The sequence below is a fragment of the Pelodiscus sinensis genome, chromosome 8, assembly GCF_052426305.1.
Source record: "Pelodiscus sinensis isolate ZL-2025 chromosome 8, ASM5242630v1, whole genome shotgun sequence".
In the NCBI taxonomy this organism is placed as follows: domain Eukaryota; kingdom Metazoa; phylum Chordata; order Testudines; family Trionychidae; genus Pelodiscus; species Pelodiscus sinensis.
The window spans coordinates 23,545,473-23,617,561 of NC_143059.1; the positions used below are offsets into that span (position 1 = coordinate 23,545,473).

Below are 72,089 nucleotides of genomic sequence, written 5' to 3' on the forward strand. Positions count from 1 at the left end.
TCTTAATACCAATAAAATAACCAGCAGATTTGAGAGAGAGAAACACTAGAACTGGTTTTAAAACTTATGAGGCCAAATCCTCATCTGGTATAAATTGGTATCACTCCACTAAAGTCAGTGGAGCTATGCTAATTCACAGCAGCTCAAGTTTTAGCTCCTCATCTAATTCAGTGCTAGGTGTAATGAGAGTTGGTTAGATGGGTCTAATTTTACAAACAAACAAACTCACACCAAATCAGCCCTGTGTTTTGTTTAGGAATCCTGCCCTACAAGAACATGGAAATGTTTCATATGTTTCAGATTTCTTCTGCTGTTCAGCTATCCTCTCCTTTTGCTCCTTTAATAAACCTCATCCTTTAAGGACTACCAAGGAAATAAAATAACAGCATGCATAGAACCACACATTAGATCAACCCCTAATATTACAAACATTTAAATAGCGTACTGAGGAAAAACTGCCAAAATTTAAATGATTGCATGCTACAAGATGGATTTAATGTGCATTTTTGCTGTGATGGGGCCAATTGACTGCATGCCTTTATGGCAAAAACACATACTAAACCAGATGTTGCAAAAATACAGACAAGAGAACACCATGCTGCAAGTTCTGCCTTCTGTAAACAAGAAGGAAGCAATGAGGGTGGAACATCCCTCCCATAGGGCACATGATTATTCCTGCCTGTATTTGGTAGGACTTGCCCTAAATCACTGAAAAACCTTACCCCTTGCATTCAGCCATATCCTTTCTCTGTAGAAAGGTTTCTTTTTAAAATTCTGCATTTAGGTTGCTTTCATGCTTTCATTCTCTTGTCAATTTAGCCTGCTTCCTTAATTTCTGTTTTTGCTTTGGTTTTTTTTTCTGCCTACTGAATGTCTTTTTCCCTCTCATCTCCCCATTCTCTCTCTTCTTTTCTTCGCTAATTCTCTTCCCTTTTCCCCTCGTTTTTGCTGCTACTGACAGCTAGCTGCATTAGGAATAGTGTGGGAACAAGCTGTCCCTGTCACTTTTTTAAAACTAGTGCACAATCTCTCAGACTGGTTTCACCTAGTAAGTGCAAACCCAGGAGAAGGTAGGCCTGCAAGACAAAATGGCAATATTTACAGAACAGGCCATCTAACAAACATCATAGATTCTTCTCTGTTCCAAGAACGAGTAAATTATTGAGATGGCTCAATTAACTATTAGTTTTTTATTTGTTTTAATCCTATTTGTTTATGGTCATTCCTGCCTACCACTTGACAGCCTAGCTTTCTGTGGTTCCATTTTGACAGACTAGATCGTTGTCTCAGTGTGGATTTGGTGCACACATACCATAGGAATGAGTGCTACATATACACTATGACTGTAAAATCTTCCAAGACAGCTGTATGTTTGTTTAACATCATAAACTAAATGTGGTTGCACGTTCTGACTCAGTAGCAGGGTGCTGCAGACACATGTTTTTTGTTGTTTGATATAGCTATAGAGTCCACTAGTCTGGGCAAGTATAGAAAAAGGTTGGGAAGAATAATTTCACCTAATAACTTGATTTATCCAAACCTTCGTATATCAATCCAGACTTGTCACCACATGTTGCTATTCTGTGAAGTTTCTGTAGAGGATTTTTAGTTAGCTATACTTAATAGCATTTTTTTAATCAGGAAGTTATAGCTCTGACAAAGAGCAATTAGGCTGGGGCATTAAAAATGATAGTTGACAAAATTCTAGTAAACATACTGTAGGCACCAGTGATTATACTAGCTGGGAAATGGACTGTAAGTGGTCCTAGAAGGTCTTTTTCCTCTCTTATTTCTATGTTTATATCATTAATTTTCAGCTTGATAAACTAACTGAGGAATGAAGCCAAACAGGAAAGACATCATGGATCTAAACTTTTTCGACATGCTATTAGAAGAACCAAACCTACTTTCTGGTCTTTTATAAGAAGATTTTTTTGTTGAACTCTTATCACTGATGAAAGATCAAATATTATATCACATTTTATAAGAAATTATACATGGAAGGACGTATGTAAAAGAGTCTACAGTTTTCTGTGCAAAAACAACAAAAAGTGAGATTGTTACAGAAAAACAGGACTTTTTAAACTGCCAAACTGGCTATAAAGAATAGTATCACTGTTGTATTATCATTGAATTGGTTACATACACTAATGACTACACGCAGTTTTATAAAGTAACCTATACAAAGGGCCACTTAGAATGGTCTTACTGGGTGAGACCAAAGGTCCACCTAGCCCAGTATCCTGTCTTCTGACAGTGGCCAATGCCAGATGCCAGATGGAGGGAGGAGATGGGCAGAAACAGGTAACCATCAAGCAATCCCTCTCCTGTCATCCATTTCCAGCCCCTAACAAGCAGAGGCTAGGGATACCGTTCCTATCCATCCTGGATAATAAGTATTGGTGGACCTAACCTCAGTGCATTTATCTAGTTCTTTTTTGAACCCTGTTCAAGTCTTGGTCTTCACAACATCCTGTGGCAAAGAGTTCACAGTGTTTCTCTTATTGTGTCCATATAGGTTTGCAGAAGCAAAACCTCAAAATTGTCATACAAACATCAGGCACTTGTATGACTGCCTATCCACAGGCATGCACAAATATGAGATTAATCTGAAAATAAATGATAGAGAAGCAAATAAGTAAAAACCACAAAGTCATCAAAAACCTTACAGAGACTGCAAAATGTTTGTTTGCTGCCTTTCAAGTCTCAGCATATGGCTGCTGGGGGCAGCTGTGTCCATTCTGAGAGTGCAGAATATATTAATTGCATTAAATATATTATGAAATATAAAGAATGAGCATATTCCATCATTAAAAGATTAGCTGTCCCTACAATCCAGATTCTGCTTGACTATGATAAGGGCCCATGTTTTGAAGTCTATTTTGCAGCACCTAATAGCTATGGGTAAATCAAGGATTTTCACATGTACCTACAGTACCTATGTATATGCAGAACCCATTAGTTTTTGTGTATATATAAAAACAGTAAATAAACAGAGTGTGAAGATGTGTGTACATTTGAGCCTGAATGTCAAGGATTCTTTCACACCGGAGCGAATTTAAAAACAAATGATGAAATTCTATAAAATTTTTACATGACTGTTTTACAAACTTTACATGACTGTTACAGCCTCTCTTCCTGACAAACTCCCGAATGTCTCCATTTTTTATTAATGGTTACTCTCACTCACAGTTTGTCTTTTACATTTGGTTAAATATATAACAAAGTCATAATCCTATTCTTCCAACAGCAATGTTTTGTATGTTGTCATGGGGATTATTGTGAGGTCACAAATGTAACTATAATTGCAAGTGCAGGATCAAGTGCAGGTGGGCTGTGCATTTAAAGAAGAGTCGCATCAAACAGCTCTGTTACTATTGATAGTAATTAGTGTTTTCTATGTATTAGGTTAGGGTAGAATCCAGGATGTACTGGGAAAGTTACAGACAGGCTAAGGCTATGTCTAAACTACGTCCAGGGAATGCATCTGCTTTTCCAATATTTGTATTGGAAGAGCAGACTCACTCTTTCAGAAGCCCACGAGGAAGAAGGGCTCTTCCAAAAGAGGAGGTTTTTCCAAAACGGAACAAATTTTGGAAAAGCCTCTTCCAAAAAACAATTGGAAAAAGGTACGCAAATTGCAGAGAGCAATTTGTGTACCTTTTTCTGATAAAAGTCCATAGTCTAGACATAGCTGAAAACCTTGCACTGGCAAACCTTGCAAGGCAGAGGAATAGCAAACTCAGCCTTTCTATACAAATCTATTAGAAACATAATAACTATTGAATATTTTTATCTTCTGCCATTTGAGGGGCTCTCTTCAAAGGTAGTCTTCATGTCATAAAATCTGTCAGAAGATTCAGGTTAATCAAAATACTAAGGCCTATACTCTTGTAACTTTTGCTACTGAATATCAATAAGCGAAAGTTGACTAGTGTTTAGAAGGGTCAGCAGATAAAGGGTTTTTGATCAACACTTTTTATAATGCAATTTAAAGTTGACAACTTACTATAAATAAATTTAATGTTGCAGAAGGATTAAAACGGTGCTTTTTCACCACTCCCCCCATTCTTCTTACAGAGTGGGGGGAAATAATGCATGGAGAATAATACTTTAGAATCTAAAGAGGTTTTCTGATTTCTAAATCTAGTAAGGAGTCATTGTGTACTTTGACAGAAGAATGAATCAAAATAAAAAAGTGAATACAAAATTATAATGCTGTCAATAATTTAATTTACACAAAATAGAATTGTGACAAAGTAATTGTTATATATGATGCAGTCAGTATAATATTTGGAGAACACATTATAGAATGTCAACATTACTAAAATCAACTTACATAATCAAAGCTGTCAAAGAATATTTAAGGTTTCATATTAATTTGAATTTAATTTACTATCAAGGTGTCATTCATAGAGCTATTTACAATACATAATGATCTCTGCATTTCCATTATAAAATTCTGTTTTCAGAGGCTTATAACTTGGCCTTATGAACTCTCAGCTCTGAAGCATATTTTGTTTCTCTTTAAAAATCTATGTTAGATATTTTAAACTTTTAAACTCTGCATAGAAAGTATAGTTTCTCTTCAGTGCTAATTTTGGAGATTTGCATTAGTGGCTTGGCACTGTTTGACCTCAGTAAAACAATGGGATTTTATAAGTTCACCGTGCCAACAGAAAGCCTCATTGTAGTGACAACAGCCAATTTTGACACTGAATTTTCTCTTCTTTCCTCTCAAGGGTGTTATACTAACTTCATCACTGTTGTCTCACCAGCTGGTGCTCAGGTACAACTATCCACTGTCCTATGTTTTGTTTATTTCTCTCTCTCAACCTCCCTTCTGGGATAAAATTGTGCCTAAAGCATAGTGCAGGGGTCAGCAACCTTTTCAAATCAAAGAGCCAAACTACATCAAAATTCAGAACAAGTGGTCAACAAAAACACATATAAGAATGCCCATTTGCATGACTTAAAATATACAACTTAATATTATTGATAATTGACATGATGATGAAGAGTAGCACAAATTAAACATTGTATTGACGTACTTTATTTAATAGGACTTCTGCTGCTGCTGGGGGTGCAGTTTGTGGATGTGGCAGCGCAGGAGTCTGGGTCTGGTGGTGTATGAGGGGCTCAGGCCACGGGTTGGAGGTGTGGGAGATGCAGGAGGCTAGGCAGGGTGCTGGGGGTGTGAAGAAGTGTATGGGGGGAGAAGTTCTGGGGCCAGATTACCTTATCTGGCTGGGGCTGGGCTGCTGCATCTGGGCAGCAGTGGCTCGACAAGACAGCGGGCCAGGATTGCTGCAGCTGGATTGTAGTCTCCACTCCTATCCATGCCGCAGCAGCAGGGACACCACCAGCCCTTACTGCAGCCATGTCGGGGGCTGGACCACTGGGCCTGTCCCAGGATTGGGGCCGGGACAGGACACTGTGGCCAAATGGGGGCTTATTAGCCAGGCCGCCGTGACCAGACTGTTGCAGCAGTCGTGGGGCCACCAAGGCTGGGCCACAGGATCTGCTCCAGTAATGTGGTGGTTGGGGTCAAACCATGGCAGTCAGATGGGAGCTGGAGCTGGGCTGCTGCAGCCAGATGGAAGCATCTGCCACCGCCAGCCCCTCTCACTATCCTGGTTGGACGCATGCACACATCCCCTACAGGGTGCCCCCAGCCTGCCCCTTAAATGAGCAGTGTGCCCAAGCCAGCCTGCTTTTACACATTCTGAACATTTTGAATGCATTTTTCAAAAGTTGTGTGTATTTTGGGAATGACAAAAAAGCAGAGGTTTTCAAACATTTGGTCCTGAGCCCCTCCCCCCCAGCTCAGTGAAAACCTTTGCATTTTGCTTTGATAGGGTGTGGGGGTTTGCTGTTTAAATGCTACCCGACGTTTTTGTTAGAGAAAGTAGAGCCAAAGAAGGGCATCTTGCATCTAGAGGAAAGTGAGGAGGTTTTATGATGGGCCTTAGTTCTTGTGCAAGTTTGTTCCACTGGCTCTCGCTGGCCCCAGAGAAAGCTATGGTAGACAATTCCCTGGTACCTGAGCAGCATAATTGTTGATCACTGCCCTCAGACTGGAGCTGAGGGCATCTTTTAGACATGCTTGGTCCAGGTGAGTGATCTCTTAAGGTAAAAACTGAGACCTTTCTTTGCCTCTGTCTTCACGGACAAGGTCAGCTCCCAGACAAATGCACTAGGCAACACAGTATAGGAAGGAGGTGGACAGCCCTGGGTGGGAAAAAGAACAAGTTAGGAACTATTTAGAAAAGCTAAACATACACAAATACATATCCCAGATTTAATGCATCCGAGGGTACTGAGAGAGTTGGCAAATGTCATTGCGGAGCCTTTGGCCATTATCTTTGAAAACTCGTGGAGATCAGGAGAGATCCCAGATGATTGGAAAAAGGCAAATGTGGTGCTCATCTTTAAAAAAGGGAAGAAGGACAATCCAGGGAACTACAGACCAGACAGTCTTACCTTAGTCCCTGGAAAAATCATGGAGGGGATCCTCAAGGAATCCATTTTAAAGCACTTGGAAGAGGGGAAAGTGATGAGGAATAGTCAACATGGATTCACGAAGGGCAAGTCATGCCTGACCAATCTGATTAGCCTCTATGATGAGGTAACTAGTTCTGTAGATATGGGAAAAAATCAGTGGATGTGATATAACTTGACTCTATCAAAGCTTTTGATATGGTCTCCCACAATATTCTTGCCAGCAAGTTAAAGGAATAAGGATAGGATACATGGACTGTAAAATGGATAAAAAGCTGGCCAGATTGTCAGGCTCAATTGGTAGTGATCAATGGCTCAATGTCAGGTTGGTGGTCGGTTTCTAGCGGAGTGCCTCAAGGATCTGTTCAATATCTTTATTCATGACCTGGATGAGGGGATGGATTGCACCCTCAGCAAGTTCGCAGGTGACACTAAGCTAGAGGGAGACGTAGATACGCTGGAGGGGAGGGATAGGGTCCAGAGTGACCTGGACAGATTAGAGAATTAGGCCAAAAGAAATCTGATGAGGTTCAGCTAGGACAAGTATAAAGTCCTGCACTTGGGATGATAGAATCCCAAGCATTGTTACAGGCTGGGGACCAACTGGCTAAGTAGTAGTTCTGCAGAAAAGGACCTGGGGGTTACACTGGATGAGAAGATGGATATGAGTCAACAGTCTGCCCTTGTAGACAAGAGGGCTAATGGCAAGTTAGGGTGCACTAGGAGAAGCATTGCAAGCAGATCTAGAGAAGTGGTTTTTACCCTTTATTCTGCTCTGGTGAGGCCACCTCTAGAGTATTGTGTCCAGTTCTGCCCCCCCCCCCCCACTATAGAATGCATGTGCATGCATTGGAGAGAGTCCAGCTGAGGGCGACCAAAATGATTAGGGGGCTGGAGCGCATGACCTATGAGGAGAGACTGAGGGATTTGGGTTTATTTAGTCTGTAGAAGTAAAGAGTGAGGGGGGATTTGATAGCAGCCTTCAACTTCCTGAAGAGAGGTTCCAAAGAGGCTGGAGAAAGGCTGTTCATAGTAGTGACAGATGGCAAAACAAGGAGCAGTGGTCTCAAATTACAGTAGTAGAGCTCTAGGTTGAATATTAGGAAAAACTATTTCACTAGGAGGGTAGTGAAGCACTGGAATGGGTTACCTAGGGAGATGGTGGAGTCTCCTTCCCTAGAGGTTTTTAAGTCTCGGCTTGACAAAGCCCTGTCTGGGTTGATTTAGTTGGGATTGGTCCTGACTTAGACAGGTGGCTGGACTTGATGCCCTCCTGAGGTCTCTTCCAGCCCTATGATTCTATGACCTCAAACTTGACTTGAAATTCTATGGAAAGGCAGTTTAGAGAAAGCTATGGTAGACAATTCCCTAATACTTGAGAATGGAAGGAATGCACATACAGTAACCGGTATTGCTAAGGAGACATGCTACAAAATTCTCTACTTGTTTGAAGGGCTAATAGCTTCATGTCCAGGTATTTCACATTAATGTAGTCATTCAGATGAGATGTGGCAAATACATATATATGTAACTGAAGTCAGGCTGGGATGGACTTTCCAGGCCAACTGAAAATACTTGCAGGATGTTCCGATGTGAATATCAGCAAGAAATCCAGAAGCGTTTCCTGAACTTTAAATTAGTACTCTATAGAATGACAAGACAGGCAGTTCTATCTAATGAAAGCGTTTATTATTGGCTAGTATCCTTTTAAAAGATGTACCTTTTTTTGGATGAGAAAAGTCCCCTCTATAATGTCAGATTTTTGGAAGTAGAAGAAAAAAACGTTCTGGAAGTACCTGCAGGATGCCATGTTGTTCTGAGAAAAGTTTATTTAATAAAAAGGTAATTAAACTGACACTGGATAAAACTGTTGATAGGCTGACTCAGCAATAGCAGATTTGTGACACAGAGGCTATGTCTATACTATGGCTACGTCTACACTGGCACCCTTTTCCGGAAATGCTTAAAACAGAACAGTTTTCTGTTATAAGTATTTCCGGAAAAAGAGCATCACCATTGGCAGGATGCTTTTCCAGAAAAGCACTTTTTCCGGAAAAGCGTCTGTGGCCAATGTAGATGCGCTTTTCCGCAAAAAAGCCCCGATCGTCATTTTCGCGATCGGGGCTTTTTTGCACAAAAGACTACTGTTCTGTCTACACTGGCCCTTTTCCGGAACAGTTTTTCTGGAAAAGGACTTTTGCCCGAACTGGAGCAGCATAGTTTTTCTGGAAAAACACTGACAATTTTACAGTAGATCGTCAGTGCTTTTCTGGAAATTCAAGGGCCCAGTGTAGACAGCTGGCAAGTTATTCCGGAAAAGCGGCTGATTTTCCAGAATAAGTGGCCAGTGTAGACACAGCCCATGGGTTTTTTCCAGAATACCGGAGGTATCCTGGAAAAACTCCTCTGCATCCAGGGAATGCATCTGCTCTTCTGCTTTTATTTATTTATTTATTTATTTGCAGAAGAGCAGATGTGCTCTTTGGGAAGCCTTGTCTTCATCCTCCCACGAGGAAGAAGGGCTCTTCTGAAAGAGGAGGCTTTTCTGAAATTTGGCCCAGTGTAGACGGGCCAAATTTCGGAAAAGCCTCTTTTAAAAAAACCTATCAGAAAAAGGTATGCAAATTGGAGTGCAATTTGCGTACCTTTTTCCAATAGATCCCTGTAGTGTAGACATAGCCAGATACTCTATGTGATCAAGACAGATAATACTGAGAAGGTTGTGATAGAGTCTTCACAGGAAAACTTTAGAAACTATTTTTTGTTGGGCCATGCCTATCTAGGAAACTATTTCAAAATTACTAAATTTGACTTAAGAACTCCCGATTTAACAAATTTGAACTAGCATGTCCTTATTACAGGGAAGCCTTGAAATTAGTCTGAAATGGTGCATCCACATTTAACAGAGTCTGCCTCAGACTTAGAGCCTCGGAAGCACTTTGAGGAGGGTGGATACTTCCTATGGCTGCTTGGTCCAGCAAACTGTGACACAGGCTTAAAGGGGCTCCTTTCCAGGCCTGCGTCTTACAAGGCACTTCTCCCCTGCCTGCCCCCTTTGCAGGACAGAAAAGGGACACAGTGGGAACACCCTTTGTCGTGCTCTGGTTGTCCATGTGGATGCCTTGTCACTCACAGCATGGTGCCAGAGCTGCTGCACAGCAGTGCCAGGATCATGGCTTTGAGCTGTGCCTCATGGTGCAGTACTTCCAGACTGCTCACATGTTGTTCCAGTGGGACCAGGATGAGGATGAGGAGGATGAACCCCAGTGTGGCCCACAGGCCTTGCTCACCCAGCTCCTGGAGCTCCTGCTGCTGTGCATGCCCCTCAATCCCCTGGACACCGTGGAACGCCACTTCTGGCAGAGGGAGACGAGCTCGGACTGGTGGGACCGCATCGTCCTGCAGCCATGGGACAATTAGCAATGGCTCCAGAACTTCAACATGTGGAAAGCCACCTTCCTCGACCTCTGCGAGTGGCTCACCCCTGCCCTCAGGAGGCAGGACATCCGACTGAATTCTGGCACCGCTGGGCAGAAGTGTGTGGCCATTGCCCTGTGGAAGCTCACCATGATAGACAGCCATTGCCCCATTGGGAACCAGTTTGGCTTGGGGAAATCCATAGCTGGGGCTGTGCTCATGCAAGTAGCCAAGAACATCACCATGTGCTGCTATGAAGGGTCGCAATTCTGGGCAATGTGCACAACATCATGGACAGCTTTGCCAACATGGGCTTCTCAAACTGCAAAGGGGCCAGAGTTGGCACACACATTCCCAGCCTGGCCCCTGACCACCATGCCTCAGAGTACAACAGAAAAGAGTTCTTCTTCATGGTGCTGCAGGCACTCATGGATCACAAGGTGCTCCAACAACATGAATATCAGCCGGTTGGGAAAGGTGCACAACACCCACATCTTTCAGAACTCCTGCCTCTTCCAGAAGATGCAAGACAGCACTTTTTTCCCAAACCACACCATCAGAGTCAGGGAGGGGGACATGCCCATTTTGATCCTGGGCAACACAACCTACCATTTGCTCCCCTGGCTCACGAAATCCTAAACAGGGTGCCTGGACCCAGCAAGAAGGAATTCAATACCAGGCTGAGAAGGTGCAAAATGGTGATGGAATGTGCATTTGGGCATTTAAAGGGGAGGTTCAGGAGTCTCCTCACCCATCTGGACCTCCGTGAGTGCAACATATCCTTCGTGGTGGTGGCCTGTTGTGTTATTTTGAATGAACAATTTTGGAATTAGCGTTATTCTTGATTGAAGGCAGGAGTACAGAGTTTGAATCCTATGTCCCGTTAGTCCAAAATACTGAACTTGGTAGTGTGGACGCACCACTTACTAATTCAAACTGGGCGGGGGGAGTGTATTTTGGACTAAGGTCCTCAAGTAAACCAGGCCTTGGAGTCAAGCAAGACTGATGTCTGAATAAAATATATTCTCAAACAGCATTCAACAAACTTTTGAACACAGGCACTTTGTTTGGGTTTTGTCAAAGAAGACTGGCTACAAAGATGACTCTGAGTTCAAACTTTCCAAAACTTAACATTTGTTTCATGACTGTATTTCGTATAAAAGGGAGAGAGTAGAAAATGTAAAGATATTTAAAACAAATTTAGGACTAAGCACATCTTTCCCCCAGCAGAATAAAAATGATAAGAACATAAGAACATAAGAATGGCCGTACTGGGTCAGACCAAAGGTCCATCTAGCCCAGTATCCTGTCTACCGACAGTGGCCAGCACCAGGTGCCCCAGAGACGGTGAACCGAAGACAATGATCAAGCGATTTGTCTCCTGCCATCCCTCTCCAGCCTCTGACAAACAGAGGCCAAGGACACCATTTTATCCCCTGGCTAATAACCTTTTATGGACCTAACCTCCATGAATTTATCCAGCTTCTCTTTAAACTCTATTATAGTCCTAGCCTTCACAGCCTCCTCTGGCAAGGAGTTCCACAGGTTGACAACACGCTGTGTGAAGAAGAACTTCCTTTTATTAGTTTTAAACCTGCTACCCATTAATTTCATTTGATGTCCTCTAGTTCTTCTATTATGGGAACTAATAAATAACTTTTCTTTATCAGCCCTCTCCACACCACTCATGATTTTATATACCTTTATCATATCCCCCCTCAGTCTCCTCTTTTCTAAACTGAAAAGTCCCAGTCGCTTTAACCTCGCCTCATATGGGACCCGTTCCAAACCCCTAATCATTTTAGTTGCCCTTTTCTGAACCCTTTCCAAGGCCAAAATATCTTTTTTGAGGTGAGGAGACCACATCTGTACACAGTACTTAAGATGTGGGCGTACCATAGTTTTATACAGGGGCAGTAAGATATTCTGGGTCTTATTTTCTATCCCTTTCCTAATAATTCCTAGCATCCTATTTGCCTTTTTGACCGCCGCTGCACTCTGTGTGGAAGTTTTCAGAGAACTGTCCACGATAACTCCAAGATCTCTTTCCTGATTTGTCATAGCCAAATTAGCCCCCATGATACTGTACGTATAGTTGGGGTTATTTTTCCCGATGTGCATTACTTTACACTTATCCACATTAAATTTCATTTGCCATTTTGTTGCCCAATCACTCAGTTTGGTGAGATCTTCTTGGAGTCCCTCACAGTCTGCTTCTGTCTTGACTGTCCTAAACAGTTTGGTATCATCTGCAAACTTTACTACCTCAGGGTATGTCTACACTACCCCGCTAGTTCGAACTAGCGGGGTAATGTATGCATACCGAACTTGCTAATGAAGCCCGGGATTTGAATTTCCCGGGCTTCATTAGCATAAAGCCGGCGCCGCCATTTTTAAAAGCCGGCTAGTGTGAACCCTGTGCCACGTGGCTACACGCGGCACGGGCTAGATAGTTCAAACTACGTAGCCATTCCGAACTATCTGTACGCCTCGTGGAACGTAGTTCGAACTATCTAGCCTGTGCCGCGTGTAGCTGCGCGGCACGGGGTTCGCACTAGCCGGCTTTTAAAAATGGCGGCGCCGGCTTTATGCTAATGAAGCCCGGGAAATTCAAATCCCGGGCTTCATTAGCAAGTTCGGTATGCATACATTACCCTGCTAGTTCGAACTAGCGGGGTAGTGTAGACATACCCTCACTGCTTACCCCTTTCTCCAGATCATTTATGAATAAGTTGAAAAGGATTGGTCCCAGGACTGACCCTTGGGGTACACCACTAGTTACCCCTCTCCAATCTGAAAATTTACCATTTATTCCTACCCTTTGTTTCCTGTCTTTGAACCAGTTCTCAATCCAAGAAAGGACCTTCCCTCTTATCCCATGGCCATGTAATTTACACAAGAGCCTTTGGTGAGGGACCTTGTCAAAGGCTTTCTGAAAATCTAAGTATACTATATCTACTGAATCCCCCTTGTCCGCATGTTTGTTAACCCCTTCAAAGAACTCTGGGGGTATGTCTACACTACCCTCCTAGTTCGAACTAGGAGGGTAATGTATGCATACCGCACTTGCTAATGAAGCCCGGGATTTGAATTTCCCGGGTTTCATTAGCATAAGCGGGGAGCCGCCATTTTTAAATCCCCGCTGCTTCGAACCCCGTGTAGCGCGGCTACACGGGGCTCGAACTAGGTAGTTCGGACTAGGGTCCTATTCCGAACTACCGTTACTCCTCGTGAAACGAGGAGTAACGGTAGTTCGGAATAGGACCCTAGTCCGAACTACCTAGTTCGAGCCCCGTGTAGCCGCGCTACACGGGGTTCGAAGCAGCGGGGATTTAAAAATGGCGGCTCCCCGCTTATGCTAATGAAGCCCGGGAAATTCAAATCCCGGGCTTCATTAGCAAGTGCGGTATGCATACATTACCCCGCTAGTTCGAACTAGCGGGGTAGTGTAGACATACCCTAACAGATTAGTAAGACAGGATTTCCCTTTACAGAAACCATGTTGACTTTTGTCCAACAAATTATGTTCTTCTACATGCTTCGCAATTTTATTCTTTACTATTGTTTCAACTAATTTGCCCGGTACTGAAGTTAGACTTACCAGTCTGTAATTGCCAGGATCACCTCTAGAGCCCTTTTTAAATATTGGTGTCACGTTGGCTACCTTCCAGTCATTAGGTACGGAAGCCGATTTAAAGGATAGGTTACAAACCACAGATAATAGCTCAGCAATTTCCCTTTTAAGTTCTTTTAGAACCTTTGGATGAATGCCATCCGGTCCCGGAGATTTGTTAACATTAAGTTTTTCTATTTGTTCCAAAACCTCCTCTAATGACACTTCAATCCGGGACAGTTCCTCAGATTCATCACCCACAAAGGACGGTGCAGATTCAGGAATCTCCCCAACATCCTCAGCCGTAAAGACTGAAGCAAAGAAATCATTTAGTTTCTCTGCAATGGCTTTATTGTCCTTGATTGCTCCTTTTATAGCTCGATCACCTAGGGGACCCACAGGCTTTTTAGCAGGCTTCCTGCTTCTAATGTACTTAAAAAACATTTTGTTATTTCTTTTTGAGTTTTTGGCTAGCTGTTCCTCAAAATCTTTTTTTGCTTTTCTTATTACATGTTTACACTTGATTTAACAGTGTTTATGTTCCTTTCTATTTATCTCACTAGGATTGGACTTCCACTTCTTAAAAGATACCTTTTTGTCCCTCACTGCTTCTTTTACATGGTGGTTAAGCCACGGTGACTCTTTTTTAGGTCTCTTGCTATGTTTTTTAATTTGGGGTATACATTTAAGTTGGGCCTCTATTATGGTGTCTTTAAAAAGTTTCCATGCAGCTTTCAGGGATTTGGCTCTAGTCACTGTGCCTTTTAATTTCTGTTTAACTAACCTCCTCATTTTTGCATAATTCCCCTTTTTGAAATTAAATGCCAGGGTGCTGGACTGCTGAGTTGTTCTTCCCACCACAGGAATGTTGAATGTTATTATATTATGGTCACTATTCCCAAGCGGTCCTGTAACAATTATATCCTGGACCTGATCCTGCACTCCACTCAGGATTAAATCGAGAATTGCCTCTCCCCTTGTGGGTTCCTGCACTAGCTGCTCCAAGAAGCAGTCATTTAAGCCATTGAGAAATTTTATCTCCGCTTCTCTTCCTGAGGTGACATGTATCCAGTCAATATGGGGGTAATTAAAATCCCCCATTATTATAGAGTTCTCTATTTTGGTAGCCTCTCTAATCTCCCTCAGCATTTCTATGTCAGTATCGCTGTCCTGGTCAGGTGGTCGGTAATATATCCCTACTGCTAATTTCTTATTATTGGAGCATGGAATTTCTATCCATAGCGATTCTATGGAACATGTTGATTCACTTAATATTTTTATTTCATTTGATTCTACATTATCTTTCACATACAGTGCCACTCCGCCACCCACTCGGCCTGCTCTATCCTTTCTATATATTTTATATCCCGGCTAACAAACCTTTTAAAATGTTCTTCTGCACTGGTACTTTGTGCATTTTAGATTGTCCTCTAGTGGAAAAGTCAGGCAGACAAGCTTATCTCTATTCAACATTTTCTTGCTTCTGTCTGGCCTGATCTGTTTTGCGTCTCATACAGGTAACTCTACATGATCTCCCAGGCTCACACCCACTTCCTTCACCAGCATTCCAAGAACAGTGATGTCAATGTCTATTGGCTCACAGCCAACATCCCACACATTTCCGCTGTACCAAATATGCCTTAATTCTTATCCATTGCCTTTCAAGTAGGTAATGAAAAAATCAGTCCCAAGGAACTTAGTTTGTAATTTTATTTCTAGTTCAAAATATTTCAAACAAATGGGAACTCATTGTAACGCTTTTTTGAGGGCCCACTACCAGCAGTGAACAAGAGTGAGGTCTTGTACTACTGTAAGGATTTGTAACCCAGAGGGGAAATGCTGGCTCTCAGATATCAGTTATATATTCATGTGTAGAAAGCTTGTGTGCATCATAACTGCAGAGTGGGTGGGCTTCTTTTCCCTTCACTCATGTAGGCAATTTTGTCATACACTGCTCTCTGTACTTAATCTGCTTTGAATTATTTCATTTGTCACACATTTTTAGAATACTGCATTTTTCAGCATGTACATGGAAGCATAATCAGGAAGGCAAGATATAACTCAGATTCTGACTGAAGTTTTCCATCTTAAAAGCTAACAAACAAAAAGAACACTGCGTGGAATGTAGATGTTACCTGATAAGCAGGTCAGTGTGTTCCACTCCTAATGTGGCGTGAACAAGAAGAGTTCCATTTTGGAAACCTGGTAATGGAATAGGACTGGTTCAGCCATCCCTACTAAGCCCAAGTAGTACATTACTATGCAGTACACATACTTACAAAACCCAACAACAGGTAAACTACACAAGGACCAATAGATATTCAAGACGATATGGAGAAAATATACCCCTTGCATGACTCCATTAGAGAACATTGGAGTTACACCATACATTCATTTGACCCTATACCTGTTAATATAGTAAAGCAGGAGTGAGAAGAATGATCACGCTTGAGGAAACGGGGTGGGGGAGGGAGGTCTCATGCATTGAAGAGCCAGTTATGTGTCACAGGCTAGGGAGAAAAATAATCGGTGTTAATACAGGATATGTAAAGGGTCAATAAACCCTTTTACAAAGACTTTTCTCCCGCAGATTGTGAAGTCACTATGGAAGGAGGATAAAGCATCCTCTGAAATATTAAATTAATGTAGAAAAGAGTTCAGTATCTGAGGAGAATAGGGAAGAGAACTCAGTGAAAGATACATTGAAAGCAAGGGTCCAAGAGGTACAAAGAGTGGATAGCAGTTTTGTGAGGTATTAAAGAAAAATTGAGAAGCTATTAAAAAATGGAAGGGGAGGGAGGCATAATCCTGTTTCCTGGAAGAGGTGAGGCAAAGACAAGCTACTTTATCCTGAACACAGGTGTAAAAAGACTTGACAGTCTGGAGGACTATTAATGATAAAACTATAAATGATGATGACAACAACTGTAAAATGAGAGGAGATGGCATCTTGAATCAGAAATTCGGCAAAGAAGCATGCAATAGCAACTTCGTGTTTCAAAAATGATAATGCAATTGAAATCCTAGGAAATTAGCAGAAAGGAATTTGAGGACCAGTACAAAATCAGGGCTCTCGACAGCAGGGATAAATGTGTGATTTGGTTGGTTAGTAGATGGCATTGGCAGAGTTGGAGCTGATAGTGATCTTGTTGAAATTACACAGAAGTCATTTTTAGATACACTGAGTTAAAAAGAACTGTAATAGAGTTGATAGGTGATGAGGTTGAGGAAAATAGAAAATGAGGAGAAGGTTGTAGCAGTGAAGAGGATATAGATTAAGGTCTCGAATGTATACTATCGACACAGAATGATTTGAGAAAGAGAGAGTAAGATGGATAAAGCAGTATATACAGGTTGGGGCGCATCAGTGTCACTGGCGTTTGTATAAAATCACTGTTCCAAATGCAGAACTAATTTGAGAAAAGGCAAGAAGCAGCATATTCTTTTCATGGGAAAAGAAAAGGCTTCTTTCTTTTGTTAGTTCCTTGCACCAATAGCAGTTTATGGGGTTGCCAATTACGGCACATAAATTGAAAACCCCAATAATTTTTTAAAGTATCCACCTTCCTTAGAGAAAGATTTTTAAGTTGGCTGCATACAATCCAGCTGTTACTTTTAATCTTTCAGTGACAACAAGTGGTTGTTTTATTACTTTGACAATCATTTTTAGTCCATGAATGGTGCCATAGTCTTTGTACGACAGGAAACGCATTTGATCTACAATTTCATAAGGTTTAGCAATGGACAAAGGAGTTTTTGGGTATATTTGATCATACACTTGCTGGTGCTTAGGCTTAAAGCCAATATGAAAGCAGTGAGCTACCCATTCACAGAAATACACAAAAATTCCTTTTTGATGGTCAGTGCCTGGTGGAAAAATAATGAAACCATTTATTAGACAAAATCCATCTTTAAATATAAAGTTTATTGTAACAATACAGTTATTTTTTAAATAACTTTAATGATTATACATCACCAATATCATTTCCTGCTAGGACACTGTTGTAGCATATGAACTAAGAAATAGAAAATATGAACTGTTTGCATTGGTGTTTTAAATTAAGGGCTAGATGCTAAAAACAAGCAGATTTCAGAGACACATCTCCTTCAAAAGTAATGAAAAGAAATAGAAAAGGGCATTTTAATAGGCATGGAATAGTATTCTCAAATAGACCATTCTATTTTATTTGATTCACAGATATGGAGTTGCATGTTTTGGTTTTGGTTTTTATACTGTCCATGCTATACAGTACAATTACCTAGAGACAGACATGCAGTTGCTCTTCAAACACTATGGTTAGAAGGACACATTTTCAAAGAGTTGCCAACAATTTGCACACTTAGGCCCTGATTTCAGCAAGGCACATATCTAACTCTAAATATGTGAGAGATATGCAAGTATTTTGCTGAATCCAGGAGTTATTTTTCAAGAACTAACTTCTAAAAGCAGGTGCAGCTGATAAAATGTACATGTGTATAACCCATTGTGATGGGACATCTTCCACATCCTGGCCCTTTAATGGTTAAAACCCAGCCCTGGGAGAGGGGTGGAGCTGTGGAGCCAGCAGCTATGGCGCCAGCAGCTGTGGCAGATATTGGCCAGTTAGGACCCAGATGAGGGCAATATAAATAAAGGCTCCTGGAGGAGAGACTCAGACTCCCTCTTGCTTTAGTTGTGGAGCAGGAGGGACCTCGCTGCCATGGAAGGTAGAGGTTTCCTAACTTAGAGCAGGGCTGTGGAAAGGCAGGTGGAGCTGAGGCAGCTCTGGCCAGGCAAGCTCGCAGGCTACAGGGCCTGAAGCAAGGCCTGAGGGCACTAGGGCTGCAGAGAGGCAGGCATGGTAGGCAAAGGCAGTAGGTCCATACCCCCTTGCCAACGATGAGTGGCCATTTCAGACTGCAGTTTACCCCTGTGGCAGGGATTAGATAAAGACTGGCAGTGGGTCACTGAAGAGAGATGGGCATAGAGGGTTGGGGGTTTCCAGAGGGGGAGGACCCCAGAATGTGGGGGCACTGCTGCAGGGCAGTACCCAGAGGGAAGGGTGCCACAGTCTAGGAGGGACGGGGTCCTAACACAGAGAGGCAGAACCAATAACAGCTAACAGCAGGGCTGTGTCTAGACTGGCCAGTTTTTCTGGAAAATCAGCCGCTTTTCCGGAAAAACTTGCCAGCTGTCTACACTGGCCGTTTGAATTTCCGCAAAAGCACTGACAATCTCATGTAAGATTGTCAGTGCTTTTGCAGAAATACTATACTGACCATTAGTTTGAGTCTTCTTTGAAAACTAGGCCTTAAGTCTTCTATTGTTAATCCTTCAGGGTTTTCATTTGTAAAAATTCACATCAGGCTTACATTTAGAAAGAATAGTAGAGGAGCACGTCTGTATTTACAGCTGCACGTACTAAGGACTTGTCTACACTAGCAAGTTTTGTCACCAAAAAAACCTTTTTTGTCGCCAAAACTACGTGTTTGTCATGACTGATGGGATGTTTTTCAAGTTCCCAAAATACATAGCGCTACATTGAGTCTTCCCACAGTGTTTGACAACTGAAGGTGCACCAGGCACTGTGGGATGCTTACCCACACTGGTTTGCTTTATCTGTCAACAGGGTGCTAGCAATGTGTCCATGAAATGTTAACCATCGGGAGGCATAAAAACAGGTTTAAGCAGCTTTCACTTTTGGCGACTGTTTCATGTTGCCTACACTTTTGTCACCAAATCTTCCCAGTGTAGACTTAGACTAAGAAATCACTTCTCAAGGATACCAGTACTTTAAAATAGCTTTTAAGTTCCTCTAGAATGATATTAAAGGATTACCTGTAAAGAAGAGAAATAGAATGCAAAATCTACTTCTGTTTGCATGATTAGACACAAATCTGAAGTATTTCTTTAAACATTTGAATGGTCTACTTCAGAACATAAAAATATGGATTTAGTTTCTACAATGGGTATCCAATCTCCTGAAAATAATCACTGAACACATCGTAGGTCACACTTCATGCCAAACATATCAGTCTTGCCCCCTCAGAATATATGAACAGCATATATTTTTCCCACAGTACTTTAAGATAAAACAAACGCTGGCAGTTTAACAGAGTATTTCCTGGAAAACAGAGTGTTGTACAATTATTTGAAAAGAAATCCCTGTAACCAAGCAGTTGAAACTGAACTCAGTTCATTGAATGAGGTAGCTTATTTTAACAGCCATTCCCATTTCTTCTTTCGCTAGTCCCCAAAAAAGGGAGGGAGCAAACAGTCTGTTTTTCCAGAGAATGCTCACACTTTTCTTTGACTTTAGATTGGAATCTGTCATACCTGATAAACTACAAGGATACTATTGAGGGTAGCTATATTATCCAAATTCATGCAGCTGCAGTCTAATATGAAAATCCCAGAAATCACTTCAGTGCAGTATTGATGAACTGGACTAAATTCCTGTTTTAGAAGCTGAAGCAGTGGTTCTTCACTTCTCTTGCAGCTTTTCTGTTATTCATTTATTAAAGAATAACTGAAATGGTTCTCAACAGGGTAAGACCCAACAGATAGTCCATCACATACACATCATATATGAGAGTGGTTTTAGCACAGGGAATAGACATGACAAGATTCTACTTTACTAAATTCTTTTAATCACCAAACAAAATTATCTTTCCAGGTCCACTATTGTGAGGTAATTGACACATGCAATCCCTCTACAAGTAAGATTTCTAGGCAGATTTTCATTCTGTTAGCTCAGAGCCCTGTCCTACCCTAAGGAGGGTATGTCTACACTACCCACTAGTTCGAACTAGCGGGGTAATGTAGGCATACCGCACTTGCAAATGAAGCCCGGGATTTGAATTTCCCGGGCTTCATTTGCATAAGTGGGGAGCCATCATTTTTAAAACCCCGCTAGTTCGAACCCCGTGCAGCGCGGCTACACGGGGCACGAACTAGGTAGTTCGAACTAGGCTTCCTAGTTTGAACTACCTTATTCGTGCCCCGTGTAGCCGCGCTGCACGGGGTTCGAACCAGCGGGGTTTTAAAAATGGCGGCTCCCCGCTTATGCAAATGAAGCCCGGGAAATTCAAATCCCGGGCTTCATTTGCAAGTGCGGTATGCCTACATTACCCTCCTAGTTCGAATTAGGAGGGTAATGTAGACATACCCGGAGTTATTTCAGAATGTCCCCCCTTTCAAAACAACAAGCTTCGCCTCATTTGCATATTTTTTGCCCAAAACAGGGGCAGTGTAGACATAGCCCAAGGGTTTAATAATAATAATAATAATAATAATAAAAAACCTAAGAAGAGTTTTTAGCTCTGGAACCTGCATCTGATTGCAGGTTACAAATATGGCTCCTACATCAGTTATATAAGAACCAGATGTATCCAGGTTACTGCCTTAATTCAACGGAGGCTTCAGAGTGCAGAACATACCTTCCCTCCAACAGCATCATTCTATTGTCTCCAATAGTATTTATTAAACTGATAATTTACGTCTGCAAAAGCATCAGCTTCTCAGCACATTATAATCAGATGACTAGCTCCATGTTACCATCTGCTCACTCACAATATTAGCTTTCATAATATTTCACCTAATAAGTCTGAAGTAGTTATGAATAAACAAACAGTGCAAAACTAAGCTGTTCACTATGTATTCAGTTTTAGCATGTTAAAAGTCCTTGCAAACAATCAGAGCTACTGAAACTGAGCTTCTGAGAGATGAGTTTGCAGAAGCAAAAGGACACCGTCTGCATTATTAGAGACCTCACCTTATTTTGTGTTACTAGTAATATTTTCTGTTTGGGCTTTTAATTGTATTATTGATCAGCCATATCCTATGAATTAAATTATATGATACTAGCAGTTCCAGAAACTGATAAAACTGAAGCATGTTTTTACTGGGAGCATAATGACATGGTACTGAACCCTCTCTCTTATGACAAACTCAAAATGCTTTAAGGCTACAGCTAGACTGCCACCTCTTGTGCAAGAAAAGATGCAAATGAGGCAAAGCGGTAAATATCACCACACCTCATTTTCATATTTAATGAGCCACCATTTTGCGCAAAAAAAACCTCTTGAGCCAGAGCTATTCTGCTTCTTTTTTTCAGGAAAAACGGCTCTTGAGCAAAAGCCCCTTGGGCAAAATGACAGCTCATTAAGTATGCAAATGAGGAACGGCAATATTCACCACTTTGCCTCATTTCATATTTTCTTGCACAAGAGGGGACAGTCTAGACATAGCCGTAATATGTGCATATGGATATAGTTAGGGATGTAATTAACTATGGGGCAAGAAGCGACAGCTACCTCCCAGATTGTAGATGGCATTCCCAGATTGTTTATAAGTCTGCACGATCCATTATGTCTTCCAATCTTTACAGCACCCAAACTTTGCAAGGTATAACATAACTCCACACAATATTCTAGATGCTAACAACTTTATCTGTGTGTTGTGACAGCCATAATACGTATATTACATTTAAGATGCCTGGAAATTGTATCTATACTAGGAAGAGCCCCTTTGGCTAGCACCGTGCCATCTGACATTCCATTTAACTTCCATATCCAGCAGCATTATAACAGAGAGAACCCTAACCTTGTAGGATCTAAGTAGGCTTCTGTTAAAATCAAACACTAACCTGCCTATAATGCCATAAGAGAACTATGAAGATTCCCTTGCAAAAGTAAAACTATGATAACATTGTAACATCTATACATATATTTTATAGTATTAGATATTTCTGAGCCTCACATTTTCAAAATGGAAATGCTATAGCAATTTATAAATGTTGCAAAGGTCAATGTTTTAACTAATCTACAATCAATAATTTCAATAATAAGCTTTTTGTGTCTCTGATAAATTAAGTAGCATGAACTATAAAGAGAATACAACTGGTATGTATGCTTTCAATACACAGTGTAGTATTGAAATAAATATTAGGATCTTTTAGAAAGGGACAGTTTGTATTAACTGAATTTTACAGTTCTACATTAGTTTGTGGGGGTTGGTTATTTTATTTAATTTATGTATGTATGTATATATTTGTTTATTTGTCTATGGACTGATGTGAAGATTTGCCCCTGATATTATTAACTTATGAGATTTTCTCATAGCCCATTTAAGTATCATTTTGTAGTTATCTCTTGAAAATAAGGGTTTTAAAAGCAATGGCACAGCCGGCATTCCAAGTACATATTGCAAATGTAACCTGTATTTATTAGTGTTTTTATAAAGTGGAGGAACAGCTCAATAAATACTCCTCATGGTCATTTATGACAGAAGCTTGTGGCTGGAGCACAAGTTAAATTTTTTACACTAATAGGACAAGTCTGAATAAATATTATCGCTATTTGTGTGACATTCCTTTGACAAAGCAGAATTGGCCTGGGTGATTAAGAATACATGTCAGTCAGAGATCATGGGGGAATCCCTTTTAACAGCCTTTTATTTTACAAGCAGTATTAATTGCAGTGCTGTCACAGAAGACAACATTCAAGATAAAAATAGGTAAAATGTAGAGGAATTGGATTTTATTCCATTTTATTCCCCACCATTCTCCTTTCCCCTCCAATTATAAATTTACTTGCAGAATCCTGCCTCTGTCCACTGCAGATCTAAGTACTCCAAGTAGATAACACACTAGCTTTGAAGAACAAGACACAGTTATGTAAGCAGATGAACGCTAGAAGAGTTAAAGGATTTTTGCTATGGCTCTCAGCAGTTCTATTTTTCATTTTAAATACTGCATCACCTAGCAAGTAGCTTTATTTTGTGCAATGCAGTTTGCATGCAGAAGGGACTAGCATTCCGGTGCATCTACACATGGTTTTGTAAAATGTACTGGTGTGTGAACTCCTTGCCAGTAATCCTACAAACACTGATGCTTGTGCTTAAACTTTATATGTTACTTCAGTGAGACTACGCACATGCTTGAGAACATGTTTAACTGGATGTAAGTGTTTATGTAAGTGGATTGGAGTTGGGCAACTCAGGGAGCCACCTGGCCCAGGAGTCTGGAAGTGTTAGGGCATATGGTGAGGCTGCCCCAGGACCTCCAGCATCTCATTTCCTCAACAGTAAGCTTTGAAATCCTGAGAGACCTGGCTTTAGAGCTGGAAGCTGCTGTAAGATTCCAAGCTCCCAGCTCCATGCAAAAGAGCCTGAGAACCCTGGTATGCCAGGCCTGGAGCTACAGCTCCTGGAAGACCTTTCTAGGGCCCACCTTTGCAGAAAGGAATCTGGGAACCATCACAGCCCTGGCAGTTTCCAGGCTCACAGTTTCCTGTTGATGAGTCAGGAGCTGAGCCCCAGTTAGATCTGGGGCCCCAAGGTTTCTCAGATGCCTGGCTCCACAGCAGGGAGAGTGGAAACCCTGGAAGTCATGATGTGGTAGGGTTGTCCGGGAACTGTGGACCCTGACTGCAGTGGGGGTTCTAGCCTCAGGTCTGGCACAGTCCATATGGCAAGCCGACCCCAGGGCCACAGTCCCTGAAGGCACAGGCCTGATAAGTAAGCTGGCAAGGAACCGGGGAGGGTTCTGTTGGATGCTACCTATGATTAGACAAAAGTTTGTCAAAGTTGACTCATACTTGGGGTTCAGTTAACTGGTATTTTTCATCAGAAAAAGTTTCTAAACAGCTGTGTCTGGGAGATTTGCTCCATTTTGTTTTGCAGCATCAGAGGCTATGACTACATTGCACGCTTGTTTCAAAATAACTCATTTTGAAATAATGAAGCAAGCCCATTATTTCAAAATAACGGGCTTCTTACTCCAACCTCTGTAACCCTCGTTTCACAAGAAGTAAGGGAAGTGAAAGGAAGAGTGTTCTTCCTTCAACTTGCTGCTGTGTGGACTTTGACTTCAGCTAAGCAATTAACGTAGCTGAAGTTGCATATCTTAACTTGACTTGAGCCCTGCTGTATAGACGTACCCAGAACGTGTGATCTTCTCTATGTACTTCTTAGTCCTTTTGCCTCACTTTCAGCATGCACTGCTTCTCATCTCTTTTTTTGTGGACCCTAGACTCTGAGCTTCTGAAGAAATGTTCTTCCCAGACCTTCTGATTAAACAACAAATGGTCTGGTAGCATTTTATACTCACCATGCCGGGAGCTGCTGAGCCACCTTAAAGCAATTGGCCATGAAGCACGTTGGACCCATTTCATACTTTTATTAATATAGGGACTTTGTTGGGAGTTTTCTGGCACCTTTTCCTGTCCACTAAAGCTATAAAGCTAACAAAATCAGTGACATTGGCTGAAAACACTGACTTTAATCAGAAGCTTCAGGGGGTAGCTGAGTTAGTCTCTACAGAAAAAACAACAAATGGTCTGATAGCACTTTATAGACTAATAAAACATGTAGATGGTATCATGAGATTTCATGATCATCTGAAGAAGTGGGCTGTACCCACAAAAGCTCATGATACCATCTACATGCTTTGTTAGTCTGTAAAATGCTATCAGACCATTTGTTGTTTTTTCTGTAGAGACTAACTCGGCTACCCCCTGAAGCTTCTGATTAAAGTAAGTGTTTTCAGCCAATGTCACTGATTTTGTTAGATTTATAGTTTTAGTCCTAACCCTGTGTTTTGAATTGTAATAGATGTTCAGTGCAGTTTCCATTTGCAGCGTCATAGAATGGAAACTATATTTTTTAAGAAATGGGAGCATTTTACATTGATAAGACCCATGTTCCAGTATTATGATTTAGTATTTTGTTTATCATAGAATCACAGAGTTGGAAGAGACCTCAGGAGGTCATCGAGTCCAACCCTCATGTCCTAGGTTAGGCTATAAGATCATCAGTTTATGAACAACTGCACCAATTCCGCACTGATCTTATGTGCTAACAAATAATGGAACATTACAAAACTACAAAGACTTGTCCCATATGGTAACTAAACATAATGCAGCCCTGTCAAAGGTCCACCCACAACCTTTCATTCATGTAGAATAGGCATTTGAGTCCTGTGTCTTCCTGCTTCCCAGCTCGTTCACATGAAAGACATTGAAACATTTTAGCGATTGTTGAATCCAAAAAGAAGCTGGACTCTTAAAAAAAAAATCAGTCAATGTTAAATTAACAATACCCTTCACAATATCCTGATTTTTCTTTCTTAGAAATCAGTGTAGTAAAATAAAATGTGCTCAAATTGGTTTAAAATATAGGATACTAAACTATGAAGCAGGGCAGTCACCATTGATAAGCAAAGATAAGTTATTTGTATAAAAAAATCTAACCAGTACAGATTAAATGATAGACCCAAATCCTTTGACTATTAAAACAAGAGTAAAACCCAGCAATTAGGAAAATGTATCTCTGAGTGCTTTCACTGTTTGGTTAAAAAGCCCCTCAAAATGTATGAAACCCTACCTTTGAAAAGTTTCTGTCACCTTGTCCTTCATCAAGCATGAAAATATTCTCTACAATGGCAACATATTGTTAACTAGAAAAAACATCTCACACACACCCTCATCTTGCCACAAGTTGGTAGGATAGTCATATCCTGGTAACTCCAACAGCTGGGGGCTAAAGGAACAACTAGAATTAAAGGTAATTTTTCAGAACAAAATCTCTTCAGCACTGTCTTATCTGGGAAAAGATGCCATTATATTGTTACTGAGGTGTGGGAGAGGACCTTTCCACCAGAGTGGTGCTTAAAACAGAAATAAAGGAATGTTGAATCAGCCTTAAAATTACTATTTGAAGAGGTTGGATTTCCCTTCCCACCCTTCAAAAGTGAGTAAGTAGAAATTACTGTGGCAAATAGAGGAGTGTAGTTTTAGCAAAAAGTGTCCCTGAAACAAGTCTCATATCATAAATAACTGAATGCTTCCTATTTGGTCTTTTTCATCATTACAACTCCCAAATAGTTATTTTAAGCACTTACTTTTAATCAATTCATTTCACACTGGTGAACCTGACAAACATAAAAAAGTTTTCTTACAGGAAAACAATGGAGCTGATGGCTGAATTTTCACTAATCTACTTATCTTCTTACCTGTGAGAATTCAAAAGCCAACTATTACAAATAACCTTTTTCTATGGTTTCTTGCAATTACCACTTTCATTACCAGTAAACCATGTACAAAGAGCAACTTGCAAATGAAGGGCCTGATCCTGTGAATCACCTTGTTACTTCACCTCCCAATTAAGTTAATAGCCGTTGTGAGCACACAGCACCCGGCTGGAAAACATTCAGCATATCAGCACCCAAAAGTACAAAATCAAAGAAGTCTTTCCTTTAGGATGTCTTTGGGAGTTTTGCTCCAATAAAAAGTTTGTGATTAAGCATTCTTAGAATAACATTTATGGGACTCGTGTTAATACACCCACCACGTAAAAACAAAACAATTAATCAAACATTTGACCATTTAGAGAAATCTAGAGAAAGTTGACATGAGCCTGATCCATCCTTACTCCGGGCCAGATTCAACTTATGTTGTGATGACTTTTGGAGTAAGGGCACTGTTCCTTTGACTTCAAAAATGATTTGTGCTTGATTAAAGACTGCAAGATTTGGTCAATAACAAGCTGCAAATGAACTTAATAACTATTATTAATTAAACTAAATAATTAAGGGTCAGTTCATATCCACAAGAGCACAATGAAGCAGTCCAACATAGATGTAAGTAAAGACTGGCTTTGGCACTACACTCAGTAAATTATGCAAGAGATCCTCTAGTCAGCATAGTCAAATCTTCCCGCCAATAAAACAGTAAAGAGAACCATAAAATGTTATTTCCATGGCCTTTAGCAAGTAGTACTGAAGCAAAAGAAGCTTACCCAGACAATGTTGAAAAATTAAGGCAAAAGATTTTGATGGTAGCTGGATAAGTGCCATTGTTGTTGCAGGTTTAGACTTTTTCATTAAAAACAATCCCACATCAGACAGGAAAAAAGAAATATTTTCTTTAAGACTGTATGATCCACACAGTTCCCGAGGAGACTGCATTCCTCTACATCCATGATGTTAAGAAGCTACCTTGCAAATAAGAATTCTCCCCTTTTATTACAAGGGGTCTTGACATTGACATTGTCATGTTAATTGGCTGAATTCAACCCAGTGTTTGAATTGAGGCTGTGAAGACAAAAAGCAACTCTAAAAGCAAGCAGAGATACTAAGCCCTAAGAATGAATGTACTACAATCCAAACTGATCTGAATCAGTGTTCCCCCAAAATACGCTTTTTCTTTCAGCAAAGCTAATGATTGGATGTTTAAAAAATGTAAATAGAGCAACTAATGGCAGTCAACTTTTTGTTCAGAAAAAAGTTTACAAAATAGTTTAAAAAACACAGTATAATTTGAAAGATTAAGACCTTCAAAGTTATAAAGAAAGAAGAATGAAATTATACTTTTGTTACAGCTGCAATAAGCTGGCAGAGTTTTCAACAATAAAAAAAAGTTTGAGAGCTTTAGTTTGTAAGTTTACTGCTATATCCTGTGCGGTCTAAATCAGTGTTTCTCAAAGTGTTCTGTGGACTTCCTTTGGGACAGCCACTAGCAGGCCTGCTCTGCTTCGTTAGCTAATGCGGAGGTGGGCAACCTAAGGCCTGCCTGGATCCAGCCTCTGAGGCTCAGGGCTCCTGCTCAGCACTGGGGAGCCCTCGCTGGTTCTCCAGCCCCCTTCCCCTCCCCATTATTCCCCGTAGGGCTGGAGCACACAAAAGCTACTAGCCTGGGCCCAACTGATTTTGCTGTGGATCAGCAGCCCCTGATCCAAGAAAGGTTCCCCACACAAGACTTAATGGGTCTGTAACCACAGCACCTTGCAGTTCCCATTGGTTCTGGTGCAGTTTCCTGCCAATGAGAGCCACAGGAAGTAGCGTGGCCCATGCCATCACTTCCCATTGTTACCCTTATCTGGAAATGACGAATTGGAGCCAATTGGAGCTACGAGGCTCTGTGACCATGGACCCCTCGGTAAACAAAGTGGGTTGGGTCCGCCAGTGGCTTTCCTAAAGTGGGCCCAGGGGACACTTTGAGTAACACTGGTCTAAATAGTTACAATCCCAATATAGCAAAGTACTTCAGAGCATGCTTTACTTTAAGCACCTTAATAGTTACACTGAAATCTCCAGGACTCTGCACATGTCTAAAGTTATGCATGGGTTTACATGCTGGACTGGGAGCTCTATGAATATGGAAACAGTTGTTTGGTTATTTGGGATATTTTTTAAAATATAACTTTTGAAGCCTGACTGTGAAGCTACACCTGATGCTGTACTGTTCTTACCTGTTCAGAGCTGCTTCACCAAATCAGAGTCAACCTTCATACAAGGAAGCATCTGCCAGATCAGTGACAAATACATGAAGAATTTTATTTACTCTAAATATACATTTTTCATTTTCAAAAAAGTGTCTTAATAATGTAAATCTCTGCCCATTACCAGGACCAGTGACAACAAGGTGGTGAAGCCCATGGTGACGCAGTGTGAATACACACTTCCATACTGTGATCATACTTGTGTCCATGACCCTAGCAAATAGCATCTTGGCTTGAGTTGTTGCTTTAAGAGCATAAGAACGGCCATACTGGGTCAGACCAAAGGTCCATCTAGCCCAGCATCCTCTGGCCAATGTCAGATGCCCCAGAGGGAATGAACAGCGCAGGTAATCAAGTGTTCCATCGTCTGTTGCCCATTCTCTGATTCTGGACAACAGAGCAGAGAGCAGGGGTGGGCAACTAGCAGCCTGCGGGCCAGATGCAGCTCTCCAAGGTTAGTCTCTAGCAGGCCATTGGATGTTTTATTTACCTGCATGTCCACAGGTGTGGCCTCTTGCAGCGTCCATTGGCTGCAGATCACCATTCCCAGCCAACTGAAGCTGCGGGAAACAGCATAAACCGGGACACTACTTCCCACAACTCCCATTGACCGAGAATGGCAATCCAAGGCCAACAGGAGGTGCAAGCAATCAGCACAAGTAAATAAAGTGCCCAGCAACCCACCAGGGGTTAATCTTGGGGAAACACATCTAGCCCGTGGGCTGCTTATTACCCATCCCTGGGTTACAGACGCTTCAGAATGTGCTTTTGCACCCTGCCCATCCTGGCCAGTAACCATTGATGTACTTGTCCCCCATAAATGTATCTAGATTTTCTTTTAACCCTGTTATCGTCTTGGGCTTCACAGCATCCTCTGATACAGAGTTCCACAGGTTGACTGTGTGATGTGTAAAACAAACCTTCTGCCTATTCATTTCATTTAGGGACCCCAGTTCTTTTGTTATAAGGAGAAAATAATATTTCCTTCCTGTGGAGATTAATTTCTCCAAACCAATTATGATTTTATAGACATCTAGCATGTCCCCTCTTAGTCATCTCTTTACCAAGCTGTAAAGTCCCAATCTTATTAATCTCTCCTCATATGGGAGCTGTTCTGTTCCTCTAATCTTTTTTGTTGCCTATTTCTATACCTTTTCCCATTCCAATACTGTATCACTTTTTTGAGATGCGGCAAAAAAAAATCTGCATTCAGTATTCAAGGCATGGGCATTCCTGAGTTTATATATAGGTAATGTGATATTGTATATGTTATTAGCAGTACCCTTTCCTAGGGATTCCCAATTTCTGGTCAGAGAGGATGGTAGGGTGTAGGAGCGAGGTGGGGGTAAAAGCCTCCAGGCAGCGCTCTGCTGTGCTGTTTCCCCAGACGCGGGAGGGGAGGGAGAGCAGTAGTGCACAGAGTCACTTCCTCCTCCCACTAGGCAGAAATGTGTGTCGGATCCAGATCCAGCCCCAACTTGCCTGACTCAGGCCTGCAAGGCTCAGGGCTCCCCTAGCATTGGGGAGACGGGAGGTTTCGTGGGGATGGAGCACCAGTGCAGGACCCCCGATGCTGGGGCAGTAAGGAGGGAGCCCCAAGCCTGGTAATCAAGGCCCATAGGCAGTAGGTTCCCTACCCTGTGTTTGGTTTTTTCACTGTTGCTGCACACTGAGTGCATGATGTCAGAGAACTATCCCCAATGATTCCAAGTGCTCTTTGCTGAGTGGGAACAGTTAATTGAGACACCATTTTTTATGTATAGTTGGGTTTAAGTTTTCCAATGTGCATTACTTTGCATTTATCAACATGGATTTTCATCTGCCATTTTGTTGCCCTGTCACCCACTTTTGTGAGATCCTTCATAACGCTTCACTGACTGCATTGGACTTACCTGCTGCAGATTTTGCCACTTTACTGTTTAGTCCTTTCTCCAGATCATTTATGAATATGTTGAAAGGGGTTGGTCCCAGTATGGATTCCTGGGGATCCCACTAGTTACCTCTCTCCTTTTTGAAAATTGACAATTTATTCCTCCCCTTTGTTTCCTGTCTTTTAACCATTTACGAAGGAAGCCTGTCTTCCTACTCAGATCCTAAGTTACCACCAGTAGTGGATGGCTGGTGGCATTTTTCTCATACCATCAGTGTGCTAGCCTAAGTAATTATTGTAGTGGGGGGCCCACAGTGACAGTATCCCTTTAAAGATGTAGAATAGTGCTATTGATTCTCAGAGACCTCTCTGCATGGATAATAATTGCTTGATTGATACATTCCCAACTAATTATAGTAGGCAAAGGCAAAGAGAGATCTAAATAGAATAGATTTCTCTACAGAATGAGCTGTATAGCCAATTCAAGATGACTTTTTGTTTCTTTGGTAAGAAAGCCAAGAGCCTTGAAGTTGGACTCTTTCTTAATAGCAGAACAGGAATTTTCACCTTTCCACCACAGTATTTGGAAATACTGTCCTGGTCCTAGTAGGGGTCACTTGGCTTTCACCTACCTCTTCTTCTGCAGCCAGAGTTTCCCCCTTTATATTGTCACCATCCATCTCACATAGCATAGCCTTACCTGCTGAGCAAACATACAGCAGGAAATTCTAAGCTTAACAATAGGTTACAAACAGTGTCAGCTTTCAAACTTCCATGCTAATTTGTGTCATACTCTTTAGATTATTTAAACATGACACAGTGCGCCCTGACATCCTGTAGCACAGCTCATCATGGTGACCTTCAACCAGGATTATGCTACTAGATGCCACGAGCAAATCTAAACTAGCTTTCAAAAATTTGTACAATATTATTACTCTCCCATCTTCTTTTTTTGAAGCAGAGACTTCTTCAGTACCGACAGTCTAATTTTGAAAAGTATGAGAGCCAAACATTGTACATAGTTACACAAATTACGTGTTATATGATACATAATACAAGGCATTGACTTAATTATAAGCACCGTTATAAAAAAGAAACCATATTGGGGCCAGGTATGGAGGGAAGACAGACTGATGCTAGCCAAATAATGCAACAGAATTTAGCATCACCTTACATCTTTGTGTTTTTTCAAAAATAAATGGTGATAGAAGGTGACGTTTTCAGTACTGAAAGTAAAGTCACGCTGTTCATGATGCATGTGTTGTAAATCTAAATGCAACTTGTAAAAGGAAAATCACGTGTTGTTAATGTCTTCCATAGTCACTGATCAACTGCTAGAAACCTTACAGAAATGTGATACAGTTCAGCTGATGTGAAAGAGGTCCCTTAATCTCTTTTTTTCACATGCATAAGTAACTCCACACTGCATGTAAATGTCATACATCTATAGTAAACAGATTATTTAAAATTATTTATGTATGACACAATATGTATTTTAATGGTATTTTTGTAAAGGTCAAATAACGCAAAGGAAAACAGGTAAAAGAATCTAATAGCTCATTTAGATTATATTAGCGTTTTCAAGTTATTCACACACATTGATACGAACACTCAGCCGTCCATGGGGGGAGGAATTTTTCGCCCTGTAAAAAAATGTTTAGAACTCACAATTTAGTTATTTTTTTTGCAAGTGTAAATTAAGTTGAAACTTGCTTGTAAGAACTGGCATCACAAAACAGACCAGTACAATTCGGTATCTTAGATAAGAAAGAGGATACGGGCCCCCAGGGGTATAAAGATGGGTTCAGCAGCACATTTACTTTGAGCATCAATTTACCATCTATTTGTTGGTCGGGTTAGGTGTTTGATCTCCCGAGGTTCCAGAGGGGACGCCCACCTCGTATTCGTCTTTCCTAGGAATTGAGAAACCGGCCCTGCGACGGGACCCCGGTCCTAGCAGTAAAGACACGGACGTTAAACCTTTTCTCGGAAACACACACACACACACACACTGCCCTGACCATCGGCTGACAGAATTGGCGTAGTCGGCAGGATTGTGTTATTGGTTCAAATACAGCAACATGAAGCCTGTCACGATTGACATGGATTTTAGCTGTATGGAGAAAGAGTTTGCCCAAGAGGGATGGGGCAACCCTAAATGGCATAAAGAGATGTTAGGGGAAGACACTTGCATCTGGCTGTTAAAGGGTGTGTGGCAAGCAGCCTGCACTAGCTACTGGAATTTAGAAGGTGGGTAAAAATGTTTTGTTGTCTTTCAAATCATCAAAAAGTGCTGGTGCCAGCTGAAGAAAAACAACAAACAACAACAACAACAAAAACCATGGTTCTGTGTCATGACATAATGGCTACGTCTACACTGGCCCCAAATTCCGGAAAAGTCATGCAAAGCAGGTAAGTCAGAATAGGGAAATCCGCGGGGGATTTAAATATCCCCTGCGGATTTAAATAAACATGTCCGCCGCTTTTTTTCCGGCTTGGGGAAAAGCCGGAAAAAAGCGTCTAGACTGGCGCGATCCTCCGGAATAAAGCCCTTTTCCGGAGGATCTCTTATTTCTTCAGGTAGATATAAGAGATCCTCCAGAAAAGGGCTTTATTCCGGAGGATCGCGCCAGTCTAGACGCTTTTTTCCGGCTTTTCCCCAAGCCGGAAAAAAAGCGGCAGACATGTTTATTTAAATCCGCGGGAGATATTTAAATCCCCCATGGATTTCCCTATTCTGACTTACCTGCTTTGCATGACTTTTCTGGAATTTGGGGCCAGTGTAGACGTAGCCAATAAGTTTGTGTTCTGTCCAAGTTTGTCTTGTGTGCCTTAATTGTAATACATATTACAAATGTTGTTGTGTATAAAAAAATTGTTTTTTTAATAAAGAATAATTTAAGTAAAGCAGAAGCATTAATTTAAACCAACAAAATTAATAATTGGGCCCAATCAATTGGCAACTTTAAAAATTCAGTGAAAAAATAATAGTTTGGTAATTGTTTAGGCTAGAAAAATGTTAACAATGTCTCCACAGGTAAACAAAAAAAGAAACTGAAAAAAAGCAAAAAGTGCATCACGTAAACAAAAGAACTGGAACTGGGGTACCAGCCTTCTCCCCCACCAAATTGGTTTTGCTTTAATGGCTACACAAATAAAATATTTAGCTTCTGCAAATTTGCACACCAACCATAAAAATGGTTTGGCCAAAAATAATAAAAAATCTATAAAAAACAACACGGGCAAGTGGGACATCAGCATATTTAAGTAAAGATGCCCACAACAATGAGGAAACTAGTAACCTCACCATTGCAATGACAGCTACTTGCCCTGCTACTCATTGGTGCCTGATGCCTTAAAAGGCCTCAAAAAATATGGAATTTCATGGGTTAACAATTAAACATCTGTGAACCATGCTTGGTCCTATAAAAAAAACAGTGACTCTAGTCAACGTAACCTCCTTCAAGTCATATACATAAAACAAATACACGCTAATAGCAATGAGGAATACACGGCCTTGGGCCACCCCTCATTCACACAAAATTATTTTGTTTATTGTAATAACAAAAACACTACGAGGACAAAAAATACCCAGACCTCTGAGTTAAAGTTTGTATAAAATATTGTAGGAAAAAAGCTAAACACTAACATCAGGCCATTAAAGTTGGACCTACTGACTCCCAGTGGGGCTTACCACTTAAAGCCCAAACAAAGGTAACCCCTGAGGCATGGCTGTCATTTGTTAAATAATGGCCATTGCTAACTTGTGCCCTCATTTGAGTATCATCAACCAGGTCCTTGAGGACAAAATAGAGCCTCCCAATTGTGCATCATGCCCTGAACAGACCCCTGTCCCAAAACCAGGACAACAGTCCCTGGTTCTTACCTTGGTAATGTTCCACACTGGTATAAACCAGCTGTGTGCTAAACAGGCTAATCAAATTGGCAAGTGCCTGATTAGGCAATGAAGGGGCTTAGCAGATAACATCGCAAATTGGTTTGGGCCTAAAAACTCTGTTAGCAACACTTACGTCATAGCCCAAAAATTGTATAAAATCCAGGCTAGAAGATGCAGTAATATCCAGTGCCCGTGGAAGCCTAAACACCAGCCAAGCCAACCGACTGATCCTAAATAGTTTGAAGGATCTGTCCAGCTCTGTGTCCACTTCACTAAACCTAACCAAATATTTGGACCAAAGACTAATTAAATTGTTAATTAATAAAACTAAATTAAAAAAATTAGAAGGCCAGTATTAAAGAATAGGATAGCTTTGACCATCCAGCCCTTACGGTGGCAAGTCCCCATCTCCTCCGTGCCTACCCATGGGAGTGGGGAAGTAAAAAATCCATGAGGACCCAAAGGCCCACAAATGGCAAATAAAAAACAAATTAAATACTGTGGTGCAAAGATTAAACAATCGGCAGACCCCTACGGGCAGTCCAATCAGTAAGGAATTCTTCCCTACAGGGAAAACCTCTCCTAGCCCCGCTGTACCACTCAAAAATTCTAAATATGCACCTGGAGACACTGTGGTAATCAAACACCCCAGTTTAGGAATGCAAACCCGCGTACTACACTCCTACAAGGAAAAAGAAGTCTGGACCACTGCAAACGCTGGACTAACACCAATAACTATTACTGAGGCTTGGATTGTATCCAAGACCAGCAAACTTTTTGTTTTATTACAAAAAACTGAGGCAATGGCCCTAAACAGTGCTCCAGTAGGATGTATCCCTCCCAACGCTGGTGTAAATCCGGAAAACCACCATAAACTTTTTGTATATATACCGCTTGTTGTTATAGCGCTTGCAATCGCTGTTGCTGGTTATAAACTAAACTATATAAAAAAAAAACCTAAGCTGAAGCAAGACATGGTACTCCAACTCGCCATGGTCTTCTTCCTCATCCCAACTGCTACTGCTGTACCAGAACACCTTACTTAACTCCTCTACCAAACTAAAAATCAAGTTTGTCTCTCTCAACCCAAACAACTGGTAAAACAAAAGTAACATCTTCTAATAGGGACCGGTATGGTTCGATAACAACGACTACCACAATCCTCAAAATAACTTTGGGGAAAGGCAAGAAAAGTGGCAACGGACTGTATGGGGTAAAACATGATGTAACTAAAAATGTAAACATTTCATGGCTAAATTGATTAGCCCAAGAGCTAAAATTTTCCTTAACTCCTTTCCTACACTCTATTATAACCATTGTTCTAACCATTGTAATTGTTGTAATCATTTTCTGCATAACCCTATGTATTGTGCAATGCCTAGTTAATGCAGCTACCTTTTTTATGCACATTTAATATACTGCACTAGGAAAAGGACCCTAGTCAATTCCTAGATCCTAAACCTTCTATTCCGGCCATTGGGCACTTCTAAATTCCCCCAAGGTGGGCAAGAGGTGCTGGTATCACCGCCATCTTGTATCCTGGGACGTGGTGTGTCGTATCAGGGGGTGGAATGTAGCCAGACAGGAACCCCCCTGTAACATCCATTTTTGCTTGCCTGGAGCATACAGGGCACACAGAGCAGAAGGCCCAGGCTGTGTGACCGTGAATGGCTGTAAACAGAGATATGCCAATTGCTGACCAAGAGGCTGCCAAGGAGTGCCCTTGACTTAACCCATATTGATATGAACACACAGCCGTCCGCGGGGGGAGGAATCTCTCGCCCTGTAAAAAAATGTCTAGTACTCACAATTTAGTTATCTCTCTTGCAAGTGTAAATTAAGTTGAAACTTGCTTGTAAGAACTGGCATCACAAAACGGACCAGTACAATTCGGTATCTTAGATAAGAAAGAGGATACGGGCCCCCAGGGGTATATAGATGGGTTCAGCAGCACATTTACTCTGAGCGTCAATCTACCATCTATCTGCTGTTCGGGTTAGGTGTTTGAGCTCCCGAGGTTCCAGAGGGGACGCCCACCTCGTATTCGTCTTTCCTAGGAATTGAGAAACCGGCCCTGGCCTGACACACTGGAGACGAGAGGCACAGAAAGGGGTAAAAATTGTACCTGGATGTGGTCCTTTGTCTCAAGTGTACACATAGACTTAGAGCTCTTTAAAGATTAAGCTGTCACTTGGTACCATTATTTCTATTTTCTATCTTTATTTCCTTTATAACTATTTTTAAAATCTGTATTTGCTAACAGTTAAGAGAGCAATAGCCATTGTAGCCATATGCTTTTATAAGTCTTTTTAATAAACCTGTAACTGTTTAAGTTTTTAAACTGACTCCTTCAGTTGCTGTAACAGAACCAAGCACAACTTAAAAGAACTTCATAAGGGACAGGTATAGGAAGAGCTTGGGCGTTTGCATCTGTGTCCCTCCCAGGTGACAGGTCCATTGGGGCACCTCTCAGTCTTTCCCAGGCTGCCCGCTGTGAAGGGATTTTTGCATCCTAGCAGCTAAAATCTGAGGTGTAATAAGCTTTTCCTATAAAGGGGTGTCTGTTGGCCTGCTGGCTACCCTCTGCGACAGAACCCCGGTCCTAGCAGTAAAAACACGAACATTAAACCTTTTCTCAGAAACACACACACACACACACACTGCCCTGACCGTCGGCTAACACCCACACTCGGCACATCACAGCACTTGACCATCAGCCCGGCTGCACTTGCCGCAGGCTGCCATCCGGGGGGGTCAATCGGGGGGCTGCAGGAGAGCTTCCACCCCGAGGAGCCCGCAGAGCCACCCCAGTCCTCACCATTGGGGGCTCGTACCCCATTCCTCCCTCACTTCCTTCCACTTACCCGTCCCTAGCCCCCCTTCCTGATGTACAAAATAAAGGACATGTGTGTTCAAATAGAAACTCTCTTTATTTAACAAATCTGAGTGTGGGGGGGTGATTAACCTCTGGGGAGACTGGGAAAAGGAGGTGGGAGAGGGGAAGAGAGAGGGTGGGAGAGGGGAGGGAGAAACCTGGGAGGAGGGAGCTGGAAGGGGGAAGCCAGGGGAAGAAGGAGGAGGGGAAATATAAAACTATGGTACGCCATATCTTCAGTACTGTGTACGGATGTGATCTCCTCACCCCAGAAAAGATGTTTTGGCCTTGGAAAGGGTTCCAAAAAGGGCAACTAAAATGATCAGGGGTTTGGAACAGGTCCCATATGAAGAGAGGCTAAAGAGCCTGGGACTTTTCAGCTTAGAAAAGAGGAGACTGAGGGGGGATATGATAGAGGTCTATAAAATCATGAGTGGTGTAGAGAGGGTGCATAAAGAAAAGTTCTTCATTAGTTCCCATAACTGAAGGACTAGAGGACACCAAATGAAATTAATGGGTAGCAGGCTTCAAACTAATAAAAGAAAGTTCTTCTTCACAAAGCAAATAGTCAACCTGTGGAACTCCTTGCCACAGGAGGCTGTGAAGGCTAGAACTATAACGGAGTTTAAAGAGAATTTAGATAAAGTCATGGAGGTTGGGTCCATGGAGTGCTATTAGCAAGGGGCTAGAAATGGTGACCCTGGCCTCTGTTTGTGGAAGGCTGAAGATGGATGGCACGAGACAAATGGCTTGGTCATTGTCTTCGGTCCATCCCTTCCAGGGTACCTAGTGTTGGCCACTGTTGGCAGACAGGCTACTGGGCTAGATGGACCTTTGGTCTGACCCAGTACAGCCGTTCTTATGTTCTTATGTTCTAAGCTCAAGGCTCAGGGTCGGGGGTCTCACTGGACCACCTTGAATTTCATGCAAACCTGCTCCTGGGTTTGCATGTGACCTTTGGTGGCCAGGCTGGCAGCTATCCTGCCCTAGACGGCCACTTTCCTGTGCCTAGTGCGGAGGTCATGGATGATGGAGGCCTCCCCCCAAACCTGGATGAGGTCCACGATCTCCGCACTAGACCAGGCAGGCGCCCGCCTCTTGCGGCCCTGGGCAGGCTCCTGGGAGCCACCAGCCTGGTCCCGGGAAGAGGCGGAGGGCTGGGTGGCAGCGGGTGGCTGGCTCGAACCATGCCAGGTGCAGGGTCTGCTGGCTGGGTGCTGGCAGGCTTGCACCTGGCTCAGGCACCATAGCCAGACCGTGCCCCTTTAAGGGCTCCGGGGCTGGTAGGGGGGCAGAAGAGTTTCCCTGGTTGTGCCCAGAGTGGCCACCAGGGCAAGCTGGGGAGGGCTAGCCTCTCACTAGTTCGAATTAAGTGGCTACCCAGCCCTTAATTCGAACTACTTAATTCAAACTAGGCATTAGTCTCGTAGAATGAGGTTTATCTAGTTCAAATTAAGCGCTCCGCTAGTTCAAGTTCGAACTAGTGGTTTGCATGTGTAGCGCCTATGAAAGTTAATTCGAACAAACGGCTGTTAGTTGGAATTAACTTTGTAGTGTAGACATACCCAGAGTGTGTCCAGATGCTCCCCTGAGATGCCTGGGCACCTGCTGTAAAGTGCTTACTTTAAAGCAAACATTTGGCCTTACACAGGCCTCACACAGGCCATTGTCTTTTTAGAGACCTTTGGTGTACACTAACTGATTGGGGTAGGCTTCACACAACGTATCTCCTGTAATGTCTGGTAATTTTTCTTTGCAGCTGGGACAGCAGCCAGCTTGGTGTGTCCTGCACCTCCTACTGCATCTGCCCTCCTGACTGATCCACAGGTGCAAACGCATGCGCAGGTGATGTTCAGAGAGCAAGTGGACTGCATTCACACCCTTGTGGTGGAGATCCAGGCTGAGTGGCAGGACCGGATCATCGAGCGTCAGGAGAGGAAAGCTGGCAGGGAGCATCTCATGTGGCAGCATAAGACAAGGTATTCCACCCTGACCACTGTCATGGAGTGCATGGTGACCTGCCTTGAATGGGCCACTTCCCAGAACCCCGCCCATCATGCAACGAGGTGTACAGATAGTTCGGAATAGGAAGCCTAGTCCGAACTACCTAGTTCATGCAGTGTGTAGCCGCAGGCACGGAGTCCGCACTAGCGGACATTTAAAAATTGCGGCACCCAGCAACATGCAAATGAAGCCCGGGAAATTCAAATCCCGGGCTTCATTTGCAAGTTCGTATGACTACATTAACCACCCTAGTTTGAACTAGGGTGGTAGTGTAGACATACCCAGAGAGAGAGAGAGACCTCACCACTCAATGGAGCTTGCACTGATCGGGGTTCCCAGATGGTGATGGGAGCTGGGGGTCCAGAGAGCAGGAGACAAGCGGAGCAGAGCCCCCAGCACGATCAGACAGGAGATGAAGAAGTCTCAATGGAACTGATGCAGTTTAAAACCAGGTATCAGAACAGTTTTTCTTAGGCAAAGGTAGGAGTTTTTATAGGGATAGGACAATAGTTCAAAGAGAAAGAGGCGAGACAATAGAGACTGATCACCCCTGGTTATGGGTGATCTTCCTTGAACGAGCTCACAATGCAACTAGGCAGTTTCAGTATTTTGGATGTCAATGGGATCGTTACTAGAATTGGTCTGATAATGACTAATTTGGGCATGAGCAGGCCTGCATTCATTAGCATCTGGAGTAGAGATTTCCCAACAGGCAGTGTTTCTCTGCTTTTGGTATCCCATAGTTCACTGCGGTTCCTGCCTTGGAAAAGCTGGTCTCCATTCTGTATGCTAATGAGTTCTATCTTCAATGCAGATGAGGCTGGGGTGTTTCCTTAATTAGTTTAGGTGTGTCTTCCCTGGCTTTTTCATTGCTTTGTCTGATTCTAGCAAAGGCTTAGGGCAGTGTTTCCCAACCAGGGTTCCGTGGAATCCTGGGGTTCCGCAGACTATTGTTAGGGGTTCCGCGGGAAATCGTGGAATAAATAAATAAAAATTTTGAAATACCGTGAACAATTCCAAATATCCCTAGAAATATCGCCAAGCAAACATTTTGATAGGTAGGGGTTCCTCAGGATAAGAAAAATTATTGTAGGGGTTCCTCCATGGGAAAAAGGTTGGGAATCACTGGCTTAGGGGAAGGGCGGGAGGATGGTTTTCCATGAATGTCACTCCCTGGCTCCCAAGAGAACAGCGCTGGTAGGTAACAAAAGGGAAACACAGAGATTGCAGGAGCAAATTCTGGAGAGCCACATGGCAGAGTCTTAAAAGAGGCCTTGCATAAAACTGTCCTTCAAGGCCTCTCTGATTTGCACTGCCCTTGTTGTGCTCTCCTGATCGCACTGATATCCATCTGCTCCAACTTTTCGGCTAGGTACCCTGCCTTGGCCCTCCACCCTTCCACAAGAGTTTCCCTCTTGTTCTCAGACAAATTATGGACCACACAACAGGCCAACACCACAAGGGGAATGTTATGCTCACTGAGGTCCAAGTGGGTCACGAAACTCCTAAACTTCCCTTTTAAACAGCCAAACACACATTCCACCACCATTCTGCACCTGCTCAGCCTGTTATTACATTTCTTCTTGCTGGGGTCCAGGCTGCCTGTGTAGGGCTTTGTGAGCCACAGGAACCAGGGGTAGGTTGGGTCATCCAGGATCACTATAGGCACGTCTACCTCTCTGACTCTCATTGTCCGGTTGGGGAAAATATTCCGGTGTGCATCTTTCAGAAGAGACAGTTCCAAAAGATGTAGGCATCGTGCAACTTTTCCAACTATCCCATGTTGATGTTGGTGAAATGGCCCTTGTGATCCATGAGCACAAGTAGCACCATGGAGAATACCCCTTTTGGCTGATGTACTCCGAGTCACAGTGTTAGGGGAGCCAAGATGGGGATGTGCATGCTTTCTATGGCACCACTGCAGTTAGGGAAGTCCATGGTGGCAAAGCACTACACTATGGGTATGTCTAGACTACAGGGTTTTGTCAACAGAAGTTTTGTCAACAGATACTGTCGACAAAGCTTCTGTCGACAAAGAGCGTCTAGACTGCAGCCAGTTCTGTCGACAAAGCAAGCCACTTTGTCGACATAACAGTGTGGACGCAAAGGACAGTGTAGATGCAATGACGCCTTCTGTCGACAGAACTCTGTCAACAAAAGGCGTTATTCTTCGTAGAATGAGGTTTACATACGTCGACAAAACTGCTGAGTTTTGTTGACGTTATGTCGACATAACTCAAAGGCAGTGTGGACGCAGGTATAGTTTTGTCGACAAAAGTCCACTTTTGTCGACAAAACCCTGTAGTCTAGACACACCCTATGTTATCCACATTCTCCAGAGTCAGAATCCTCTATAGCAGGATGTTATTGGTGGCCTTGGGTACTTGTATGAGAACAGCCCCCACCATAGATTTCCCCACCCCAAACTGATTGAAATCAATCAAGCTTTTTCCCCCGCAAGTTTTTTCCTCTGCAAGCACTTCTTCCACTTCTCTTCTCTCCTTTGCAATATCTTCATGAATGCTTTTCCCAGCCCGATCAATAAGCTTAGTCCACTGCAGTTCTTGCACTCAGCTCTTACAAACTTTTTTATACATTGGTCATGTTACTGTTTTCGTCCATTCACTCAGCACTTGCTGTTGTTTGTAAGTTTTGTTAAATAGAGTGTGCGTCACCTTTCCTGGGTGTCTGTCACCTGCTTGAAGCAGTTTTGAAGTTATGTTGTCACTTCCTGGCACCTTTTCCTTTTCAAATTGGCTATTGATTTCTTTACTGCTTCTAAGAATTTAGGCATCTGTTGTATGAGAAATCTTAGCCATTTCATCTACATTTTGCATAGGTGTTTGCATCACTTATTCTTTGCTTGTTCATCCTCAATTATTTGCCCACCCTTTTCTTTCAGTACTGATATCTTCAACTTACGTGGTCCACACTATTCTGTTAGCTTGCAGCACAACCCTTCCACCACACTTTTTTGTGTATTCTTCTGCTCTTGACCTTGGTCTTTTATCCAGAAGTTTTTAATATCTATCTGACCAGTCTTTATTATACATGGCCCTGACAATTGCATCTTCCTTTTTATTTTCCTTCAGCTTCCCAAAGCTTGTCATGCAATGGCAGAATTTCATCTATTATCCACCTTTGTTTCTTCATTTTTGGCCAGTTCAACAATTCTTGTTATCCCATTTTTATGCTGTCTCATGCCCCTTTGAAATTCATATATTCTTTCTGCACAGCTCTCTTGGTATCTGGCACTTTGTTTGCCCATCAGGTGAGGTCCAGTTTCAATTCTGCAGCTTTCTTTGTTGAAACAGAGTGTTTGTTATCACAAGGTTGTTACTTAGGTAAAAATTTAGTAATCTCTTTTCTCTGTTTTTTTCACTGAGTCTAAATCTACCTACTGCTTCAGCTCAGGAATTCCAATCTGATTCTACTTTTGCATTAAAACCTCCCAACTGCAAAATACATCTTGTTATGAAACTTTTTGTATTACAACCCTCCGGGACTGCCTTGGAGTCTCTTGGAATTGAAGATAGATCTTTAATTAAAGGTTATATGATTTGATGAAACCTCCAGGATACATCCAGCAAAAATTTGTCAGTTTCATCCTCGGGCACTACTGAGGTCATCATATTGTGACATTCATCAGAATGCAACCTGAATTACCACATCTCTTTAGCTCCTTACCCTGAAATGCCTTTTCCACTGCTTTGCTAGTAAACAGCAAACCTCCCGGCTCTGCTCACTCACAGTGACCAGCATGGAAAATCACTGCCAGCTGAATACATGAATGTTGTACCTAGCTATCCATGAATAGATACAGAGTGACACCTACATATCCCTTGATATCCCCCACCCCCAGAAATGTGCATCGTTTATTGCTCAGTAACACACTGGATGGTACAAGCTCGTGTTTAATCTGTCACCAGCCCTGTTGACTGGAGTCAAGATTTCCCAACCACTTCAAACAAACACACACTGGTTTAGATAAAACAATAAACAAGTTTATTAACTACAGAAATATTTAAGTGATTATAAGTGATATGGCTTATATGTCAGAATTGGTACAAAAGAAATAAAAATCAACATGCAAGTTAATTCCTAAACTTCACCAAGGCTAATAGGTTTTAAAGCAAAAATATTTCTCTCACCCAAAAAGTTTTCAGCACTCTGTAACTGGCTGGAAAGCTCCATACCAGGACCACTACTCTGCAATTCAATGACACACCTTTGTCTTTCAAGAATCTTGCTGCCATGAATAGAGATGAAGGAAGAGAGTTCATTCTGTGTTCCCCATTTTTACACCTGTTCTCTTTCTTTGAGGATTAGCCCCAACTGGGAGGAGGGGTAGACAAAACTGTCCACCATGTATGTGAGCTTTTAAATGACTTTTAGGTGAATGACATATTTCTTGCTTACAACATTTAAGTTTGAAGTTGTCTTGGAGATTATAAATTCTTTGTTTGCCATTTCCTCTGATGGCAAATGGTTGTTTCAGTAGTTAATATTTTTCCACACCTGTGGTCAGTCCTTTGTTGTCTATGAGAAGTTAGTCTTGTGGGCATTTCCCAGAATTACAACCTGTTTCAGTAACAAACATACAGCAGTATCTCAATGTCTGTGTTGTTACATAGATTTCAAAAGGATAATATTCAGCAGATTGTGAATTTTCAACTAATACCCCACAAGGCATATAATGTACAAAATATAGCACCCATATACAAGTGGTGAACATTGGGTAAAGGATGTTACATGGGCTTCACTATGTCATGAGCATATTGTATTGTGACTATATCTCATCTGATTTTTTAATCTCTCCTTCTGCATCTGAAAAGATGTAGTGTTAAATATCATAAGAGCCTTGGATTATCTTTGGCTTTAGTGCTGAACCTACATTATACTAGGAAGGATTTGGTGAGATAGCTTGTTTTGTCTTCGGCACATTCTACTCTTTACAAGGTTTGCCAACAAACCTTGTAAGTGTAGAAAGTGCCAAAGACAAAACAAGTCTTCTTCAAGGTTCTTTGACTCTTCAATGAATAAGCATTATTGTATTCAACTATCTAATCTCAAAAGTTGTGTCTAGATATTAATTCAGGGTTCTGTTCAGTCCAACCTCCATTTTCTAGCTTTCCAGACAAAGATTCCCACTGGCTTTAATGAGTCAAATATTGCCATTGGACGAGGACAAGCTGCTCCCTTTGGTATAAATAGGGCAGATTCTGGTGTTGTATGCACACGTGGATTTCATTGCCTTAAATGATCCACATTTTGCAAACACATTTTGCAAACACAGTTTAATTTTCACTGACTAGTAGTGAATGAAATATGTGCATGCAAGGACAAAAGTTAGCACCTAGCACATAGTAGGTGCTACTAGAATAGAAATAGTAAAATTGCTAATTGGTGAATACACAGGAATAAAAATAGCATTCAACTACCATCTGTTTATCTAGATCTACACTCCAGGGAACATGTCCGCCGCTTTTTTTAAAAAAGCCGGAAAAGAGCGTCTACACTGGCCCCGATCCTCTGGAAAAAGCGCCCTTTTCCGGAGGCTCTTATTCCTACTTCAAAGTAGGAATAAGAGCCTCCGGAAAAGGGCGCTTTTTCCGGAGGATCGGGGCCAGTGTAGACGCTCTTTTCCGGCTTTTTTAAAAGCCGGAAAAAAGCGGCGGACATTTTTATTTAAATGCCGCGGGGGATATTTAAATCCCCCGCGGATTTCCCTACGACGACTCATGAAATTTACATGCCCCTTCCGGAAAAGGGGCCAGTGTAGACGTAGCCACTGAGAACTATAAAATAGATACAAAATTCAATTTTAAAAATACCAAAATCAGAAACACTCACACCCATCTTTATAAACACACTCAAAATGGGTGTGAGTGTTTCTGATTTTGGTATTTTTAAAGTTGAATTTGGCATTTATCTTACAGTTCTCAACATGTTTCTGATCTACATTCCAGAGTTGATTTCTAACAATGCAAGATGTTCTCTCTCTCTAGAAGAAACAGCCAGATGTGCTAAATAATAGTGTGTGCTTATTAATGGGATAGTGGTTTCTCAAGCAGCAATAACCGTAATAAAGCTGTCAGAACTTCTCTCACTTTTTATATGACATTTTAAGTGTTCCTACTATTTGAACTTATTATAGTAGGCAGAAGAGACTGATAGTGAATAGCTACTATAATTATCAGTACCTTCATGCAACAGCAGATACAGTTATCCCCTAGATTTCAAAGGATGATCTTCTGGGAATTGAGTTCAAAAAAATCAGTTACTTTAATCAAAAAAGTTCACATTTCCTGTTTGCAGCTCAGAGTTTTGAAATAAAAGATTTTATATCTTTTTGTTTCTATTCCTGGAGCAAAATTCTGCACTTAGGACCAGATCACAGGAAAACTCTCCATGACTGACTAGGTGGGATTTCCTACAGGATATTCTTCTCAAGAGAGAGAAGGCTAGGAAAGAGAATTCCCATCCTCACAGATCTCAAAATGAACCATGTAGATCTGGGAAGACATTATTCCTTTTATCAGGGATGGCTGCTTATTTCTGCAGCTATGTGAGCCATCTTCCCATTTGGCACAGTGGCTGTACAGACATTGGCCAAGTAATCCTGCAACTCATTGGAGCCTTTTTGGAGATCCTTGATGGAGGACATCAGAGGTGTAGAAACAATTCATCCCCCAGCTGCCCAGGCCATGCTCCCTCTGCAGGCAGCACTATATGTTGCTGGCTACAATGGCTCCCCTGAATAAAAAGCAGAGGGTAAATTGAAGCCAACTTCTGCAGTCATAAATTCACCCACTTGGCCAATTTTCTGCCAGCTGTTCCTAAACAAAATTTAGCCTTTTACCAATACAATTTTCTGCTGTTCAAGCTATACTTGTGACAACTGCATTAATTTCCTGCGAAGTTCAATGTTTGATCTTACACATATTAATTAATTTGGTGCTCAGCCAAATTCTCTGCTGATGTAAATTCATGTCACTGAAGCCAAACTTTTCACCAGTTTATACCATCAGAGTATATCTTTAGCTTGTATTTCTGTGGCAGAAGCTCTAGCTAGGCAGGCAATGCAGAGCAAGTTCTTTTCCTTGCATTACACAAACTGAGCAGATACTTGGGCAACCCATTACTCTGTCCACCTAGATATTTCCCTTACTAATAATTTAGATCATATAAAGACAAAAATGACATTAGAAATAGTCTATTGGACTATTTTAATTGTATTTTCAAACTTAACATTAAAGGAGAACTAATGTCTGACATGCTGTAGGGCAGGCATGTCCAAAGTCCGGCCCGCGGGCCAATTGCGGCCCGTGTTCCAGTTTAATACGGTCCCCCAGGTAATTTGGCAATATCTATCTTTTATGGCCCCCAACGAATCCATATGTATCGAGATGAATACACTGTAAAATCTCAGTTAATGTCAGTTGGTCTAAATCAGTTATAAATATATTTGGACACAACATGTATACTTGGTGTTATGTTCCTGTTCATATTTTTTGAACTTAAAAGTTGACAGACAACCTTTATTACCAATAATATGTAATGTACTTTACAATGTTCCTGACATATATTTCAGCTTCCTGGATTTTTTTTTCATCTGGCCTTCAGATATGAAAGGCAGAGTGATTTAACACCTGTTTAGATTTGTCATCCATGTGACGAAATGAAAAGTATGCCGTTTGCAATAAACTTTGCATAAAATAGTTAATTTGCATTTAATTTTAATGGTTCAAAGAATGTCAGGCAAAATGGTTGGCCCTCACGCATGTTCACTTCATCAAATCTGGCCCTCTTTGAAAAAAGTTTGGACACCCCTGCTGTAGGGGAAAAGACCACACATACAGCAGATAAGTAAAGACATAAACCCTGATCCTGCACACACATATACAGAAGAGTAAGTTTACTCATTTGAGCAGTCCCACTGAACCCAGTGAGACTTCTTGTATGCACACTCAAGTGAATGTCTGCAGGACCAGGATTATATTATGGTTGAAAATAGTAATTAAGACCTGGATCTTGCAACGACTCATACAGGTAAGAGGTCAGTGGCACTATTCATATGGATAAGACTAAGCATGCTTCAGTTTTAAAACTAGAATGACTTAATAGCAGAATCATAGAAACCACAGAAATTAAAGGGAACAAAGGCCTGTTAGTCATCCAGTTTCCCTTTACAACATCCTTTTTCTTTATACAAACTGACATTATAAGGTAATTTTTACTCATGATGCTGTTATCCAGCTTTATGGTCTTTATGCTCCTTATTTTTGGGGGTCTCACGTTGAAAAGAAAAAATAAATTAAAACAAAAAGCTGATTTGTAAACACACATTATGAAATATGAAGAATCATGGGACCAACTGACCACTTCAGTGATTATGAACATTGTAAACTATTTAAAGAGAATATCTTTCACTGTTCTTCATTAGGGTCTGATTACCTCAGCCATTAACATTTGGCTCTTATTATGATTGTGAAATACTGTTCACACTAATGGACAAAGAAAGTTGACATGGCTATCTTGATTAACTCATCAATAATCATTTGGAATAATTTTTCTTCATTCACTGGATGAATCACTCCCATGTCCTGTAATAATGCACATTGTGGCACAGTAAATTAGCATTAAGATTATCTACCTCTGGGAGCTAGACTATACTTCAAAGTGCTGCTGAAAAGAGATTTCCAATGTGAATTCTACATATAAAAAAGAGAAGTTACACAAAGACTTTTTTGTAACTGTCTGTGTAATGTACTAGGACATGTAATCCTCAGTTCTACAATCTTAAAACCATTGGATATTAATAAAAAGGCACAAAATCATTCTTCATACCCTTTCCTTTTTTCTCCTGAGGTAAATGCAATATATTTTTTGCCTTAAAACTATAGATAAAATCTGTAACAAATGAGGGGAAATTGTACTCCCTGCTCTAAACACTAAACACTAACACTAAACTCAGGTGCCCTTTAAAGAAAGCACTATTTATGGGCCTGATCCTGTAAATCTTTACTTTTGTCACTCTTGTGAGCATCCATAATGAAACCAATCGGCCAGTGAGAGGTTCCAGGATCTGGCCCCACTCAAAAGTCAAATTGTTTCTTCCTGCAGAAAGCCCAAGGCTCTTCACTGTAAGAATGGATGAGATAGTATGCCCACCACCAAAACAGGGTAGTATTATAGATCCCCCACTCCTCTTCTGCTGCTACCCCAGAAGTCTCATCTCCACTACTTCGTATGATCCAGTTCTATACCTTGCCATAGGCAAAGGTCTCTCCTGCATAGTTCTGACTCCACAGCCTGTCCCCGCTGGTTATTCAGCCTTTCAGTCTCTATGGGTATGTCTACACTACCCTCCTAGTTCGAACTAGGAGGGTAATGTATGCATACCGCACTTGCTAATGAAGCCCGGGATTTGAATTTCCCGGGCTTCATTAGCATAAGAGGGGAGCCGCCATTTTTAAATCCCCGCTGCTTCGAACCCCGTGTAGCGCGGCTACACGGGGCTCGAACTAGGTAGTTCGGACTAGGGTGCCTATTCCGAACTACCGTTACTCCTCGTTCAAATCCCGGGCTTCATTAGCAAGTGCGGTATGCATACATTACCCTGCTAGTTCGAACTAGCGGGGTAGTGTAGACATACCTTATGTTAGAGTTGCTGCTCCAGGCCAGTGTAACTGAGAACCAGATCTGATCTAGAAGTTTCAAATTTGTCTTGACTTCTGTTTTTTCTCACGGAGGACAATACATGCAAACCAAATTTGAGCATATGAGGTTCAATAGTTTAAATGCATCAACTGCCCCTGTTACGAAGTTTTATGGTATTCAAGTATGTGTACTAAAAAATTTTTTAGATGCACTAAAGCTAACATAACTTAGAATTTCATGGTACACATTTGCTTTAGGTCAGTGTGACAATGTAAGTCTCTATGTAGGTGACCTGATGTTCACAGGAGACTAGTGATGTGTACACAAAATTTGAACAGTGAGATACTTGAAGTCTGCATCTCAGTGGGCAATGCATGCAACATTGCTTGAATGGAGGTTGGAATATTTTACCCATTTCATTTTAAATAAATCAGTATTTACTAATTCCTTAGTTTGACTGGCAGTCTTACCACCCATCCTTCCACTGTTCCATCCCTCCTGCCCATTTTTCACACTCTTAACTCTTGATAGAGGCTACTCTACCTGACTACAATTTCCTTCAGCTCCAGGGAGCGAACTTGTGCTTGGTACTCTGCAGAGGCATGGAATTGGTCCTTACACCATCTCCTTCTCCCCCGCCCCATATCCCTTTCCCACAGACCCCATCAGAGCACCAAAAGGATTTTTATGACTGTTTATTTCATTTTCTTCTTATATCAATGGCCTCTCCTTCAGCTACTTGATTCCTAACCGGGGTATAATATTCTCATTGCCAAAATATATCCCCAACTCCAAATAGTTCCCCATTAATTAATGCATCCAAAGGAAAATGTTTCAGTTAGAAGGGGGGTACTGTTGGAAACAGAGAAAGGGAAGAATATGTGGTTGGCTGATAAAGCAGGCTGTACTACAGAAAGATGCATATTAGATAACCTATTGAAATATTTGAGGTATTTTCTTATTTTTGTGTACAGCAAGTAATCTGTGTAAACCTCACTGATGGAGATGGGAATACATGCTAGTTGAATATTAAATACTATTTTATAACTACTAGGAATGTAATAATGTAGTCAATTAACCGATGAATCAATAAACAAAAGCTTATAGGTTAATGCTATAGACTACATGCATTTCCTTCCCCTCTCACCATTAAATTTTTTAGCAGGCTGGCCACAAGCCCTGCTCAGTCCCAGCTTACACTGGGTCTGGGACCTACCCCTGCTGCAGCTCTGCATTTAAAGTGTATTAGGAGCCAGGTGGGCAGGCAGCCCGGCTCAGTTCTGGCTCATGCTGGGTCTGGGAGCTCAGGCCTTACCCTAAACCGGGGCTGCTGCCACTCCATACTGCTACCTCTTTATCAGAGGCAGCAGCACAGGGTGACAGGCATCTGGTCCTCGTGGAAAGCTGGTTTTAAACTAGCTTCCCTCGAGGACCAGCTCCTGCCTGGTACCTCTGATACAGAGGAAGCAGTGTGGAGTGGTAGCGGGCTCCTTGGGAGTGAGGCCGAAGCACATTGGCTGCCGGCCCCTCCCCCGAGGACTATAGAATAGTCGACTAACCAATAAGAATTCATGAGGTTACTCTACTATTCAATTAACTGATATTTAACATCCCTACTAGGTACCGTTAGGAATAACTTTTCCTGTGCTCTATAGCTTAAATAGAATTAATCTGTTCTCTCCCTTCACTCTAGGTAGCAGCTATGTAAATATGGGGAATCCTGATAGTTAGTTTTTCTGCCAATGGAATGTTCTAGTACAACAGTCCCACCCTAGGTGTTCTCATCTTCAAACAAGATTATGGGCACACAATGTAGGAAATCACCAGCAAAAACCACATGATTTGCACTTAATTCATAGCTATCATATGGCAAGACTCATTTAGCAGCTGTGGTTTAATCACATTAGGAGACATGATTTGAAGTGTATGAGATAGTCTCAAAGCACAGAAAAGATGTAAACAGAGTAAAATATTTTATGGTTATGCAGCCACTGCTGTAAAATATTTTCTAGCATGAGGGATAGCACCCAACAGACTACATGAGTAGTCTTTATTTATGCATAGTTCCCTTGATTTTGCTCCTTTTAGGTTGCAGGATCTGGTCTTTGTTCTGTACAAAGTCAATGCAGGAGTGTGTCTGATTTACACAGGAGTCTGGACTAGCAGCTAGACAACTCCAGGTCTGGAAGAATCGACATACTATTATAAAAGGAGAGGTATCCATCATGCCATCGGTCACAGAGAACATTTGAGAACATACTGGAAGACTTGAGAAGTGTGGGTCTGGGGTGGGTCCTCCAGTGGCCTAATAGACCTTCAAAACCTGGGGTCGAAACTAACTTTTAGGCCATTTTTAAAGTTGCACTTATTAAATATCCCATTGCTCCTCAGAGAAAAACTATGCATCCAAATCATTACACTTCCATGTACCACAGTAAGGTTAGGTCTACACAACAGCTTTTTCCAATTTTTTTTCGGAAAAAGCTTTTCCGAAATTTGGCCCATCTACACTGAGCCAAATTTCAGAAAATTCCCCCTCTTTCAGAAGATCCCTTCTTCCTCATGGAATGAGGAAGACAGGGCTGCTGAAAGAGTGTATTTGCACTTCCGCAAAAAAAAGCAAAAGAGCAAACGCGTTCCATGGACATGGCGGAGTTTTTCCAGGATTAGGATTAGGCCTCTGTTGGAGTATTGTGTCCAGTTCTGGGCACCACATTTCAAGAAAGATGTGGAGAAATTAGAGAAGATACAGAGAAAAGCAGCAAAAATTATTAAAGGTCTAGAAAATATGAACTATGAGGGAAGACTGAAAGAACTGGGCTTGTTTAGTTTAGAAAAGAGAAGACTAAGAGGGGATATGATAGCGGGGCGAGGAAGAAAAATTATTCTCCTTGGTCTCTCATGATAGGACAAGAAGCAATGGGCTTAATTTGCAGCAAGGGAGGTTTAGGTTGGACATTAGGAAAAACTTCCTAACTGTCAGGGTGGTTAAACACTGGAATAAATTGCCTAGCGGGGTTGTGGAATCTCCATCACTGGATATATTTAAGAGCAGGTTAGTCAGACACCTGTCAGGGATGATCTAGACAGAGCATGGTCCTGCCGTGAGGGCAGGGGTCTGGACTCGACCTCTCAAGGTCCCTTCCAGTTCTATGATTCTATTTCAATGTAGGTTATACAATTAGCATAGCTTAAGGTACATAGTTTATTTCGAGTTTAGCACTGATGTGTAGATGTACCCTAAGGTGCCACAGGAATACTCATTGTCTGTATCTGGATGTTTATCACAATAATTTGCTTTTTAAAAATTTGATATTTGGTGCTTACTACCCAAATGCTTCTCTGCTCACTGTCCCTTGGTCTTTGTGGGATTTGTTTTTCTTTTAATCTAATCTTTTTAATGTTCCTTTCAATATTGCCCTTGTTTAGGAGAACAGAATGTAAGTTTTCAAATGATTCCTTGTGAATGCCGGCTACTCCAAGAGACTCGCATAATGTATTATCTTGACTTTCGGTAGTTTAAAAACAAACCTATCTTTCATTAAAAACACAAAGCCTAATTTGCATATAAATCCTGCCAAAGTCCATCTGGTTTTATGGCTTGATTAGAAGTCATAATAATTTTCTGCAACATTTAACAAATATTAACCTAGTTTTTTATGCATACAGTAAAAAGTATTATATGTTAAATGGACCTTAGATTTTTAAAAATCAAGCTGATAACAACCTTAAAATGTTTCCTCTTTAAAGAAAAAAATCTATGAAGATAGACAAATGTAAATAAGCATCCAGCTTTAACAATAAGCCAAAACACACGTTAATCCCATTTTTAAACAAGGCCCAAAACAAGCCAATCCTTAAAAGAATCACATTATGTGACTAAATCCACCCAGCATGCAGTCTGGGTTCTGGGACTGTTATGGGCCTGCTGTGCATCCCTAAAATAGTTCCTGGAGTGTTATTAATGCGGATGTATATTTTCGTTAGAAGAAAAAAATGTTCCTAGCACTAAATAACTACAAAATAATGCTTGAAAGTGTTAGAATGTAAGAACGACCATACTGGGTCAGATCAAAGGTCCATCTAGCCCAGTAACATGTCTGCCGACGGTGGCCAAAGCCAGGTGCCCCAAGGAGAATGAACAGAACAGGTAATCATCAAGGGATCTGTCCCTTGTCAACCATTCCCAGCTTCCAACAAAAAGAATTACAGACACCATTCCTGCCCATCGTAGCTAATTGCTATTGATTAGCTTCTGTTCTTTTTTGAACCCTGTTAGTGACTTGGCCTTCATAACATATTCTGTAAAGAAATATTTCCTTTTGTTTGTTTTAAACCTGCTGCTTTTTAGTTTCCTTTGATGCCCTCTCGTTCTTGTGTTATTAATAGTAAACTAGGGGGCTGCACCCCTTGATCACTATGCTTGCCAACTCCCCTCTTGGCCAGAGAGGACCTGGCCCAGAGGCCACCCCCAGCTCTTGGGCTCCCCACCTGGCCCTAGCTCTTTGCTCCTCCAGTCACCTTGAGGGTCCAAGCCAAGGCCATGTTCTCCCTCTGGCCACTGGGAGGGGCAAAGACGAGGTTCTTTCCCTCCTCCTGCCCCCCCACCGCTGGGAAGGATCGGAGGCTATCTTGGCTCTTCCGCCTGCCTCCAGGTCAAGCCTGGTCCCAAGGCCACCCCAGCTGCTGAGGGGTGGGGAGATGAGATGAAGCTGCACCAGGCCCAGTTTTTCCTCTGGCCTGCCAAGAGAGGCTGGACGGAAGCTGCACTGGGCCCGGTTTTCCCTCCAGCCTGCTGGAAGGGGCTGGGCCGGAGCCTCACTGGGCCCAGTTTTCCTTCCATCCACTGGGAAAGGGTGGGGGGAGGAGGGCCCAGCTGTAGGAGCCCCAGCGCTCCATGTGGGCCCTGTCATCTAGGGTTGCCAATTGTTTAACCAAAAATACCGAACACCCCCCCTAAAAAAAACAACCCCTGGGGGGAAAAAAGAGGGAGACCAAAGAAAAAAAAGGACCCCTAGAGTTATTAAGCAAATAAATAAATAAATAAATAAATATTTTTAAAAACAAAAACAGCATGGCCCCTTTAAGAAATGCCTTTGAGGCTTTTTGGCCCTAACAGGCTGCTGTTGGTCATCAGCCATCTTGTTTTCCTGCTCTGGGCCAGACAGCACCCCTGCGGAACCAGGTAAGCACCTGGGATTTTTGCCTCCTAGTTGGGAAAAAGTCAGAAAATACCTGACATTTTAGATGTCAAGTATTGGCTGAATTTTTTTTACCGGACAGGAGGCAAAAATACCGGACTGTCTGGGTCAATACCAGACACCTGGCAACCCTACTGTCATCCCACAGGAAAATCTTTTGTTTATATATATACAGGCAGTCCCCGGGTTACGTACAAGATAGGGACTGTAGGTTTGTTCTTAAGTTGAATTTGTATGTAAGTCGGAACTGGTACATATTGTAGGTTAAACTCTGGCCAAACATTTCTCCAGAGCTCAGTCTTATTCTCCCACACCTCACTTCCCTCAGTCCTTTATTCTCAAGCTGAGGTGTCTGCTGAGAAAAGCCGCCCCGCGTCTCCCTAGTCTGCTGTGGGGGGCGCTAGCTTCGCGTCTCCCTAGTCTGCTGTGGGGGGTGCTAGCTTTGCATCTCCCTGGTCTGCTGGGAGGGGGCGCTAGCTTCGCGTCTCCCTGGTCTGCTGGGGGGAAGCAGCTAGTGCGGGGTTGCCTCACCCCGTTTGTAAGTAGGGATCCGATGTAAGTCGGATCCATGTAACCCGGGGACTGCCTGTATATATATAGAGAGAGAGAGAAAACACTTTCTTATTTATTTTCTCCACACCAGTTATGATTTTTTAGCTCTCAATCATATCCCTTCATAGCTGTCTGTTTTCCAGGCAGAAGAGCCCCAGTCTTAATAATCTCTCCTTAAATGGCAGCTGTTCCATTCCCCTAATCGTTTTTGTTGCCCTTTTGAAACCTTTCCCAATTCCAAGATATCTTTTTTTTTTTTGGTTGTGTTGGGGTAACCCTATTTATAGGGAGCTTTTAAAAAACCTTTTCAGAAGAGGAAATGGTTGATCATGATTTGAACCCTTAGCAATCCTGTGTATTTTATTTTAACATCAGGAAAGTTAAACAAAACACTGAGATGGGCACCTAGCAAATGTTATTCACTTCCTTTAATAATACTTAACTGAACTATTTTAAAAACAAATGATTTCTGAGAACACCTGGTGTTTTTAAAATGTACTGATAGCTATCTTTGCTAGTATATTCTAGGAGAAATTTATTGCCCTGAAAGAACAAAACCTTGATAAGAATAAATCTCTAGAACTCTGTTACATTGTACATCTTTCAGCAAATGTCTAGGTATATGGAAGGAAACTTCTCTAAACAAATAGCTGAAAAGGATTGTGGTAGCTCTGTAAAGCAAAGAAAGGTCACGTATTCATTGGCAAAATAGAATTATCAGGGCTTCTTGCACCCAGATTTTCAGACCAAATCTCCAGACGTGGCAGGCCTCTAGTTTGTGTATGCAAACCACCATTTGTACATTTATATTGGGCAATTCCGTCTGTCTACTATGTATGGGCATATGTGGGCTTTGCACATGTAAAATGGGTTCATGCACATAAAAGTGTTACCAACTCTTGGACTTTACTGAAACGGTTTTTTGTATTTTTCTTAAAGGCCTGCTTGGAATCATGAGATTAACAAAAAAAAAATGGGATTAACAAAAAAAGTAATTTTATAGACAACTATTTTGTCCTGGCCTACAAAAGTATGAAAAAATGCAGGAGGCTCAAAAAAATTCAGAAGATAAATAAAAAGAACCTCAAATGTATGTTTCAAAATGCATAAATTTTAAGTCAATTTCTTGATATTTTGAAGGACAATCTTATTATTTTTCACAAAACTGGGTCATGAGGCAACAAAATGTTGATAAAGGCAAAGCCATGCACATTGGGAAACAATCCCAACTAAACATATAAAATGAGGGGATCTAAATTAGCTGCTCAAGAAAGGTTTTGGAGTCATTGTGTATAGTTTTCTGAAACATCTGCTCAATGCTCAGTGACAGTTCAAAAAGCTAATGCTTATTATGAAAGGGATAGATTATAAAACAGACAATATCATAATGCCACTATATAAATCCATGGTATGCCCACACCTTGCATACTGCATACAGTTCTGGTCTTTTCATCTCAAAAAATATATTTGAATTGGAAAAGGTAAAGAGAAGGACGATAAAAATGATTAAGAATAGGGAACAGCTTCTCTTTGAGGATTGTTTTAAAAGACTGAGGCTTTTCAGCTTGGAAAAAAGAAGACGAAGAACGGATATGGTAGAAGGCTATAGAAATTGTGAATGGTGTAGAGTCTCAGAGGGTAGCCATGTTAGTCTGTATCTGCAAAAACAATGAGGAGCCCTGTGGCACCTTAGTGCTTGTCTATACTACAAAGAAGAAGGAAGCTGCCAGAAGCCGGGCATGGTCAATGGGGAATGGATCATTTAGTGATTGCCAGTGCTGTTCATTCCCTCTGAAGCACCTGGCTAGATGGAATTTTGGCCTGACCCAACGTGTCTGTTTTTATTTTTGAGTGCGTGGGGTTGGCAATACAAAAGCTACAACTGAAACTTTGCCTTGTCTTGGCCTTGCTTCTCCAGGTGGTATAGACATAAACAAGCTGCCCTATGCTATCCTGCTCTCTACAGAAGGTCTAGCTTTGTGTTACAGTCACATTCTAACCTAGATTAGGGACCAGCAACATCAAAATGTTAGGGGTATCGATGTGGGGCAGAGGGAGTTAATGGATACCTTGGGAAGTAATTTCTTTATCATCAAAGAACAGTGCAAATCTATCTAGGCAGCATCCTGTCATACACTGACACTGATTAGACAGAAGCTTCAGGGGGTTGCCGAGTTAATCTGTTACAGAAGAAAACAACAACAAATGGTCTGGTAGCACTTTATAGACTTACAAAACATGTAGCTGGTATCATGAGCTTTCATGGGCACAGCCCCCTTCTTCAGCTGACCGGAGTTATGAATTTAGGATGTGTACACCCAAAATAAATAGGAGAGGGGAAGGGAAGAAAAAGAGAGGAGGTGGGGGACAGAGAGCAGAGGGAATCAGTAAGTATCTGAAGTTTGGGTCGTTAAACCCAAGCAGATAAGAATCAAAGTTAATAGATAGACTCCCATGTCAGGAAGGATACTACACAAAGAGTATCCTTTGCACCGTCACTGGCTGTTAAATTGGTAGTGCCCCAATCAACTTTCATCATGATTGAGTCCATTAGCAATTACTGATTCCCTCTGCTCTCTGTCTTCCACCCTCCCTACTCCCCTTCCCCTCTCCTATTTATTTTGGGTCTGCACATTCTAAACTCACAACTCCGGTCATCTGAAGAAGTGGGCTGTGCCCATGAAAGTTTGTGATACCGTCTACATGTTTTGTTAGTCTATAAAGTGCTACCTGACCATTTGTGGGTTTGTTTTTTTTACTGATTAGACAGGCAGTGAGGATAATTGATAACATGAAGGCTGCTATTTCGCTCTCTTTGAAATACTGATGGCTAATCCTTCCCACTTCCCTTCAAACCTCTAAATGTTAGCTTTCCTAGCACAGGCTCTAATGCCACAGTGCTGGGTACACACAGCAAAATGCTTCTAAAGCTACATAGCATGTCATACCTATTTTCTTAGCCTAGAATGTTTGTCAGACTAACACGGCTACATTTCTATCACTGTCTTTGTTCTGATTTCCTGCCCAGGTTCCATAAGCATAAGAGAACTAAGAAGAGCAGCAGGAGCCTTGAGATGAGGGTGAAAACCACTGATGAGATGTTACTTGGTGCAGCCACAGGCAATTATTTTCAGATATGTATCTGAGTATTTAAACCTACTGCACATTTTAGGGTTTCCGGAAAACGTATCCTGGTACTCATCAAAATGCTTTGATGGCACGCTACCCAAAAGTACCAATTCGGTTGGATATTTCTGTCCTGGCTTATCTCTTTTGATTATGAAGTGTATAATAAATATGCATGCAATAATAGCATGTCACTCAGCATTGTTACACAGACAAGGACCTTAGATGTCATATTTACAAATCTACTTGTCAGGGCACAGCTGCTACAAGTCTACCTGAATGTATTGAGCTCGTCATTTAATGACTTTTGAAGCTGTAAATTGCGAATAATTCAAGTACTGCCCTAATGCAAAGATCAGTGACAGCTGTCCTGTGGGAGGGGCTGTAAAGCCAAGACAGTCAGCAGCAGTGATAAACAGCAGGATACCTAAAGTGACCACTGCTCTATCCTCCCACACATCTTATTCACCTACACTTCTTTTGATGACTTTCAGCATCAAGAGAAAAGTTAATTTATGAAAGAAATAGAAAAATTAATTTACTCTTTAAAGCAACAAAAGAGAACATTAGAACCTGGAAGCCCGACCTATGTAATACTTGATCAAACAGCTTCCAGGGTAGAAAGGAATATATCCTTTGATTTGTTAGCGTGTTGAGAAATAGATGTGAAGAACATGTTTACTATTTCTAAGAATCTTCATGAGATCAAAAGAGTAAATGAATGCTACTTTGTCAGAGAAGTCTGCTGTTATTTCCTTGCTCCCCTGGTTTGCTTTTACTCACATTCAACGAAAACAGACATTTTAGAAAAGAATAACATTCTCATTTAAACCACTTTGGAAAAAAATACAATTAACACTAGTGATCCAGTTTAGAAGGAAAGTTAGAGGATTCAGAGCTACAAGACACATATCAGCCGTCTCTACCTTGGGGACTATTGGAAGTATACGTTTTGATTGTATAGTTTCAGTGAAAAGTGTGTGCCCACGTGCAAATCAGGCTTCAGAGTGAATTATCATGTTTAGCATTTTTTCTTTTTCTAATCACAAAATAGACACACAGTTTGCATTCCTGAATGAATGCTAACTGTGCTGCTGCTACATTTCCTGTTAAGTCAACATGTGAAAGTAATGTGGAGAATTTTTTCCTTCCAATGATCTTTATAAATAAAGAGCAGATTCTGCTATTACACCACTGATTTCTCACCAGTGTGAAATCAGGATCAAGCCTACAATGAGGTTTATTTTCTATATGCAATCCAGTTAAATTCTGGGAAGGAAAAAGCCACTGATCTTCAGAAAAATGCAAACAAAGCCTCAGCAGCAGGCCATTATTACTTTGACTAATCAGAGAAACCACCTGCAGGAATAGCCCCTTTTCTGTTAACTCCCAGCAGAACCTTCCAAATGATGATTAATCACTGAATAAACTGAAGAACTGACAGCCACATAATGACAAAGAGAAAGCAGAAATGGGGACCGATCAGTGGATGCATGTGGTCCAAGCATGGGTGGGTGGAAGGGCCGAAGAAGATGGATGACTCTGTAAATGCTTGACACTTAAGTATCTTGTATAAAATAGGACTGTTATAGTAAAGCTTCTGCCAAACCCAAGCAAATAATGCTGTACACATCAAATTGACACACTTCCTTTAGTTGTCAAAAACCAGGTAGAGGGGCAACTTCCTATGAAATAAACTAATGAGGTTTTTAATTGGAAAGCTATGCTCAGATAATAACAGAAATAAGAGATACTGTAAATGACAGGCTAATCTATTACTGTGAAAGGCATTGTGAAGGTTTTACTGATTATATCCAGATTATTCTAACTGTGTCCCTACTAATTTGAAAAACGATGAATCACAGGGTTCAAACAGGGCTCAGATGAGTCAATTATACTAAGCAGTGATATCAAAAGCTCATATTTTCTACACTGAGGAATCAAGCATGTTATGCCCAACAACAAACAAAATGAGCTATATTACACATTCTCAATTGACCAAGTCATTAGGAACATGGAAGAATGTTTCTCTAATTTTTCAATATTTTCCGGATGTTCTTGCCCCCATGGAATCCCTTCTGGCAGACATTTGTTAACATGAAAAACACTTGTAGGAAATGAAAAAGTGTCTTGCAGCATTCTGCTGATATTCTTTCGAATTCTAGGGTTACATTAGAGCAGTGGTTTCCAACTTTTTTAATCACAAGATCACTTTTTCACTTTAAGTGCAATGTAAGATCTACCTCAAACCCAAATACCCTGGCCCCACTTCCTTCCCACCCCTTCGAGGCCCCACTCCTGCCCCGCCCTTCTCCGAGGCCTCACCCTTCTCACCCTTCCTCCCCCATCCTCATTCACTTTCACCAGGCTGGGGTAGGGGGTTGGGGTGTAGGTTCTGGTCTTGGGCCAAGGGCTTTGGAGTGTGGGAGGGGCTCTGGGCTTAGCCCAGGGTGGGGGAGTGGGGTCCAGGAGAGGTTTCAGGTGTAAGCTCTAGGAAGGAGTTTGGGTGCAGGAGGAGGTTCAGGGCTGGAACCGGGGTTCAGGAAGCAGGCTTTTAACTAAGAGAGCTTCTGGGTGGTGGAGCAGTGGAGCTAAGGCAGGCTTACTCCTGCTCTGGCCCTGCACCACTCCTGAAACAGTTGGCACGTAGAGCAATGGCTCCATGGTGCAGGCATGGTACAGGCACTGAGCCCACGGCTTCTACTAACCAAGGTTTCCCATTACTGATCAATGGGAGCTGCAGGAGTGGTGTCCGTAGGCAAGGACAGCATGTGGAGCCCCCTGCTCTGCCTTTCTCCAGGGCTGCAGGGACATGCCAGCCACATCCAGGAGCAGCAATTTCCACAGGGATAATTACTCCAGACACGACAGGTTAGGCATTTGAGAACTCACTGCTCAAAGAATTAAATTTTAGCATGAGAGAGAAATGAAAATGATGAAATGCACAGATCAGTCAAAAACCTAAAATAACCCGCTGTGCAAGCAGTAACAGAAGTTACAACCCCCAATGTACGTGTTGGGTCAGGAGACGAGAGGGAAGGACAGTGTGTGTTTGTGAAAATGACAGACACACACATAGTGTGTGAGAGTGGCAGAAACACACTAGGGTTATGTTTACACTGCCTCCTCTTGCGCAAAAAATAATGCAAATGAGGCGAAGCGTGGAATATCGCAGTCCTCATTTGCATAATTAATAAGGCTCCATTTTTGCACAAGAAGGGGTTTTTGCAAAAAGGAGCTGTGTAGATGGCTTCTTTTGGTGCAAAAGCCTCTTGTGCAAAAACGGAGCCTCATTAATTATGCAAATGAGGCACAGCAATATTCCACGCTTCACCTCATTTGCATATTTTTTGCACAAGAGGAGGCAGTGTAGACATCCACAGTGTGTGGAGATGTGGTACAGAAGTGGGGGAAGGGAAGACACCCTGACATCAGCAGGAGGCTCCGGGTGGGGCAGCTCCAAGGCAGAGGGCAGGAGGAGCATGTCAGCAGGTGGAGGGGCAACAGAAGTGCCAGCACTTGATAGCTTCCTGGCCAGCCCAGTCAGGATCACCTGTCAGAGTCTCTGAGATCTACCAGTAGATCCTGATCTACTGGTTGGTGATCACTGCATTAGAGGCTTACATTTTATGCTGCTGGAATAAGAAACTTCAATAACTGTTGGTCACATTCTCAGGTATTTTTAGAACTCAACTCTGCAGTACTTTCAAAGACATACTAGAGGGACCAATACTCCATGGCTTACATTCTTAAACCTCCCAGTGAAGTCAGTTGTAGTTTGGGGTGTGCAAGGAATGTGGGATTATGCATTGAGATTATGCGCTAGAGCCCAATGCAGTATTCCTCTACATCTTGTCATTTTCGCCAATGCAAAATGGACATGCAATGCTACTGTTCTGATATGGTAGCATTTTACAATCACCTTGCACTGGTTGAGGGGGAGATTTTCAAAGGTACACAGGCACCCAACTCCTTTTGAAAAAGTCAGCTCCACAAATGAGCATGCAAGATGCAAGACAACAGTGGGTGTGAGCCTAAGTGCTTCAGCAAATCACTTTTTGGAGATTAAATATAAAAAGATTATTCTTGCAGTGATTTGCACTCATTCTAAATAGCAAAATCCCCATGAATGTCAATGGGAACATGTTCTTTCTCGCTTGTTTTCTATAAGTTTAGCAGGGCTAAACAAAAATGCTAATTGTCAGCCACAAAATATAAGTTGAAGTAAGTATTTTCATTTAATTTAGTTTTTCCCCTAAGCATTGTAGTTATCTGAGATCTTTTTTTCCCTTTTAATTTAAATAAAATGGAATTAAAACAAGCATGCTACTTTTAAAATTTGAGTTTTCAGGATGTGATTGCCTTCTCCCTCCCCCCAAACAAACAAACAAATAAAACTTTAAAAGGAAAGAAAAGGAAAAAAATAGAAAACTAATAACCAACAGATTTTTATTTTGATTCAGTTCAGTTAGGACATTTTCTACTTTGAATCACTTCATTTAAAAAAAATAATTTATCCTTTTAAAAAATCTTTAATAAAATTTCTTCCGCCAATCTGGAATACATATTAGGACCAGTCCTGTTCCAGTTATGTAGACGGCATGTAGATACATTGATTTCAACAGCAGAGGTCCAGGGCCATTGTGAAGAGAACTGTTGACGGGGGCCCTGCTAGACTTAAAGATGTGTCACTATCTTTATAATGCATTCCAACTGCAAGTGGTTTACTACCAAGCTTGTTTCCCACAGGCCACCAACATGCATTAAACATAGGGGGCACCAAACTGTGGGAGAGGAGCATAGGTTCCATCAGTTCACATCACTATTTTTAAGGCAATGCTATAGGAACAAATAAAGTTTGGGACCCAAGCTTTGGGACTCTCCCTCCTCATATGATCCTAGAGTCTGGGCCACAGCACAGACCTGGATATCTACACTGCAGCTAAACACAGCCTGCTGTTGTTTAACTGCAAAGTGGACATACCCATACGTTGTTTCTGTGCTTAAGAGTCCTGGCGGGTGGCCCATGGGCTGGATCCAGCAGCTTGGTGGATTGAATCTGGACCATGAGCCATATCTTCCCCTCCCATTTTAAGGCATAAAAAACATTCCATATAGAAACATGGTGCCGTGTTATTTTTCTGCCAACAGGAAGCCTGAAGTAACAGAAACACAAATCCCGGCCCCATGCACAGCCTGAACAGCTGAAGTGGGGCAGTTCCTCTGGAGTTAAAGGACTCCTTCCCTAGGAGCTACTCCACACTAAAAGAGTTGCTTCACTGGGATTTTTAAAAATCCCACTAGGTACCTATCTATGCCTGGGTGTGCCTGAATGCTCTTAGCTATCTGCCTGTAATTACCTAGCTCACTCTTGAAAATGGAATTTAGGCTCCTAAGTCACTTTAGCATGTTTGAAAATTTTACCTATCTACAAAAGCAGAACTGGGCCACGTGTGCCCTATCAGCCAATTATACTGCAGGGGTATAGTCTGTAGTTACTCCCTGGGAGAAGGGAGTTGATGGGCTGGCAAATCCAGAGGTATAGGGAGGGCCAGAAGATAAGGAAGGTTCAGGGAAAGGCAGTGAGGTGCAGGAGGGAACTGTCTTGACTGTTATTTAGACTCAAAGCTAATAAGAGTTACAGCTGGGGCAGCAAATGGAAGGACTGCCTGAGACGGCTGATGAGCGGGGACTTTGGTGCACATCCTCAAAAGAGGAACCATTCCATGATCTGGCTGAAGGGCCAAGTCACAAAGGGGGCATTGAAGTTTCTGGCCAGAGAGAGAGGCTGCACCCCAAGAGATTGAGACAGAAAGATGCTGTGCCCCTCAGCAAGCAGAGGCCTCTACCACACAGAGCTAATCCCCAGAATGGCCAGGAAATACCCTTCTGCTGTGAGTGACATCCCATGACATCATCTTAAGCAATAGGATTCTTGCTGCTTCCCCTGGGAGATCGTTATACAACTTTGTAGTGATCCCCTCCCCCATCAGAAAGTTTTGTGTGATTTTAAATGTAAAGGGTAATTTTTTGGTAATTTCATCCCATACCTTGTACCAGGCTGAACAGTTCCTCAAGATGGCTATCCATTACATTATAATTCATGTATCCATGCATCTACCATTAGATTTTGCATAATTTTACATCTGGCTCCTAATTAATAGTTCAGATCACTCTTAACACTGGACACTTATTTCGGGTCTAAATCTACAGACTCTGGCCAATTCTCTGGCATACATACTATACAGACTTACTGAAGCCAATGCCAAGTTAGCATGTTAGCAATAAGAAGGGGCTCAAGGAAGGTGGGGAACCCTCAGGGCACATCTAAACAGTAGAACTAAACTTAAAATAAGCTACGCAACTTGAGCTACACTAATTGTGTATTTTAAGTTACATAGACTCATATCAGACTTTAAGGTCAGAAGGGACCATTATGATCATCTAGTCTGACCCCCTGCACAGTTCAGGCCACAGAATCTCACCCACCCCCTCCTAGAATAATCCTCTCTCCTATATCTCAGATATTGAAGCCTTCAAATACTTTGAAGACCTCAAGATGCGGAGAATAGCTGCAATAGTTGAAATAGCTTAATTCGGCTTTTAGCACTGCCTACACAGCAGTTATTTCGAAATAGAGCACTCTTCCCCCAACTTCCCTTATAATGAGCAGGGCTTGACAAACCCCGGTGAGAGCCACTCACCAGCCCTGCACTATGCATGCGCCAGACCAGCACTGCGCATGCACAAAGCGCCGGTGAATGGGGTGCACGGAGCGACCGGCTGAAATTACTCGCCACAGGCGAGTAGATTCAGTGGTTTGTCAAGCCCTGATAATGAGGGTTACAGGAGTTAGAGTAAGAAGCCCATTGTTTTGAATTCATTTCAAAATAACGGGTTTGCTGTGTAAATGTTCATTACGTTATTTCAGAATAACTGGTGTTATTCTGAAATAATGTTGCTGTGTAGACATAGCCTTACTGAATTAAGGAGGTGACCTAAGGCACACTTACATAGCAGGGCTAAACTTGAAATAAGATACGCAACTTGAGCTATGCTAACTGCATAGTTTAAGTCCAAATAGCTTATTTTGACTTTTGGCACTGTCTACACAGCAGTTATTTCAAGATTGAGCACTCTTCCCCCGACTTCCCTTACTCCTCATACAATGAGAGTTACAGGAGTCAGAGTCAGCAGTCCTCTAGCTCAATATTATATCAAAATAACTGCTATTTCAGTTATTCCGAAATAACACTGCTGTGTAGACATAACCCTAGTGACAGATGATGTGGGAAAAGCTGGAGAACTCAATGCTTTTTTGCCTCAGTCTTCACAGACAAGGTCAGCTCCCAGACTACTGCACTAGGTAGAACAGTATGGGAAGGAGGTGGGCAGCCCTCGGTGGAGAAAGAACTGGTTAAAAATTATTTAGAAACGCTCGATGTACACAAATCCATGGGGCCAGATCTAATACATGTGAAGGTGCTGAGGGAATGGGCTGATGTGTTTGCAGAGTGATTGGCCATTATCTTTGAAAACTCGCGGTGATCAAGGGAGGTCCCAGACAATTGGGAAAAGGCAAATGCAGTGCCCATCTTTTAAAAAGGAAAGAAGAGCAATCCAGGGAACTACAGACCAGGCAGCCTCACCTCAGTCCCTGAAAAAATCATGGAGGAGATCCTCAAGGAATCCATTTTGAAGCACTCAAGTTCCTCATGGAATCATTTGGAAGAGAGGAAAGTGACAAGGAATAGTCAACATGGATTCACAAAGGGCAAGTCATGCCTGACCAACCTTATTGCCTTCAATGACAAGGTAACTGGTTCTGTGGACATGGGAAAGTTGGAGGATTTGATATAACTTGACTTTAGGAAAGCTTTTGATACAGTCTCCCACAACATTCTTGATGGCAAGTTAAGGAAGAATGGATTGGATAAATGGACTTTAAGGTGGATAGAAAGCTGGCTAGATCATTGGACTTAATGAGTAGTGATCAATGACTCAATGTCTGGTTGGTATCAAGCAGAGTGCCCGAAGGGTTGGTTCTGGGACCAGTTTTGTTCAACATCTATATTAATGATCTGGAAGAGGGGATGGATTGCAGCCTCAGCAAGTTTGCAGATGACACTAAGCTAGGGGGAGAGGTAGATACATTGGAAGGTAGGGATAGGGTCCAGAATGACCTACACAAATTGGAGGACTGGGCCAAAAGAAATCTGACGAGGTTCAACAAGGACAAGTGCAGAGTCCTGCACTTGGGACGGAAGAATCCCAAGGACTGTTTCAGGCTGGGGACCGATTGGCTAAGTAACAGTTTGGCAGAAAAGGACCTGGAGATGAGAAGCTGGATGTGAGTCAACAGTGTGCCCTTGTAGCCAAGAAGGCTAATGGCACATTGGGGTGCATTAGTAGGAACATTAGTAGCAGATCTAGGAAAGTGATTATTCCCCTTTATTTGGCACTGATAAGGACACATATAGGCTACGTCTAGACTACAAGCCTCTTTCAAAAGAGGCTTTTTCTAAACAATCTTTTGAAAAAGCTTCTTTCAAAAGAGAGCATCTAGACTGCAACCACTTCTTTCTAAAAAGCAAGTCGCTTTTTCGAAAGAGAGCACCCAGGCAGTTTGGATGCTTTCTTTCAAAAAAAGCACAGTTTGCATTACATAATGCCTTTTTTTTCAAAAGAGCACTTTTGAAAAAAGATGTTATTCCTCGTAAAACGAGGTTTTCCATGGTCGAAAAAACTGCCGCGCTCTTTCAATTTATTTTTGAAAGAACATGGCAGCAGTCTAGACGCAGGGGAAGTTTTTTTTTCAAAAAAAAAAGGTCACTTTTTTCAAAAAACCCCATAGTCTAGACACACCTCTAGAGTATTGTGTCCACTTCTGGAGCCCCCATTATACAGAAAGGATGTGGACACATTGGGGAATCCAGTGGAGGGCAACCAAAATGATTAGGGGGCTGGAGAGGTTTAGAGATTTGGGCTTATTTAGTCTGCAGAAGAGAAGAGTGAGAGGGGATTTGATAGCAGCCTTTAACAACCTGAAGGGAGGTTCCAGAAAGGATGGAGAGAGGCTGTTCTCAGTAGTGACAGATGACAAAACAAGGAGCACTGGTCTCAAGCTACAGTGGGAGAGGTCTAGGTTTGATATTAGGAAAAACTATTTCACTAGGTGGGTGGTGAAGCACTGGAATGGGTTACCCAGGGAGGTGGTGGAATCTCCATCCCTAGAGGTTTTTAAGTCCCAGCTTGACAAGGTCCTGGCTGTGATGTTTTAGTTGGGATTGGTCCTACTTTTAGCAAAGGAATGGACTCAATGACCTCTTGAGGTCTCTTCCAGACCTATGATCCTAAGTATGATTCTATCGTAGTTATCCTACTGTCCTGCCCCTTTCCTCTCTTTACCCTCTTCAAATGCTCTAATAGTGTTCTCTGACTAGTCATTACCCTTCCAACAACAATCAAACTCTTCCAATGTGTCTTCATTCTTGCTGGGCCCCAGTGTTCTATACCTACCCTTGATCCCCTCATATGGGGATCCTTATGAAACCCTCAGCTACTGCTTGCTTATGGACTCAAATTAACCACATGGTCATCTTTTATGGAGCCTTACACAGCATTTACTGTTGAAAAGAAATCTAATTTTCAGGATGTCACTGGGCCCAACAGTTCTCTCTTTCTCCAGACATTGATAACCACAACAGATTTGCTAACTATTTTGTCTCCCTCCATATTGAGGATGTTCTATTAGAACATAGATGTTTCATACATAGATGTTCAAACAAGCCTCTGATACTCTTCTGTATTGACAGTTGGTAAATCTTCTAGTATTCAGATACTACCTTCTGCATGTATGTGTCTTTTGTCCTCTACTTCCAACTTCCAACTATTCTGACTATTTTGTTTTCTTATTGCTCCTATCTATTTTTCTTGGGTTTCCATGCTTTTACATTGACCTTCTCCCCACACACAAAATGTCCCTTTCAATAGATTCACCAGGAAATAATCCCCACCTTTTGCCAGATTTAGAGATGTGAACTAATTTCAATGAAATAAGAAATTACCCCAAACACCCCATCTTTTTTTGAAATTTGAAAGTATTAGCTATTTTTTGGCTTACTTTTTTGTGGCTTTGTATACATTTTGGGTGTGTCTAGACTACATCCTTCTGTTGGCAGAGGGATGTAAATGAAGCACTTCAAAAGCGCAAATGAAGCCGGGATTTAAATGTCCCGCACTTCATTTGCATAATCACGTAATGGCACTCTTTCGAAAAAGCACTATTTTGAAATTGAAACTGCAGTCTAAACACGGTTCTTTCGAAAACGGGGTGCTCAGGTTTACAGAATCTTTCAAAAAAGTGCCCTGTTTTTGAAAGAACCATATCTAGACTGTGGTGTCAATTTCAAAATAGCGCTTTTTCGAAAGAGCGCCATTACGTGATTATGCAAATGAAGTGTGGGATATTTAAATCCCGGCTTCATTTGCATTTTCCAAGTCCTTCATTTACATCCCTCTGCCGACAGAGGGGTGTAGTCTAGACATAGCCAAAGGTTCTAGCCAGGATCAGACACTAACTGCTACAAATATTTGTAAAGATATTTTAGTGGCCTCTGAAATACACAAAATAAGGTATCTAGTTTTAAATTGGTTAGAAATTGAGAAGCAAGAAGTGCATGAGGTTGAAGGGAGCATAGAAGATGTCTTATACTGAGTTGTTATTTCCTGTGATCATTTCCTGTTTTCTTTAACACCTCATTTCAGAACTCTTATGAAAACAAACATCTCAATGAGTGAGGAAATAGCACAGACAAGGAAAACCATAGCCATTACATTTTCCCTTACACACATTTAAAACATCTCGAGCCATTCTTTTGTAACAATGAATTGAAGATTGATGTCTTTTAGGATAATGCTTCAAGGAACTACATTTACAGAAAATACCAGCTCCTTTTCAGTTACTTCTCTGCATGTGTTGGGATATTGCTGAAAATCAGCAACCTTATAGTGTTAATGTTCAACCAGGTACAGTAAGAGGTGCAAAGCCAGGAGCAATAGATCAGCTTGACAGTTCCAGCACTCCAGCCTATTTAGCCAGGCATGTACTTTCCTTGTAAGTTGCCTTGTCTAATTAGCTGCTGAGGTGTTCCTTCTTTATCTCTAGAGGCCTCAGTGCTGATGCAAAGAAGAAGAAGTTGCTGCTATGGACCATGACAGAGCAGTGCTTGATTGTGCTACAAGATGTCCTGGGGATGGAGTCCAGACAGTTTTGACTAATCATCAACTTTGCAGCTCTTAACATTACTTCTTTTCTTTCAATAGTGTTAAGACCGAGACTTTGGAAAGATCTGAAACTCTATGTAGAAGATAATGGATTGCTTTATTTGTTTTAAAAAGAGCTGATTACAGCAACTATCACCACCAAAGCAACTGTAAGGCTGAGAAAAGCATGTGAAGATGGGATTTCACATCAAAGAGGTTTGTAATTTATGCAGGAGCAGAACACATTTTTGGAAACATCATTCACCTTGGCAAATGAAGTTTACAGCAGTTAGCAAAACCCTCCCTTCCATATGCAGCATAGATTTATGGTGGGAGTCATATACTTGAGTTCCATTCAGTGAACAAATTTTGGGGTGTATTGGGGACAGGAAATACAGCAGATTGCAAAATAAGTCTGAAGTAAGGTGCATGATCAGGACACGCAAGTTAAGGAGGAAAGACACCAGGATGGACTCTAAGGGTGTGTCTAGACTACAGGGTTTGGTCAACAAAAGTGGACTTTTGTCGACAAAACTATACCTGCATCTACACTACCACCGAGTTCTGTTGACAGTAAAAGTCAACAGAACTTGGCAGTTTTGTCGACGGCGGTAAACCTCATTCTACGAGGAATAACGCCTTTGTCAACAGAGTTCTGTCGACAAAAGGTAAGTGTGGAAGCGGGGAAGAATTTATGTCGACAATAAAGGCCTCCAGGAAGAAGCCCTGGTGGACACTCCTGCCACTGCTTTCAACTCTATTGTTCCTGCTTGTAGCCATTTTTAAAAGGCACAGGCACCCAGGATTAGCATTCTGGCTGCAAGCCCGCTCCAGCCAGGACCCTGAGACTGTGCTACTCTTTCCGGTCCGGCAACTCAGAGCCATGTTCCAGGGACAAGCCCCCCAAGACCCTCTGGCCCTTCCAGGGACACAACCCCGCAGGAAGCCAGGGGCACCAAACGGCAGGCACCCTCCTGGTCTGGGCCCGAGATAAAAGCCCTCTTGGAGCTCTGGTCTGAGAAGGAAGCTCTTCAGGCCCCACAGTTCAGGCAGAGGAACGCTGACATTTATGCCAGACTGGCTAATGGCCTGGCAAGGAAAGGCCACCACCCCCGCACTTTAGCCCAGGTCAGAGCGAAGGTCAAGGAGCTGCGGCAAGGATACATCAGGGCCCGTGAGCACAGCTCCCACTCAGGGGAAACAGCACACGACTGTGCCTACTATGAGGACCTGGACCAGATCCTGGGGGCAGGGAAACCCCTGCCTCCCAAGAGGGTTGTGGAGACTGGATGGAGACCCCTGAGCAACAGCAACCGCAACCGCAACTCCAGGGTGAGACCCCAGCAGACAACCAGGAGCTCCAAGAGGAGGAGGAGGAGGAGGAACACAGCACCAGGAGCACCAAGGAGCCAGACGCCTACACTCAGGAGGCCTCCCAGACAACTTTGGACACTGGGGAGGGAAAATCAGGTGAGTGCTATGAGGGTCCAACACACACAGGGCAGGGCAGGCCAGAGAAAAGTGGATAGAATAATAGGACTGGAAGGGACCTCGAGAGGTCATTGAGTCCAGCCCCCCACCCTCAAGGCAGGACCAAGCTCCATCTGCACCATCCCTGACAGATGTCTATCTAACCTGTTCTTAAATATCTCCAGAGAGGGAGATTCCACCACCTCCCTTGGCAATTTATTCCAATATTTGACCACCCTGACAGTTAGGAATTTTTTCCTAATGTCCAATCTAAACCTCCCCTGCTGCACTTTAAGCCCATTACTCCTTGTCCTGTCCTCAGAAACCAAGAGGAACAAATTTTCTCCTTCCTCCTTGTGACACCCTTTTAGATATTTGAAAACCGCTATCATGTCCCCCCTTAATCTTCTTTTTTCCAAACTAAACAAGCCCAGTTCATGAAGCCTGGCTTCATAGGTCATGTTCTCTAGACCTTTAGGGTATGTCTACATGTGACGTAGTGGGGGTACCTGGCTGGTTTCTATGCTGCTGGCTCTGGGGTAACCCCCACTGGCTGCCGTGGGTACCAGGACCCAGCAAAACAGGATGAGTCATTATGCAAACCAGTATGGCCAGACACCCCCCATAGAGAGGAACAAAGGAAGGTGGAATGCTGCCCTGGCTGGGGGGCAGGGCTGGAAGAGAGTTAGTTAGTGCCTGTCGGAGAGCATGGAGGAGATAGCCTAGGGAAAGGGGCTGGAGTTTAGGGGCCCAGTCTCCCCCATCTCAAGGGGGCCTGGGGCATCCTAGCCCAGCTCTGTGACCAGATTACATCTGTGCTGTGCTGTATCCTGGAGAGGCAATAAACTTCCTCTATTCCACCGGCTGGTGCAGTCTGTTTGTGCCATTTCGGGGTGCAGGAGACGGGGGACCCCCAACCCGCCGTCACACTACACTACAGCGCTAATTCGAACTAAGCTAATTCGAACTAACGCATCCAGACTAAAAAACTAGTTTGAATTAGCGTTTTGCCAATTCGAATAAGCATGTCCACAAAGAGTGGACCCTGAACCGAGGTTAAGAATGCCGGAAGCAGTGCTGGCAGGGCATCAGATGAGGACTTAGAGTGTGGAGCTGCTGTCTCAGGCTAGCCAAGGGCTGCGCTTAAAGGGACCCGACCCCCACCCCGGACAGACAGTTTTCAGGGGTGCCCCGCTTGCAAAGCAGTCCTGGCTTGGAGTGCCCCGAGTACCCACACTGGGCAAATCACAGCACTCTGCCATCAAACTGGCTGCACTTGCCGCAGGCTGCCATCTGGGGTGAGGGGGCAATTGGGGGACTGCAGGAGAGCTTCCACCCCCAGAAGCCCGCAGAGCCAGCCAAGTCCTCCCCATCA

At 42.2% G+C, this 72,089-nt stretch overlaps 1 long non-coding RNA gene across 1 annotated transcript; it reads left to right on the forward strand.

The window, feature by feature from the left end:
- The first annotated feature begins 4,721 nt into the window (after positions 1-4,721).
- Positions 4,722-58,943, forward strand: LOC142830493 (uncharacterized). Its single transcript, XR_012905788.2, has 3 exons — positions 4,722-4,789; positions 39,193-39,412; positions 57,882-58,943. It is a non-coding gene; the product is annotated as an uncharacterized LOC142830493 (long non-coding RNA).
- The last annotated feature ends 13,146 nt before the right edge of the window (positions 58,944-72,089 follow it).